Source organism: Antedon mediterranea, chromosome 9, assembly GCF_964355755.1.
Source record: "Antedon mediterranea chromosome 9, ecAntMedi1.1, whole genome shotgun sequence".
NCBI classification, from domain to species: Eukaryota; Metazoa; Echinodermata; class Crinoidea; order Comatulida; family Antedonidae; genus Antedon; species Antedon mediterranea.
The window spans coordinates 11,435,850-11,496,797 of NC_092678.1; the positions used below are offsets into that span (position 1 = coordinate 11,435,850).

At 33.7% G+C, this 60,948-nt stretch overlaps 1 protein-coding gene and 1 long non-coding RNA gene across 2 annotated transcripts; both read left to right on the plus strand.

The window, feature by feature from the left end:
• Positions 1-4,850: 4,850 nt before the first annotated feature.
• Positions 4,851-5,999, plus strand: LOC140059258 (uncharacterized). Its single transcript, XR_011847161.1, has 3 exons — positions 4,851-4,979; positions 5,341-5,483; positions 5,733-5,999. It is a non-coding gene; the product is annotated as an uncharacterized lncRNA (long non-coding RNA).
• A 12,450-nt stretch (positions 6,000-18,449) lies between these two features.
• Positions 18,450-59,834, plus strand: LOC140059554 (prestin-like). Its single transcript, XM_072105496.1, has 17 exons — positions 18,450-18,570; positions 31,146-31,478; positions 33,150-33,260; positions 33,734-33,879; positions 34,936-35,100; positions 35,515-35,667; positions 36,539-36,621; positions 44,596-44,743; positions 45,556-45,669; positions 46,349-46,426; positions 49,564-49,659; positions 49,990-50,166; positions 50,352-50,558; positions 50,750-50,981; positions 56,479-56,526; positions 56,679-56,749; positions 58,097-59,834. The coding sequence occupies exons 1-17, from the start codon at positions 18,558-18,560 to the stop codon at positions 58,211-58,213; spliced, it is 2,292 nt and encodes a 763-aa protein (XP_071961597.1). The 5' UTR covers positions 18,450-18,557; the 3' UTR covers positions 58,214-59,834.
• The last annotated feature ends 1,114 nt before the right edge of the window (positions 59,835-60,948 follow it).

Here is a 60,948-nt window from a genome sequence, read left to right on the forward strand (position 1 = left end):
AATGGCATGTTTTTTTGTTTAGTAATGGATGAAAAATTGATTTTAGGTGCCCCACGGTACAGAAGGTTACTTGTAAATTAAAAAATTGGTGAACAAACGAACAATTAACATAATTCGTTTTTGCTGTAGTGTAGCGTACGTCGACGCAGTACACGACGTAACCGTCGGTAAACTTCGCCTGGAAAATAACACATTACACATTTTGGTCCCTGGATGAAACTTGATATCACGCGTCTCGACCCAACGTTGAACGATTCGTACAAAGGGATACCGCCAGACAAGTGCGTACCTAGCTATTGTTTAGTAGTAAGTTAGATCGCTGGCAATAATGAATGCATATAAAGTGCATAATATCACTCTGACGTACTCTCACGGTCAATGAAACGTCGCGGTTTTCTAGGCGCTGAAGCTAGCTACTAAGTGAACGCGAACGCTTTTTACTGTATATTATATTCCCCGACAAAAAGTACACGTGTTCCCTGACTTTAAGTTGTCTGTATTTCTCCAGCAAACACTTTACCGCGTACCGCGTACATGAAGCGCTAAGCTATTGCTTGTCGTCACATGATCGACTGCGCATGTTTTACATCGAGTTTGTAGTCAGTTCAGATTCCGTAATTTAATTACCGGTATTTTTTCATTTTATATTAGCATATTTTTGTTTGTATACCATTGATAATGTAAATTTTGTATATATATAATGATATTGTCTTTAGTTAAACAAGACAAGAAAAAATACCAACCGAGGAAATAGTGGACCTTTTGGGACTTGGGGGGGTGCGTCTGCACCCAACGCACCCCCCCTGGATACGGGCCTGAAGTCACCTATTATGGACAAACAACAGCGCCCTCTAGTCCCTATTATGGACAGAAAGTAACCTATTATGGACAGAAAAGTAACCTATTATGGACAGATTTCACCAACCCCGCTCAAATTTGGCGCTTTTGTCCACCGTGTAACGATTTCCTCAAAATGTGTTGTTAAGCCACCTGACTAAGTAGCTTGTGTAATTCATCGTCATTTTGTTACGACTGAAAGTGTTAACCGATTCACCACGATAAGCGCTTAAAGCGCTCAAAAGGTTAAAAGTCAAGGTCATTGTAAACAAATTATCAACAAAAAAAAAGTAAATCGAATTTACATGCGCAGTTTGCTGTGCATGAATCGTAACAACAAATTATACAAAATACTCACAACTTCTTTTTTAAAAATATGCTTCTAAATATATAAAAACAATTGTTGAAGTTAGTTTGAAAATAAAATTCGAAAATATAACCGTTTTTCGAAGCACGCTGTTCGAAACGCGACAGGCGCGTTGAATGAATCTAGGCCTAAACATACAACGTAAAATCGTCTAAAATCCATCTTTATTTCTGATAATCACTATTTTGAAGCTTGTATACAATAAATGTATAATAAATAAAGATTATGTATCAGTTACAGTGTCTAAATCGTCATATTTCCATGTAAAAATGTGATTTTTCTACCGGAGAAAAGTCGTGAAGATGTCCTCACAAGGGCCGCGCCATATTGTTTACCTTTGATTGTAATATGAACCCACCCTGACATGTCAGATGCATTATGGGCATGAAATATTTGTTCAAACTCTGCGCAAAGGTCAGTTTATTGAAGCATAACTTTTGACAAACATTTTGATACCAAACTTGTTTTAATTTCATAAGTTTTCGACGCATTTTCGTCAAATTTTCTGCAAGCTACACGTCTAAAACAGCGGACTAAGCTCCCGAGGGATGCCGGTGCGCGTGAGAATCCCGAATTCCAAGTCGCTTTCGGGATGTTTTTTTTAACATTCCCGGTGAACAAACAGCGGCGACGACGCTCTCGGGGCGGCTCCCGATAGGCCTAGGCCCCATATGGTCATCGTCGGATGAGTCAGTCTACTAATTTCTTCATAATTTCGAAACCGGTCATTCATAATGGTCAAGTTTGGTCTTATTTTGAAGAGAAGAAATAGGTTCTGATGAAGAGATGAGTTTTATTATGAAATATTTATTAATTTTTGTGCATTTGGTAGTCAAAGATAAATTACAAATTTTTAATAATTTTCCTAAAATATTTCTAAAATTTGCATAATCCATACTCCGCAAAAATAAGTTGTAACACAAATTTGATAACATATTTGGAAATAAAATGTCCTTTGCATTATTTTTGTTTTTTAATTTTTTTAATGTCTGTGTTTAGAAAAAAAGTTAGGGTTAATTATATGACATATGCTTTTTGGGTCCCAGGGGAGCAAAATAAACTTAGGGGTCAATGGGGTTCATTTCGCGACAATTAATCCTACCTACTTTGTCTACCTTGTCATCTGACAATTGGCAAGTCAATGACAGTCATTTTCTTCCACTCTTCTCTATTTAATGCTTTGTCCTTTAATTGTTAATATTTGTTTCCATTTTTAATATAAGTCTATCCAGTAGCATTTTTCTCATCCTTCCTCTACCTGCTCTTCCATCGTATCTACCATCCATCACTATTTTCAATAATCCTCTATTTCTAATACTGTGACCAATCCATTTCTTCTGCGGTTCATTAATCCTGTCGAATGCTTTTTCATAATCCACAAATCATATATACAATTCGTTACAGTATTCTAAGAATTTTTCTCCCATCACTCTCAGCACAGCAATCGCATCTCTGGTGCTTCTTTCTTGTACAAAACCAAATAGTTCCTTCCCAATATACTCTGCAAGTTTTGATGCCAATCAGTCATTTAATGCCTTAAGTGTTATCTTAGATGTATGCGTTATGAGACTTATCGTTCGGGGTTCATCACATCTTTGGGTATTTACTTTCTTCTCCAAGGGTATTACTACAGATTTAGTGAAATCCGCTGGCCATTTTCCTTTTGTGTAGATGTTGGTAAGTTCCAAGGTTGCTACTTCTCCTAGTTGTTTTAACATCTCTGCAGGTATCCCATCTATGCCTTCAGCTTTTCTTTCATGTAGTCTTTTAATTCCTTTTACATTTTGTTCATCTTCAAGCGGACACACTGTTTGCTTCTTTTGATCTGCAGCATAGAACTCTTCCAGATATTCGTTCCATCTTTGTCTTATTTCATTATTATCAGTTTGTAATTTATCTTTTTTATTTAATACTGCTTGTGTACCCTTACGTCTTTTAATGTTAATTCCTGATAGTTCCTGTATTACTTTATATGATATGCCACTCCGTCCAGAAAAAGCATGACAATTCTTAACAGCATGTCTATATATTTCCATGACCAATATGTAATCAAGTTTGTATCTTCCTGTTGCTCCTGGTGACACCCATGTGTATCTTCGTCGTAAAGGTGGCTTGAAGAGAGTGTTACAAATTCAAAATTGTGGTTATTTGTTGTATATATATAGAGTTTCCTCTATCATTTTGTTGTCCTAGTCCAAATTTTTCAGTACTTTTTTCTTCCTCAATTTGTTCACCTACTACAGAATTGAAGTCTCCCATTAGAATAATATTATCATTCCTACAACAATCTAGTAAGCTTTCAATTGCTTCATTATATTATCCACCTCTTCGTTTTCTTCACTATTTGTTGTAGGCCTATACACTTGTACAACCACTAGATTAACAGGAAGTGCTTCAATTAGTTTTTCATTTATACATTTAATTTCTATAACTTTCTTTCCCAACTCTTTATCTAAGACTAAGAGGATTCCATCAGCACCAGAGTATATCAGTCTAAAACTATTAACATCTATATCTCCATACTTAGCTAGTCTTGTTTCACAAAGACCTAATATGTTATTAAGATTCTCCCTTTCATGTGTCATGCCCTTTGTTGTCATGTTACAACAACACTTTTCTGTCAGGGGTTGGACCCTTAGCCTTTTGTTTTCCGTATCCTCTCCGCAAGGCAGCGTAATTTATTTTCAGCCTACTTTACTATATTGTATCACTTCCAATAGTGATAATTCATTTAATGACCATCTTCTTCAACTAATTATTTGTTTTCACCTCAATCCAATGCGATCCAATGCAAATAATATATTACATCTTAAAATAATTCAACTCTGTATAATAATAACAATGGAACATAATTTAAAGTGAACATTGCTCTTCAAGATTTAGGTTTGTAAAAATAAAATTGTTTCTGCTATACCAATAATTGCAAAATAATTATTGTGTCAATTTCTGGTGCGATCATGGCGTTGTCTGATCATATAATATCAACTTAATGTTAATTTTCTCTGTAATATTTTCTTCTAAAAATTAGAATTTCTAATTTCTTTGCAGGATTTTTGTTTAAGATATTACTCATGCATTGTTTGCATTTGTTTTTCTTGGCTTCCTAATTTCTCATCTTTTCTTTTTATAATTTTTTAATTATTTATTTTCAATCCTACCTCCCCTGCTTCCTCTCTGTGTTCTATTTCCTCTCTTAGATTCGAGAACTTAACTCTCTCTGCTTTAGATATGTCTCTTGATAAACCCTTCATATTCTCTTGTCTGTAAAATCTCAAAAACCACTTCCATCCCATGCACGTCATAAAACACAACTTTAATCGGTCTGTTCTTTCCGCCTTGTCTATTACCTATTCTTAAAATCATTCTTATTGTTGTGGTTTCTATTACATAACCTGCTCTCTAAAAAAGTTCTTAAAGTTGTATTGTCCCCCAAAACATGAAAAATGAAGATCAATTAAATCAAATTTTGAATAGATCATATTGTAGCTATAATAAAGTTGTTCACTTTCGCCGAAAAAAAATCCGAAAAAAATTATTAATTTCGCTAAGAAAAAAGCAAAATAAGTTAATCAATTTTCCCAACTTGTCAGCTCAAAATTTAGGCCGATAGAGCTAACTCATAAATATGCATGATATGTTAATGAGCATCGACACAGCTGGGATCTGATCTAACAAACATGGATGATGCACGTTGTGTACACAACACCCACAGATCGACGCGACTCGACTGGGGGTTTCCCCTGATCGTATGTAAAGCTAAGCTGTTAATTTGTCGGTAAGTAGGCCTAGACGGTTATTTTAAATATAATAATTATATATATAACGCAAACTAAACAGACGTTTGTAATAACAGGAAGGTAATTAATTAACTTAGCCTGGGATTTTTTCAGGGCTAGGCCTAGAATAATACATGCATAGGCTAGTAGTAGTAGTAGTAGAGGAGGCAGGCTGCTGGGACAATCGGGTCTCTGCAGAAAATGCCCAGCTAGGCCCTATACATTGTACTCTTCATAGACTGGCCTAGGCTAGGCCATCAATCCGAAAATACAGCCAGCCTGCTGTACCATATACATAATTTACAGTTGAATCTTGTTTAACTAGTTTTTATGATAAAAATAAAACAAACATTTTTTCAGGGAAAATGGTTACAATACAACTTACAAGCCTGAAGTTGAGAACCTTCCTCCAGCAGCACTGTACAAGTAGACAGAGGGGAAAAGCCAGCTTAGCCATTTTACCACACAAACTACTGTTCTTTACCATGTAACTCTGTACTGTAGTAAGTCAAATATTTGTTTTCTCTTTATTAAGTCTTAGTTGTAATGTGTTTTACCATAGAAAGTTAGTGTACTTATTTGTCAAAGCAAGCAATTTCACTAGCCCACATTTTGCACTAAATGTGCATGATCTAGACCTATTTATAAATACCAAATTCCAGGTTTTCGTACTTTGCCGAAATTAAAAACTTTAGATTTTGTGAAATATTTAACTTATTTATACATCATTATTTAAACATTTTTATTTAAAGACGTTGAGCTGATGAAGACTGGAACAGAGGTCACATTTGTACTTCATAAAGACAACTGATGATAGACTCTGTATATGATTGGATATTGCAAGAAAAATATTTGTGATGCTGCATTCGGCCAATATGTTCCTGTTCAGCTTGTAAAATGTTGTACAGTATAATTTTTTTTATAAAGCAATAATATTTGTACAGTATATTATTTTGTAAACATAACATTCAATAAATAAAAAATACTACTACAACAGTACACAGAATAAATTCTTCAATTTTACTTACACTTCATAATGTTACTGTAAATATTACATTGCAAAAGGAGTTAATAAAAAATATATATAGGCCTAGGCCTATATACAGTTACAGTATATCTTATTGAATTCCTGTATTGTTTTTTGTGTCAATTTGTCTACTAATATCAATGTGTTGATTGTGGCAGTAATTACGGCAGCTATAGTCTTCTAAGATCGCTCATATCCATTACAAAGTGTCATTTTAATAGTAAGAAATGTTTCAATAAATTGTGAATGTTGCCGATACATTTTGTGTTTCTCACTACTTCACTTGCTCTTATTGTTCAATCAATGTTAATACCTGAAAAAAAAGAAGAAAATTGTGTCAAATATCTGCATAAAATGGTTAATTGTGCAAATGTTGATTTGAACCTATTGCATTTGATGCAGAAAATATTTTTAAAATACTGTACAGTAAACATTCAAAACAATATTTAGATTTATTTGGTAATTTTCTCTGCAGAATAGATAGTTGAAATCCTAACAAATTAAACCAATTTATCAGGATGCCAAACAAAATTATAAAAAAAAAATACATCCCTCCTGGTGGTGGTCTAGCCCTAGCTAGTAGTGTACTGCCTAGCCTAGGCCTACTACCTCTACTTATAGAAACAGGAGGCAGCAGTAAGGCTACTCGAGACTGCCTGCCATGTGGTTGTGCTAGTTAGTACTAGGCCTACTAGTATGTAGTAGACTAGTATACAGTAGCAGAAAACTCGGGCCTAGGGCCTAGGCCTAGCTAGGCCTCTCCTGCTAGCGAAACAAAAACTCACCTAAATGAATAAGATTCAACATCAAAGTTACCAACTGCAGTTCTACTTAGTATTCTGCTAGCTATAGTTTTCGTGTTTTCTTCAAGATCGTCTCGCGTCACTACTCGACTCTCTCTATGCATTGCTATCGTCGCGTTGTTGGCTGTTTGTTGAGAGAACCATCATCCACAAGATGTATCCATACAATATGAATATTTATGAGCTAACTCAGGTCAAGGGTTAAATTAAACCGGAACACGTTTGTCTTCCAGACAAATAGCTTCCGGTTGGTTAATTTTTGCTTTAAATTACGATTTTCTCGAGTAAAACATTTTTTTTTTCGATCCAATTTCAGTTCAAAGTGAATAACTTTTATGTGCAATTAAAATGGCCTATTCAACAAAAATATTTAAAAAAAAAATGTTTTCAGGGGGACAATACATCTTTAAACTCTCTGCCAGTCTTCTTCTTTCCTCTGTATTCCACTTTCCTCTTTTGACTCATTTATGTCATGTATAATTATATTAGTTTTCCTCCTCTCTTTATCCTCAAGTTCTTTTACTATTTCTTCTATCTTTTTTTCAACTATTTGTTTAAACTTTCTATCACTTTTCTTTATCTCTACCAATACAGTTGCTGCATTAGCTTTTCCACTCGCGTATGTGAGTGAATTGAGATATGGAATCTAAATGACGGATTTCGCATGGAGAGTGACGATCAGGTTTGGCGTAAACAAGTGGCTTATGGTCAGTCAAAATGTGAAATGAGCGTCCTTCAAGTGAATGACGGATTGGTGAGAGTGTAGCATTTGCGAGGGCAATTTTAATATTGTTGAATCCCAATAAAGCTGCGTCGGTCCATACAAGGTCCTGTTTCCCCAACAAGTAAGGCTGTGACAGGTTTTAAAATCTGGGCACATTGCGGTGTAAATTGTATGTAAAAGTTAATAAGTCCAAGAATTCAATTCAATTCAATTCAAATAAACATTTATTTCTTTCATTCATATTTGAGTAAAAAAACATTATAATTTCTGATATTTTATAAATAAATATTTTTTTTTTTCGAGATATAATACAGTAAATCATAATGTATAAAAAGATGATTCAGTTATATACAAAATGAAAGAGGCAAAAAAACCCAAGAAAGTATCGATCAATTGGAAAAAAAAAATCCAATTGAAACTTGTATGTTGGGAAGCCATGTAAGAAGATTATATACTTATATATATAAATGTAAACATATAAATACACAAACACATATAGATCAACAGACACACACACACCAACAGTAAAGGAAGCAATTTCGAAAAAGTTTCTAAAGTTAAAAAAAAATATTACAAAATAGAGAAAACAATTAGTTATAATTTGAAATAAGATATTCTTTAAGTTTAAAAGAGAACATTTTGCTAGAAGACGATGATGAAATTTCGGGAGGTAGATTATTGAATAGTTTAGAACCACTATAGCGAATGTTATGTTTCATTTTAGTTAGTTTAGGTTGAGGAAGATGAAGGTCCCGTGATGCTCTTGTGTTATACGAATGGATTTCAGAGTTCAGTACAGGAAAAGTTAGAAGGCAGTTTGGAATTAATATGTTCATAAACGAAAATGCATTGTTGGAGTTTATTAATATCGTGCACAGTTAAGAGTTTAAGGTTATAAAAAAGGCTATTAGTATGAGCAAGACGTGAGTTACCCGAGATAAGACGAACAGCTTTCTTTTGAAGGACGTGTATTTTATTAAGATTTGAAGGGTAATTATTGCCCATACAATGTTACAGTAACTAATAAAAGGCAGAATAAAGGAACAGTAAATATTGCGTAAAATTTGAGACGGTAAAAAGGAAGACAGACGATAAAGTATGCCAATGTTTTTAGAAATTTTTAATTCAATTTCTTTTATATGATTTTTAAAATTTAGCTCTTGGTCAATTAAAACACCTAGAAATTTGGTTTGCTTAACATAGGGAATTACTTGATCACCAATCAGAATTTTATGAGACTCGTCGGTCAGTTTTTGATGACGTATTCCAAACAACATAAAGTTGCATTTACTTAGGTTTATTGAAAGTTTATTCACATTAAAATAATCGTTAATATTAATTAATTCTTGGTTAAAAGTATGAAAAATTGATTGAAAGTTAACACTTTTAAAAAATAAAGTCGTGTCATCTGCATAAAGATAAAAGGTAAGGATATCTGAGGCGTTTGGTAAATCATTGATGTAAATTAGAAATAAAAGAGGGCCAAGCAAGGACCCTTGGGGAACACCACAGGTAATGGGCTTAAGATCAGAGGTATGATTGTTAACAGAAGTACATTGAAATCTATTTGATAAGTAATTGTTTAAAAGTTTAAGAGCAACACCACGGATACCATAATTTGAAAGTTTGGTAATCAGAATATGATGGTCAATAGTATCAAAAGCTTTCGACAGGTCAATAAACAAGCCAGAGGAAAAAGAATTGTTTTGAATTGCATCAATAATGTTGTTGGTTAAATCAATTAGCGCAAAAGACGTAGAATAGTTTTTCCTAAATCCGAATTGTTTATTATAAAGAATATTGTGCTTGCTTATAAAATCATAGACGCGGTTGTTATAAATAATCTTTTCAAGAATCTTTGAAAAAAAGGGAAGGATGGAGATTGGACGATAGTTATTTGGATCGGACTTGCTACCTTTCTTGAAAATTGGAATAACTTTACCAATTTTTAGGGAGTTGGGAAAAACACCAGATGTAAGAGATAAATTAAAAATGTAAGTGGGAGGAGAGAGAATAGTGTCAATGGATTTTTTAATAACTTTAGCACAAATGTCATCGATGCCAGAGGCCTTGTTGCTTTTAAATGAATTTGTGATTTTGTGCACTTCTTGTTCGGTTACAGGTGAAAGAAAAATTGAGTTAGGAATAGGGGGATGTAAGAAGTGATGAAAAGTTTTATCAGAGTCATTGTTTATTTTTCCAGCAAGGTTGGGTCCAATATTTGTAAAGTGGTCATTGAATAGATTTGCTACTATTAGGCTAAAGGTTCTATTATTATTATTTATTAATTTTCCATCAGCTAAAAGTTCAATATAGGCAGGTGCATTTTTATTTGACTTAAGAAGAGAATTGATGACACGCCAGGTGGCCTTGATATTGAACTTAAGCTTAGTAAAAGTTTCACAAAAGTAATCCAATTTAGCAGTTTTTAAAACGTTGTTTAATTTATTTCGATAACGCTTATATTTGGATATATTAGAAAGTGTTGGATGGCGTAGACTTTTAGAATAAAGTTTCTGTTTGTACAAAATCGAGGTCAAAAGTCCATCGGTCATCCATGGTTTAAGTTTAACTTTAGCTTTGGATGGTTCAATTAAAGGAAAGTGTTTATTATATAAGGTGGTAAAATTATTAATAAATGTGTCATATGCCAGATTTGTGTCTTGCGTACTCACGACATCATTCCATGGAAAAATTGATAAATCATTACGAAAATTAAGGATATTGTGTTCACTAGTATTTCTAAATTTAAGATTGGTATTGATTACTCGCTTACTCGGTTTATTTGAACTGATGTTAAAGGATTTCGCATAGTTTGCGTAAAGAAGTTGTGGAAAGTTTTGTATTGCTTCGACCTTTACTTGCAGTGGTCGAACACCTTGCGAATCAACACGATGTCCTAGAAACTCGAGCGACGAAACTCCAAATTGGCATTTCGCTGGATTGAGAACGACGCCATATCATTTAGACGAGTGCAGAGTTAATGAAGGTGAATTTCGTGTTCCTCGGCACTGGAACTTGCAATAAGCAGGTCGTCAATATAATCCACGAGTTACATGGTCAATAAACGTTAAACGGTTTGTGCGGCATTAAACAGAGCCAAATGGCATCCTAACAAATTCAAACAAGTCCAAACGGTGTGGTAATAGCAGTTTTATGAAGTGCCCTTAACATTCAAAATATACAGAATCGGACAACCGTTGTTGGGATGTAGCTAAGAAAATTTAGAAAAATAGAGTTGGAGGTCCCAGAAATTGGACTTATTAAACTTCAAAACATGAAACAAAATATATAAGCCCCTATATCATGGTTGTGACTTTAAAATAGAGCTGTTAGGTCACGGAAAGTGCACTTATTGTACTTCGAAATATGATATGAAATTTATAAGTACCCAGCTCTATAGTTTGGGCTGAGCTAAGAAAATGTGAAAAACTAGAGCTGCAGGTCTTCAAAAATTGCATCAGACATTGAGGTTAAAAAAAAGTGGACCGCTTTGCCTTTATTTAGGTGGGGAAGGGGTGCCTCCGCAAGCGTACAGTGGCGTATCCAGTGGTGGGGGCGGGGCCCCCTGATTTGGTGTCCGTCGGCACACCATCGTGTCCGTCGGCAAACAAAGGTGCCGGGGAAAAAATAAAGTTAGGCAAATAAGAATAAACTATTATTCTGACAATAATTGAACTGTAAATATAATTCTTTTGAGTGTTTGTTTATTTACATATCATATCATTCCCTTCAGTTAACTATTTTAAATTGTCATTACATCGAACCAAACCCGTAAAAAATGTGGTTAAAATAATATCTTATCATCTAGCACGTACGGGCGTACGCGCTATATTGTTTTTACAGTTGAGCCTCTCATGACCTGGAATTTGTATGTCTTCCTACGCTAAGATTATATAGTTCCACATGCCATGTGCTTTTTTCTCTAAGATATATTTATTATAAGTGCCAAAAAGCCCATCTTTTCTCGATATGAGGCCTTTATTATTCAAATTTTTTAAAGAAAAAGCACACATACCATAAAAAAATATCCATGTATTTCATTTTTGGAACAGAATATTCCGTGAGGCTCAACTACAAAATCACCATTATGTGATATGATGTCATCGTAAGCCAATAAAAGCTGAGCTTTCCCGTGATTGGCATTGCTCACGGTTGAATGATTTTGGATTCTGGCTGATTTGATTGGTGGATGCGAATCACCCGCAGCGGAATGTTTTCTCTCGCGCGTGTACCATAAAATCACATGGTCTCTCTGATTGTTACTACACAAAGTTGGAGCAATGAATTTGTCCGAATTCCGTTAAGTAAACAACTTAACTTTATATATTTTAGAAGCATTTAATAACATGTTTTATTGATATTTCCAATGGTGATATATAAATTAAATTACTAAAAAACGTAATTATATGTAATTATTTTAACCAAAAATGGCGTAGTTAATAGAATTGTCGACTAAGGCCGCAAATTGTTTTAGGCCTACTTCTTTCGGGCAAAAAACGATCATTTTCGGCGATGTTTTAGACCCTATATTTCGAAAACTACAAGTCAGATTTTCGTAATTCTTTCTTTATTATAATATTAATACAAAATACTAACAGATAATTTTTAATTTGGTTTTAATTTTGCATCTTTATCAAAATAATAATAATTAATAATAATAATAAGACAACATGACTACAGTATATGCAATCCTAGAACATATTAATCAGGTGTAGGCCTATGTAAAGTACAGATAATGACACAAATTTTGTCGGCGAATTGGCAATTCCCCCCCCCCCCCCCCACCCTTCCAACTTCAAAATCCTGGATACGCCAGCGTGACATAGGCCTACAGGACATGACATTGAAAATGTAATAAATTATAATAAGATGTTGGCTAAACGAAAATGGCATGTTTATGTTTAGTAATGTACTAAGCCTACAGTAGGCCTACAATTAAATGTTTATTTAAGTAGGTACCCCACGGTACAGAGGTTCCTCGTAAATTAACAAATCGGTGAACATACGAACAATTAACGTAATTCGTTTTTGCTGTAACGTACGTCGATACACAGTTACGACGTAACGCGTCGGTAAACTTTCCCCTGGAAAGCAACTACATTTTGGTCCCTGGATCGGATGGAACACACGCCTCTGGGCCTAATGTTATACGATTCGTACAAAGGGACACCGCCAGATAAGTGCGTAACTATTGTTAGATCGATGGCAACAATAAATGCATATAAAGTATATAGCCCTCTGATGTACTCAGGGTCAATGGAACGTCGCTGTTTTCTAGGCGCTGAAGCTCTACGAAGTGAACGCAAACGATTTTTATTGTGACGAGTAGGTGGAACAACGCTAACTTCTGCCCCAGTGTCAATGAGGAAACGTTGTTTGGAGAAGTGATTTGTAATAAAGAAAAGGCGACTTACGGTATGACCGCCAGCAACATTCGTCGCATTTAGTTGTCGGCGTTGGAGTTTTCCGAACACGGTGGGTTACATTTGCGAGCATTAACTCCAAATTTGTCATGGTACCAACAAAGTTAAGCGACTGTTACTGTAGTGTTAGGTTGAGCAGGAGACGCATTTCTTTTCTTTGATCGATTTCGATGTCGACTTGAGCTGCGACGTTGATGCTGCTACTGTGCTGTCGGTCGGATGGTTAAGGCTGGTTTCCTGTCGACGTAATTTGTTTTTGTAAGCTTTCAAGGATGGCCGACAAGGAGGGTGTATCGTCCGTGCGTTTGGCTGACACACTTGGCACATTAGCGGTTACAGAAAGCTAGGATGAGTTGAACATTAGTTGGGAGTCGACTTAAAAATAATTGTTTCATAATGGATTGTTCCAGTGGCTTGTCGCCTAAAGGCTGGTTTCCTGTCGACGTAAGAACATCACTTTTGTTGCGACTACGTCGATATGTCGTAAGAAAAGCGGATTTTACAGGAAACCGATTACGATCAAAAATTTATAAAATCGACGCAACGTAAGAAAAATGGTAACGACAAACAATTTTACAGGAAACCGATGACCTAACAATTGTTGCGTTACGACGTTTTCTTCCGATTTTACAGGAAACCGGGATTTTTTATCTTACGCTTGAATGAACGCCCTTGCGTCACGTTTCTTACGTCTCTTACGAAAGTTGACTTGAAGTCAACTTTCGCAAGAGACGTAAGCGCAATCGTAACAAGTAACCAATGAACGACAAGAGTTATGACGTAATGTGTATGTCCTTATAGTGAAATAAAGCCGGAAAATAACATTTGTATGTATTTACTACTATAATTTTAGCCCACTTTACGATGTTGTACATACTTTACAAATGCACAGTAGTTTCAATATAGGCCTAATAATTTTCTAATCAGGGAGTTTACAACTAGGGCCTAGGTAGGTCTAATAATAATAATAGGAATCTCGAAATGATTTGCCTTTTTTTAATTTTGGAAACTATTTAAGGCTAGGCCTAGAGGGCCAGGATAATTAATTCATATGTTGATTCATACAAATAATACATAGGCCTACTAGCCTAGGCTAGGGGCCTAGGCTAGTTTGATTGTTTGGTCAAATCAATTCCTATTAGTACAGTATTAATTAAGTATTTTACTAATACTAGGGCCTAGCCTATCTACTGAAAATAACATGTTGGTGTGCTGCACTGACACTGCTGCTGAGTAGCTACAGGTACAATAACAACATTCAACATTTCGCGCGAAAAATGATAAAACCCGCTCTAAAAAGAAACACCAATCAGAGATGTTGTTTCAAATACGTCATAAATCCGACCGACGTAAGAAAAAAATTTCAACTTTCGTAACAACACTAAAATCGACGTAAGCATACGACGTGTGTTTCACAGCCAAAATTTCAACTTTCGGGAGCAGCATAACTACAGATGTTTCTCTGCGGCCCGACACGATCTTGACTAAGGTCAACGTCGTCAAGTTTTTCTCAACTTTCGTAAGAGACGTAAGAAACGTATGAAACGCAAGAATCGTTGCAAAATTCGACTTCTTACGTACGTCGACAGGAAACCAGCCTTAAGAGTTGCAACATCCGTCGGTACAATTGTGACGGTTTTCTATCCCTAACTCTTCGGCCGTCAGGAGTTGGTGGAGTCGCTGTTGATCGGAGTCAGTTGTCCGACGTATTAAAGTATCTTTTAAGTGCAAATACCTGTTATCAGTAGGTGGGTTGAGAAGTAAATCAGGAACAGGAACTTCTTGCGCAATTTCAGGTTGTAATGATCCTACTAAGTAGGTGTATATTGTAGCGTAAACATACTCCACTGTAATGCCTCGCGTTTAGTCTGGGTTCCAGACGGAGTTTTGTCTTAATATTAGTAAAAAGATAAATATTTTGGCACATATGGCGTTTCATACGTATACTACTTGATTTTGGATACTCCGTCTGGGGAAACACGCACAAGTCACGTGGTTTGACACCAAGAATTCTTGGTGCATACGATTATCCGGTTGACTAGTTTCAGCTGCATGCGATTGGCTACTCACTCGTACACCGTTTTAATATTCATATTTCAGAATTTCAAAGACTCAACAACTGAGATGATGCGCATGCGCTATGTTACGTTTAGACAACGTGTACGTGGGTACATTTATGAAAGTTTCTGAAGGCTAGACATTATTTTATATGCCTAGTAGTCTGGTAAACATTTGATGGGATTTTTCCCAAGAACATGAAAACTCGTGATATGATAGGCTAGCTTCTCCGCAAATCAAACATTGAATGGATCATTTATTACGCGGAGATAATTTTGATTTAATTCCCACCCAGATCCTGTCCTGTTCTGTGTGGTGGTGGTTGTAGCCCTGTTGTTGTGTGCCGCCGGTGGTGGTATGTAGGCCTACTTTATTGGCGTTTTATTTGGCAGGTCATACGTGCGAATTGAGTAGGACCTACGAAAGAGGCCTAGGCCAAGGACTAAACAATTAATAAACAAAACAAAGCATTACGATTTTATATTTCAACAGTCTCGATCGTACATTCAGCACTGTACGTACTCGATCTTTTTCATTTTGAAACAAAATGATCATTGGTTGATTCGAAATCCATATTTACATACCGCCCGCCCCATATAGCCAAATACGGTATGATAAACTACGTCATTCTTATCGGATGTTTGCGGTCTGCAAATCGATTATACGTGTTTCACAAGTCTGTATTTTCAGACAAAAATCGCGGTCGAAATAAAAACAAATAAATTAAAAAAAAAGATAATACAGACTTGGGGCAAGTCTACCTCGCGTTGTGAACTGTTCTTCCACTTGTGTCAACCACACAACCTCTGTAGAACGCTGCGAATCAACTGTTACATTTTTTTAAAACAAAACATAGCCATGTAGAAATCGTATGCGCAGTCTGAATGTTCTATTGACATGTCTGCGTCGATGATTAATTGACAACAACAATATATTGCTTTGCTGAACAATTCTGTTTTAGTTTCATCACAATCGGATCGACTACGAATCACTTTCTTACGACTGGTAATTTTAAGTTGTTGGTAATATTAATAAAATATGCAATTTTTATATTTGAATTATCATATTGGCCTGCCATCTTCTGTCATTAAAAATTGCGTTAATCTATAGAATATTAAATTATGCATTTGACCATGTATGTGTCTTCCGTTCTCACATACAACAAACGTGTTTTTAATATGCGGCTAAGCAGTGGTTTCTTCATAAATCTCCTAATTATCGATGTGATTATATTTAAATTGTAGTGCCTGGTGATTGGCTAGTGGTTATGTCATCCACACCACATCCAATCACCGGGCCTAATTGAATGAAAACTGCGATCCCTGATCCGGGATTGGCTGGCTATGTATATGTACGGAAGCCCGTTCGGGCCACAAGTTAACTATATTTTAAAAGCTGTTATCTGGCGGCCGCCACTTAATTATCTGGCGGCCGCCACTTAATTATCTGGCGGCCGCCACTTAATAATTAGTACATGTCCCGTCACGTGACATGTACGTGCATTGGATCAGAGGCGATGTTGCATGCAATAAAAGGCGGGCAATACAATCATGATTATGCACATGCTACGACGGCAGGTTGCCTAAACATTGGAAAAGGTTGTTACGGCTCTCTGTTAGTTTAGCGCCCTCTATAATAAAAAATTGTCTAATATGTCCACTCACAAAGATAACGTGTTCTATGCGTAGGTCTATCTAGAAGAGACACAAAGTGGCGGCCGCCAGATAATTAAGTGGCGGCAGCCAGATAACAGCTTTTAAAATATAGTTAACTTGTGGCCCGAACCAGGAAGACTTTTTTTCAGTAGTTAGATAGTTTAACCTAATGTAATAACATGTCTGGTGACTCCCTAGAAGGTGAAAAAAGATGGTGGATACACGGTGGATAATTTTTGCTATGGCAAGAAAATAAAAATCTAAAGTTGAATAAAAATATCAGAAATGTAATATTCAAGTTATATTACCTATATTTAGTCAGCTGATAAAATTTTTTACCACACCGTTTTATTTGTTATAGCTTTTTAAAATGCCTCTCTATTTACAAAATGTGTGTACAAAAGAGTAGAGATTTTACTGTGTAATTTGAACTATCCCCCCACTGATAAAAAAGTGCTCATTTTCAAAAAGCTCGTGTAACACAAATAAAATCCCAACAATTATGAAATATAGGGGAAACTATAGATCGATAATTATTGGAATCTATGATCAATAGAAATTTGCCCGCACCTGGCCTTTAACAAGTATTTATTTGATCATAGTTTCATCACATTTAAATCAAAATACAAAAAATACATAATACTAAAATACAAACCAACTTAATTTTCACCCAAATTTGACCTATTTCAAACACCTCTTTTACCCTTATTTTGTATGTATGTTTTGTATTAGTCTCTTGCGTAGTGTATGCGTCTGTATGTTTTGTATTAGTCTCTTGCGTAGTGTATGCGTCTGTATGTTTTGTATTAGTCTCTTGCGTAGTGTATGCGTCTGTATGTTTTGTATTAGTCTCTTGCGTAGTGTATGCGTCTGTCTGTTTTGTATTAGTCTCTTGCGTAGTGTATGCGTCTGTATGTTTTGTATTAATCTCTTGCGTAGTGTATGCGTCTGTAACCCCTGTTTGTCTCTGTCTATGAACATTTGATCCCAATTTTTTATAAAAACTTTTTTTCCTGGTGGAACCTGTCTTTAAGCTCTCTGAGCTTATTTTAGTTTCTCCAGATACAAGGCATTAACTATTAATTTGATTCATATTTTGTTAACATATTTTGAATTTTGCTTTGTGTAAATAAATGAATGAATGAATATGCAATAGGCCTACATGATGTTTTAAAATAAAATACCAAACACAAAGATATATCTTTGATATAACGTGATTACTTTTATTCTGATGGTTCAAACCGTTTACTGTACTTATAATTGGTGCCATCTTATAGGTTTTACCAAATCAAACATTTTGGTAGGTTATATTATAACTTTATTGCAGAACTATGAGAATTTCTAGAGCAGAAAAACAGCTGAAAAACAGCCATTTTTATCATTTTGCGTAATCAAGAGTGGCGCGTCCCCGTTTATGTGACTCAAAACAAATCGTATTGTATTTCTGTCGTTTTCCGTAAACGAGAAAATGGCAACTTTATCGTTCTCAATTTCACGCTAAGCTCTGCCCACTTTGTTAAAGCTTATGATTAAATTGTTCATTGGCACCGTCCTATAGCTTCTCTTCCCGTCGTGTTCGTAAAGTCCCAGTTATAAGAAAGAAAACGGTGGATATCAGTACGGATGTACCTTTAAAAGCATTTGTAGGGATCCGCCGTCTTCTGTTTCATACCCGGTCGTATCAACATGGAAAGGCCATTAAGCAGATTTTGTTTGTGATAATCAGATGTTTTATAATAATTATGCTGGTAGGCCTACTGGTGGAATCGTGTGGGAATGAACAGATAGATAGGTTAGATCGCATAGGCCTATTGGGATATAGGCCTAGAGTGGTAAGCCTAGCAGAAGTACTGTTTGTTGACGAAATAACATCAATACAACTACATGGAAGAAAATGGTAGGCTGTCAATATTCTTTTTATTAGGGCCTATGTGATGTGTAGCCAGGGGATAAAGCAGGGAGGTGTAACATAATTTCCATGTATAGGCATAAAGCTAATAAGCACAGTTTAGTTTGGCGGCCTGGGACCAATATTCTATTTTTCACGATCCAATTCCAGGAAAACAAAGCAATAGTTCGATTATTTTGAGGCAACGAAATTACGAAGAAGCTCCACGGTCACGTACGTTAACATGATACGTACATACGTACTTTTGAATATTAGATGTCACTCAACACATTAATATTAATAGGGGTTTTCGCATGAACACAGACGCTCAGATTTCGGTGGTTTTTTTTTGTGGTTTTTTTTTAGTAATTAATTTTATTAATGGTATTAATTTGGTAACATAATATATAATAAATGCTAGGGCGTACATGCAAGTTAGGATACAAGTTAAGAACCAATACAAAAACACACAAATTCACCCCTCTTTGGCTCTCTGTGTGTTTTTGACACAAACTGCGCCGCCAACGTTATTATTTAAAAGGCTTGTTCATCATTTTTGTAATTGTTTGCCTTTTAATATTGTTCATACCCTTTTCAGTATATCAAAGAAATATAATCCACGACACTTTATTATTTTATTTAGTAATCAAGGCATGCATTATGAAATTGAAATATTACATAATTGTTATTATGAAACGCAATTATGGGATGTTTCGTTCCAAAATCAATCAATCGAACTTTATAATGTACCGGCTCTTAGTTTTGTAGGCCTCTGGTAAAGAGCGATAGCGTATGAACATCGTTACGCTAGCTTAGGCCTGCATTGTTGAATTGTCTTTCCTTTTCTGGCAGAATATATAGGCCTAGCTATGATGTAATTAAACCAGTATAATCACAATTGATTCTATAGGTTAAGATTTAATTAATTCATTTATTATGTACATTGTTGGATGTCAAAAACAGGCAACATAATTATTCATTATAAGGTTTTTATTTTATTTTTTTTGCATTAGCAGTTCCAAAGATTTTTCCATGTATATAATAGGGAATAATTTATGTTAGGCCTATATCTGAAATTAGAATGTTTAGACTAACATGACACATGTAGGCATGTGAGTTTTGCAGCAGCTACCCTAGCTAGTATAAGCGCGACGACAGATCATTTTCGTTCGATTACCGCTTGAAAACTATTTCCAGGGTTTTCCGTCACATCATGAATATTCATATTCAAGCCCTCTATAGTTTCTGCCTTAACCTAATGGAAAAAAAATAATGGGAGCCGGGCTTAAAGAGTTACGACTTTGAATTGATTAGAAGCCATTTTGTGTCCAACTATTCCTATGTAGAGTATGGAGTTGAGTCCTTTGTTTTAAAATTTACCATTTGTTTTCTTAATCATTTGGCAGAAATTAAATGATTCTTCTATGTTTCGATACCCTTCGGTTAAACGTTTTTCATTGCGCTATTTTGCAGAAATAAGGTTCTCGACGTACGACGTAACTACAGTTTTCGTAATGCTTGCGCAGATCGATTTGTTTACAAAGTGGGCTGAGATTGCGCGTTGCATGTTGGGAAATAGCGTTAAAGTTAACGTTTACGTGCTCCTGCTGCGAAAACTTCTAATGTGTGACGTATTACGCGAGTTTTACCCATACGCATACGGAGGTTGCACAAACTGCCTAATAAAGATATCACGTACGGTATTATCATACGTGTCGTACTATATTATAATAGTCTAGTAGAAAAGGAACCGTGGATTGATGATAACATTTTAGAACATATCAGATTATGTGAATCTGTGTTGCTAAAATGAAGAAAACAAATAATGAGTAGGCGATGAAGAGAATACCAGAGGTAATACAAATGATACGAACTCTTTTACATTTAACTCAGAAAACAAAATTGACTCTGTTCAGGATAATTTGCTTACAGATATTGGTAATGTATTTAATGGAAAAGGGCTAAAATATTTTACGTTTAAACATCGTTACAAACGCTGGAAAATGTGATGAAATAAAATAGAAACCGAGAAGGAGGAGGTGTAGCAGTATATATAAGTCAAAATTTTTCTTTCAATTATAACATTTTAGAAAATGTAATGAGTCCAAATAATTGTTATCAAGTTAACTAAACCAAAGAGAAACCCTATTTTAATTATTGATGATATCGCCCAATCTAATTCCTGTACTGATATATTTGATGAATTTGAAAACAATTCTTAAACAAATTGAATATAATGAAATAAGTGTCCATGTACCAACCCTATCATGGTTGGGGATGATGAGCTAAACAAAAATTGAAAAAAAAATAGAGCTGCTAGGTCCCCGGAAATTGCACTTTTATTTTGAAATATATATGCTTCCAGGATATAGTTTGAGCTGAGCTAAGAACATTTTGAAAAATAGAGCTTCTAGGTCATCTCATAAATTCTAGAAATTGCTCAAGAAATTTATCCATTGGGTTTTTGAAGTTATATTTAGATCATGTACTAATTGTATTCATTATCTATATATAAATGTACGTAAGGGCAAAATTCGGTAAATCGCGTGTTCGTAATTCGATCCATTTTATTTAATCAACTTTATCATTGCAGTTAAACCACCACCCACACCACCCTCAATGACATGAGTAGCGTATAGGATAGGCCTCAGTACGAAGGATCACATGCCCTAAACGCAGAACATCTTTGGTGGGTAGGAACCAACTTAAGTATAAATTGGCTCTAAGAAACAATTTAAAACCATTAGGCCTACTAATTCAGTTGAGTCAATTAATTATTATCAACGATTAAAGCGAATTTACGATTTGCCCCGAATATAGGCCTAGGTGTTTTCCACAAACTGTTTTACATTATATAAACACATTTAAACACATATACAAATAAACTTTATTACTGACAGTTGCTTCTCAACGTTTGTATTAAATATTACGGTAGGCCTACTGTAATTTAAAAAAAATAATATAAATATCGTAGTGATGTATCGTTTACATGTACTTTTCTATTTCAATCGACTATGACGGTGACAGTTTCAACAAAGTATAAATCGCAATGTTTTACTGTGTTTAGTGGTAGAGGTATATTATTTTTTTTTAAATGAAAACAATTAATATTTCGTTACTGTGAATGGATAAAGAATATATTTAAAAAGTGTTACTCTTTGCACCACCCCTCCACTTCCCCATCTACAAATTAAGTTTGTTTAAATTTGACTCAAACAATCTCATTTTGTGACCAGTTTCGGAAGTAATTCCCACCAGGGTGCTAATTTTAGTTGAGTACATAACTCACCGTGTCTATTCGTTCTTGCAAACGACATTATTATTGTCCTGCGGTGGTACGTACGTTTGAAATCGCCAGTTTTTTTACGCTGAAATTGCTATCGACCATCTGTGGGAACGACCATCTATTTTTGGAAATTTACAGCAAGACTTATGCCTACTTTAGCAGAACGTGCTCTAAAACGCCGGAGCTTTCGGGATCCAGCCGCCCGCAAAGTACTCAATATTTCAATTTTGAGCCCCCACTAGAAATAAATCCTACACACACGGGACACGACGCCCCTGTTAACCCTCTAAATATCTCTTAAAACATTTGTAAACAACAACAGAGAGATTCTCGAACCCCAGCTGATGCTATATAGCATACATACGTGTCTCATGTTGTGGATGCATCTTTGTCAATGTCTGATCGTAGGATTATTTGAAGGGGTTACAGGGTCGTATATACACGGAGTATACGGATTTTGCTGAATGACATCCCTAAATGGCGTGAATGGTACTTTCGCACGTCAAATTCATGATAAATGGCACCTGCTGCTTCTAATATTGAGCAAAACGTTTTTGAAGAAAGAAGCAAAACAGTGGTGGCGCCAGCGGGGGGCTACGGGGGCTCTAGCCCCCTCGTCGGGAAGCCTAGCCCCCCCCCCCCCCCCCCCCCCCCGGTCGGGGAACACGGGTATTTTTGTCAGGGAATATAATATACAGTAAAAAACGTTCGCGTTCACTTCATATAGCTTCAGCGCCTAGAAAACCACGACGTTCCATTGACCGTGAGAGTACGTCCGAGGGCTATTATGCACTTTTATGCATTCATTTTATTGCCAGCGATCTAACTTACTACTAAACATTAGCTAGGTACGCACTTGTCTGGCGGTATCCCTTTGTACGAATCGTTCAACATTGGGTCGAGACGCGTGATATCAAGTTCCATCCAGGGACCAAAATGTGTAATGTAGTTATTTTCCAGGCAAAGTTTACCGACGGTTACCGAAGGGAACACGGGTACTTTTTGTCGGGGAATATAATATACAGTAGTAAAAAGCGTTCGCGTTCACTTCGTAGCTAGCTTCAGCGCCTAGAAAACCGCGACGTTTCATTGACCGTGAGAGTACGTCAGAGTGATATTATGCACTTAATATGCATTCATTATTGCCAGCGATCTAACTTACTACTAAACAATAGCTAGGTTCGCACTTGTCTGGCGGTATCCCTTTGTACGAATCGTTCAACGTTGGGTCGAGACGCGTGATATCATGTTCCATCCAGGGACCAAAATGTGTACTGTAGTTATTTTCCAGGCGAAGTTTACTGACGGTTACGTCGTGTACTGCGTCGACGTACGCTACACTACAGCAAAAACGAATTATGTTAATTGTTCGTATGTTCACCAATTTTTTTAATTTACAAGTAACCTTCTGTACCGTGGGGCACCTAAAATAAATTTTTCATCCATTACTAAACAAAAAAAACATGCCATTTTCGCTTAGCCAACATCTTATTATAGCTAAGTTATTACATTTTCAATGTCCTGTATGTCATGAATTTCTCACCACTCGAAAGTCCAGATGGTACGCACGCATACACTTGGGAGGAATAAACTTATTTCCCCGACTGAAAAAGGTCTACGCTTGCGTTTTTTAAGCCTCTAGGCCTGATTTTTCCGAAGTATAAAATGCAATTTTTTGAAGACCTGCAGCTCTAGTTTTAAACAGTTTCTTAGCTCAGCCCCAACAATAAAGCTGGTCATATTTCGAAGTACAAGAAGTGCATTTTCCGGGACCTAACATCTCTATTTTTCAAACATTTCTTAGCTCAGTCACAACCTTGATAGGGACTTATATATTTTGTTTCATGTTTTGAAGTATAATAAGTTCAATTTCCGGGACCTCCAACTCTATTTTTCTAAAATTCTTTGAACTTTTATTTTTTAAATTGAAAAATATGGATTGAAACAGTCATCGCGCATCGTTTTTTTGCACGCAGTATTTTATTTATGCATTATAAAAATTGGAAAAAATGGCTACCCTAAATCTGATTAAAATGACCTCAAATGACGCTAGAACGCGTTGCTTCCGGGGCTTCGCCCCCTGGCCCCCAGCCTAGTGATGCTCGCTTCGCTCGCATAGCCCCCTCGTCGGGGAATGTAGCCCCCGCGTCGGGAAGATCCTGGCGTCGGGAAGATCCTGGCGCCACCACTGCAAAAGGCACTGTTATTCGATCCCCACAATTCAAAGTACGTAAACTTTAGTCCCATTTAGTCTGCGCATGCTCAGAAACAAAAAAATCACTAGTCTTATAGATGATATCTACTATGCCACGGCTATGCTGCCACCACCACATTGAAATCCAAATCAAAAGGTAATTGGAATAGGCCTAGGCCTAGGCCTAGGCCTAAGGCCAGGAGAGGTTCCATTATTGGTAAACAAAATAGGCCTATTTATTGAAATCGTATTTTTACTCCCTTAATTAGTTCTATAGGCCTAGCTAGGTAAATTAATATGATGGCCTCACTAGGCTTGGCCGGGTGGTGTTTGTCATCTCGGGTCCGGTCATCTTTCGTCAAAAAGAGAATTCGGGACGATTCGCCCGGGACGATTCGGCCCACTTTTGGTGGGAAGATTCGGCCCACTTTTGGTGGGAAGATTCGGCCATAATATGAGAGGGGTGAATTTGTGTTTTATATGATGTGCAGCCCTCAAAATAACTCCGGCATTCAATGCCGACATAAAAGTTGAGGTCTAGGCACCCGACACCGGTGAAAAAATGTCGGCGCTACTGCAGTTTCGCACCACACTGTTATTTCTTCGATTTCTCACCTAATTTTGTTCTCACACTCACATCATACAATTTTGAGACATTATGTAACATGTTCCCATGATTTAGCCACCGTTAAATTACATTTATCACAATAAAAAATGCCTTTCAAAACAGCTCCTTTTCCTCGAATACTTCGATCGAACTGTGGCCATTTTAGAATCAGAAAATTGCCAGAAATCAATGTATGTTTTATTTTCTGTTTTTATTTTTAAACTGCAGAGAGTGGTTTTTATAAAGAACCAGCTGTACATCAAAACGGCGACGATATGAGTCCGTACATAAAACATTTTATTTTTTAAAAAACAATTCACAGTTTTAAAAATCATAAACCATATTTCAATTTCAATATGTAAAACAACACAGCATGGATTCACTCACTGTATTAAAAAGAAAATTATTGTTTTTGTTTTAGTGAATGTATTGATTAGTGCCGAGATAATTTTCTTTGATAGGAGTCAGACCTATTATTATTAATATGAATAATAATACTAATATTAATAATGAAATATTAATTTAACCTCTATTTCGCCAGCTGAAAACATTTCTTGAGTTAGATAATTAGTTATTGACGATTAAAACGAATTTAGGTTCAACGATTTGCCCCAAATAGGGGTGTTTTCCGATCGTGGTATACACTGACTAATGGATGTCCAACTTGAAAAATACCCGCAGACAATAATGCGAGGATGCTTCGCATTTTCCTATCTCCTCCTACGATAATTGTTTTTAATAGCTGAAAACCGGTTGAACAGCTCGAGTACAATTGCTTGCCATTTCTAGGCTATGCCGCGCAGAAAAAGTTAGTTCATTTTAGTTACACTGCGCATGCGTTGCTTTCCTGAGGACGTGGTGTTGCTTTCCTCCGTGTGGTGCGCGGAGTGGAGTAATGTGTCTGTGAAGAGAAAGTCGACAATTTCGGACCAAATTCTACAACAATGATATTAAATAGATTAGCTAAAAATGACCATACTGTTAAAAAAATTATGATTAGTATGGTTATTCTAGGCCTGCTTACATAGACAGTTCTAATTAACAACTCCCTGCTTAAGTACTTGATCCTTCTTGGTTACGTCTCTTATGATGTGCGGATAACTAACTCATCAAAGTGACGAGTTCAAATCTAGTATCAATTATTTTTGTTTAAAGATGTATTTTCTCCCAAAAACAATTAAGATTAATTAAATTAAACTTTGAATAAGTTATTTGTAGTTTTAATAAAGTTAATCAATTCTGTCGGGAAAAAAAACAAAAAACAAATCTTTTAAAAAATGTTCACCTATAAAATGACAAATAAATGGTTAAATTCAACCAAAAATTCATTGGCTCCATACCTACCTTTTTAATACAATGATACAACAGCGCCTAATTGATTAATTGATTCCTACTGTTCTTACTTTCGACAGGATTGTCCTGCATTTTTATGTTTTGTTCCACTGCCCACCTAAGCCCTGAAGTATCCTGCTAGACCGTACGCCCACAAAGTTTATTCATATACATACTGTAGATATATGGCGAAGTTGCAATAATCAGTATTGCTGCCGGGTCATGTCCTGTAAATTTAACCTGGAGACACCGAAATATCATTGACAGCAACTTTATCCTGTAAGTTGCCCCACTAGACAGTAGCCCAAAAATGCCTGTTGGGCCATACAAGATTTAATCATGCGAAGAGCCACACGGCTAATTTCTTTTACATTGTAACTGTTACACATTGGGATGCACAAAAATACCATTGACGACAGAACCAAGACAGTAGCCCGGGCCACACGGCAAATTCCTTTTACATTGTTTGTTGTAACTATTATCTATTGGATATACGAAAATACCATTGACAGTAATCCTGTAAGTTGACCCAGATAGTAGGCCAACAATTTCCGATTCCGATCGAAGATCTCGAAGAGCCACATGACATATTGTTATAACTTTCCATTGCATGGGATACGAAAATACCATTGACAGCAACTTTATTCTGTACGTTACCCAAGACAGTAGTCTACAGAATCCCCAGACACTACAAACCACAATTTTTTTTTGCATTGTAATTATTACCCTTGAGATATAAAAAATACATGTAAACCAGCAGCAATTTTTGCCCCAGAGAGTAACCCAAACCTTTACCATAACTTTAAGATTGAAGCGCGTGAAGATAATTCCACTTTATACAACACGAAAATACTCATGACAGCAACTTTAATCTCTAAGTTTCTGAATCTTGATTACAAAAGCACACTCATTTGAGTGGACAATATCAATATTTGCTGTATAGTATGTCAAATTTGCAAGCTCGGAGACCGCATTTAAAAACAAAATGTGTTAGCAATAGCACAAACATCACTTATACTTTGTAAATTAAATTCTAGTTTGTTTTTGTTTTTATAAGGTATTCTGTATTTTGAAACTTTGAAAAAAAAAACACTGGGCTTATTTTCAAGATAGTATGGACTTCTTTTCAAGATAGACTATTTGAATATCAAAGAACAAAAGTTATTTATGATTGAGTTTATATCATACATTTATTTTACAGTTTAAAATTATTATTTTTTATTTTTTTTTTATTTATTTTATATTTCATGGTACCAAAAACAAGACCGACGCAGCGGTAACACACACACAAAATAAAAATAAAAATCAAATTCTGCAATTAACAATTCATGGTTCTAAGTAATTTAACAACGGAAAACAATTTATGGTAAATAAAGATAATAAAGATATATAAAGATATATTAAGTTACAACATAAATACACAACTTTCATAATTCAATACACTACATACACAATACCCAAATGTATTATGTATAAACAAATAAAGCGATCAGATTTCGATCAGAATTGCCTAACATTTGTTTTCTAACTACCTATTTTGTCCGATATGTAACCACTTTTTCAAGTGCATATCTATTTTATCATTTTTTTGTTCAATATGCCATTCCATATTTTGGAGATATTTTAGTTCGACTAGGAAGTATTTTAGTGTGACTGCTATATTTCTCCATTTACATCTATAAATATAGTATTTTCCAATCAAAATAATGAAATTTATTACAGAATCTTTTGAAAAACCCAATAATAATATATGTTTTGCATTAAATACTATTTTCATATTTCTATTGTTCAACCAGAATTGGACGTCTTTCCAAAATGATATTACTTTTTTGCATTTCCAAAAAAAGGTGTTGCAAACACTGCGCCTCTTCCTTACAAGTATCGCATAATTCAGAATCTTTGATTTTAAATTTATGTAGTAAAACATTTGTAGTCAAGAACATATTTAATATTTTGTACTGAAAATATCTCAGTCTTGTGTCTATTGTACTTTTGTATGTTAATTTATATAACACCTCCCAGTCGGCTATAGGTCCAAAATCGTTTTCCCATTATTTGATACAGGTATGCGGAAGAACACTAATGCGATTAATTATTAAGCTATATGCAAGTTTTGTTGTTAATTGTAAATCCGATGCTATAATTACTTCACTTTTTTGTTTTAACATTATATCATAGTTCTTAGATTGCATGGCATCTCTCCATATTTTAGGAATAGCTACAATTAAACTATGGAATGTCAAAAAATCCACACGTGTATCATATTTAATATGAAACTGTTCATAAGACAGGATACTTCCGTTATCATCATTAAGCAAATCTTTAACTACTGTTATACCACTATCATATAGCTTTTTTTTTTAACGGTTCACCTTGTATTGTAATGTGACTGAGTGTTATACCATAATATTTCATTGTGGAACGTTACAACCTCATTTATTTGCTTAAAATTAACAGAGTGCCAACATTTAATTACTTGAGATAAAAACAAATTGTCACTTATTCTATTGAGAATTGAGTCATTATGTGCTATATTACAATACCAAATCAAATTACCCCCAGCCGGGTGTAAAAACTCCCGCCATATGCCTTTCCAACGACCACGGTTGTCTTCATCTAGAAATCATTTTACCCATGATACTTTCTGTGCGTAGCAAAACGACTCTACATGGCCTATTTTAAGTCCCCCCTTTTCTATTGTGTTTATAATTAGTTTTCTCTTTATTTTATCCGGTTTGCGATTCCAAATGAAAGAGTACAGAATTTTATCTAATGTTTTAAAAAATGATATAGGTGGATTGGTTATCACAGTAAACAAGAAAGTAAGCATGGGCACTATTAGAGTCTTAATTATCGTTATCTTGCCAATTGGGGTGAGATTTCTTGCTGATCAAATGTTAGTAAGCGTTTTAATTTTTATCAAGCTGAGGTAATAGTTTCAGAGTAAACAGATCCGAAGGATCGAGTGTAAATTTGAATCCGAGTAACCGTATCGGACCTTTTGTCCAAGTAAGTTTTTTTAGTTTGTTATCCTCTTCAAATTTATTTAGTATATGTTTATCCGATCCTATACACATCACTTGTACATTTCTTTGTATTTTTATTTTGATTTCTCCATATATCGGTTAAATTAAATTCATCCATAATATTTAAAATTTCAAGACGAGCTTTTTTATTTGTACTTTTTCTGCCTCCCTCTTTATCCAACATTATATTCAAAACACAATTAAAATCTCCTCCAATGATGATAGTTTCGGTTTTAAATTCTTTAATTTGATCTGCCAAATGAATAAAAAAAATTAGGGTCATCCTTATTTGGGGCATATACATTAACCAGCGTATAATTCTTGCTTTCAATATGTATATCTATAATAACAAATCTACCATGTTCATCACCCACAATTTTATCTACAACAAGATCTTGATTATGTTTAAACAATGCGGCAATCCCTGCACTATTTGTTTTACCATGATTAAAAATGATTTTAGACCCCCACTCTTCCACCCAGTGATTTTCACAGTTTACGTCACTATGCGTTTCTTGTAGAAACATATATTATGATCACTTTTAAGAGTTCTCTCCTTTTTTTTGATTGTCTTAATCCCCGTACGTTTAAGGAACACATATGAATATTGGTATTATCAATGATATTATTCATTATATATAAGGTTGCTGATGCTTCTTGATTTTAATTGCAGAGTTGACACAAAAAGGAACAAAAAAGTTAAGAAATAATAAGCAATACAATACCAACATGACAAAAAAAAACACATAAAAGCAGTTATCGTCTGGATCAGACCCGATAGTTACAGTTTAAAATGGTATTTTGATCACGATAAAAAAAAACACTCCATTTAATTTTATACCATTTTCTTACACTTTTGGAACTTCTAGCAAAGATAACATTCTCTTTAAAAAAAAAACCATATGCCAGCGCATATAAACGATTGGGGTCGTATTTATTTATTTTTAGTCACGTGCAAACGCGACTGTACAGCTCACTGTGTCCATGGAGCTATAAAACTAGCGCTCCATGCTGTGTTTGTTGGTCGGTAAACACTAACTCAAATTTGTTTATTGCTTATTCAAATTTAGTTATAAAATTTATAATATTAGTTTTCAATATCATATTATAACAACAATAAATATATTTACATAATACAATTAATTAATTTACAGTAAAATTTCAAAAAAACAACATTTTTTTTTTTAATTTTAGATAGCAATATTTATTGACTAAAAATATCCAGACAGTGAAATAAATAACTGTACTGTGTTACTGTACATTGAATGCCATGTCATAACCAAAGCCAAAGATCAACAAGTGTAAACAATGACGGGCACATTTATAATATATCAAAAGCAGGATCAATCTCAACCATACATACCTACACTAATTTGTTTCATTATTGTCTTTGAAGAAAAGGAAGGTTTTAGATTAGCACACTAAGTATAAATCTAGGAAAAAGTGTCAAAGTGAAAAGTGCTGTGGAGCCTACAGTATCTTTTATAGGAACCATGGGTAAATATATTAATAGTATTGTAAAAAAATCGATAGTAGGTTATTTTATTGTTGAGATTAGATATAACTTTTAAATACTATTTAATAATATTGATGTGTTATTCTTCATTGTAATACCTGGGTAAATCATTTCCATTTGATTGCTTAATGTTGATGTGTCATGATGTCGTCAAACCCTTTCTTGAAGCTGGGCTCACACCAACCACCGGTCACCATGGGTGAAAACTTTTTATCAAACATTTTGCCGAATGCATAAAATCATTTAAAAAAAGTTCTGCTTGCTGATGGTGAAATACATTTATTTATTTTGTTTGTTTATTGCTTGGACATTGTTTAATTCATGTCTTTTACCATTTTTTGGTTTAAAATAATTGCTAAACCCAGCGAACGTCCAATAATACATAGCAAAACATACCAAATAAAACTTTAAAAGTGATTGATTTGACTTAGCATTTCGCCACTGATTGTACATTGTCATTTTTTTCAGTTATTTGTCTTTGAATTTATATTTGAATGTATAGAAAAACCCTAAAGCCCCTAATAAACTGAAAATGAATACATTAATAAATGGTTAAGATAACAAAATCTGTGACAATTAGAGAAAGTATACATTAATGTACCAAATTTGCTTTTATTTTAAAGAAATACCCAATGGTCACCAAAAGATGGCAGCATTTGAAGAGTTGGAAATAGGAATACTACACAGTCAACGAAATGAAATCCATATAGAACGGCCATACTACACGGAAGAGCAATTTCAGCTCAACTATGAAGAAACAAAGTTACAGCAGCAAGCTCTAAAGGAAGTATTGAAACGCAAGTTTACCAAGTGCACTTGTACAAAAGAATCCATTAAGAATAATATCATTTCTTTCTTTCCAATTATTACTTGGCTTTGGAATTATGACTTACGAAATAACTTACTTGGTGATGTTATTTCAGGATGTACAGTTGGAGTCTTGCGAATACCACAAGGTAACAGTTTTGTTTCTTTTATTAAACATTGAAAGGGATGTCCGATCCTTAAAAATGTTAATATTTGTTTTTCTATGAACTTGGCTAAATGAATGAGAAGGATTGTGTTGACAATAACAAAAATTAAAGAACAATGTTAATTGTAATGTTCCCATAAGCTCTTAAAAATAAAAATTGAGATGAGTGAGAGAGAAAACAGATTAAATTAAGAACTAGAAAGCCACTCCGAGAGTGCATACCTCCGCCTACTGTAAAATTCTCCTACATAAGATTTCTCCGGTTAAAAAAAATATGTATATATTTGTGTGTGTCTTAATGCTGTTTCTGATTTAGGCTAATTTAAATACAAGCATGTGTATGCGAGTTTGGTGTAATGGTTATGTAACAAGCCTTTCAACAATTAACAATAGCTTCAGTTGACTAACAATAGAACAGCAACGCGAAAATCAAACGAGTGAATTTAAAAAGAAATAGGTTTTTTTAAACTACTCGCATCAAAAAACGTGCACATTAAATAAAATTATGTTTTAAAATTACAAATCAGAAATTATAACTCTTGCCTCTTGTACAAAAATGAAGTTTTTGGACAAGTAGTTTTCGAGAAAATGCAATTACAGTTTACTTGCTACTTTAAGACTGCTCGCCGGCTTTTGAAAAATGTTGTCCTATCTTTTAACACTAGTAGGTCTGAAAAGTATACTAAAAAGTGGTCCAGAATTGGGACCGTGGTCCGAAATGGTCCCAAAATTTAAAGAAATGGTCCTTTACCACATATCTATCTGTACATTCATTTTGGTAAAGACCTTGTAATTACTTTTTGAGTAATCCTGCTAACAAACAAACAGACAGACAGACAAACAAACACACGCGATTGATTACATACCTCCTTGGCGGAGGTAAACTACAGTTTAAAGATTGGTTTTGAAAAGAAGATTGTTCCACAGTTTAAGAGCTGCAAAGGCGACTAGGTGGAACAAAAATACTAATTCACCTGAGAGACAGACTAAAGATCTTTGTTTAGTTGGGTTAGAAATATGATAAGTAATTAACATTAATTAGCATTTAATATAATTCATTGTTTAATTGGAAGCCATTGGAGTTTATGTAATATTGGTGTAATGTCAAGTGATGGATACAAGTCAAGCTGCAGTATATAAAAGAAGTTGTAATTTATTAAGCTCTTCATTTGGTAGACCATACAAAATGGCATTACAGTAATCTAACCGATGTTATGAGTGAGTTTAATTAGCGCGAATTGGGTTAAGGATTTGCGAAGAAGTGCATGTTTTGTTACACAGGTGGTACTGACTGACTGACTGACTGACAGATTTGTTGTTAATATGTCTAGACATTGTCATTGCTGAGTCAACAACACATGCTCGATAACTTAGCCTCATGGCAATCTGTGCTCTCTACTTGAGCACTTGGACCTAGTGTTTATGAACCATATTTACCTTAAAACGAAAAATTTTGTTCATAATATAATCTATATATAAATTTACGTAATGGAAAAATTTGTTAATAAAATACATTAGTATTGTATGTAGATCATCAGTCTTATCAACGTGGATGTTGGAAGTCACCAGTGATAATAAAATGAGATCAGCATTTAATCTGCTAATCTGCTCTGCAATATAACACTCTGAACACTATTCTTCTTATACATTACAGGTTTGGCTTATGCATTCCTTGCTTCTCTTAAACCAGTTTATGGATTGTACATAAATTTCTTTCCTGTTATTCTGTATGCGTTGATGGGAACTTCAAAACATATATCAGTTGGTAAGTATTAAAAGTACATTATGTGTAAACAAGTGTGTTATCTGGTATTGAAAATTTTAAGAAAATATTCTAGCCGTATATTTTAATATTTTATCTATAATTTTGATTTTAATGTTAACAAATGTATTACAGTATTATTCAAATTGAATTCAACGTTGAAAGCAAGATTGTTTAATTGACTATTCGGAACTCATGCGTCAAATTACTCTGCAAAATACAATGAAAAATTCTGAAGATAGCATAAAAATGTAATTGTCTAGAATAGATAGATATATGATATAGTTGAAATACAATACAAATTCGAAAAATCTGCTGAAGTCAAATTTGCATCTGTTGAATTTGTAAGTCAAATCTTTTTTCAACATAATTTTTGGGTCCAAATACACACATTTTTACTGATTTTCTACTAGGTGTGTTATAATATGTTAAGTAGTTTCCTTGATTGAACTGATCTTTACATATTGTTTTGTTAGGCGTGTTTGCTGTTGTCAGCATCATGACCGGAATAACAGTGGATGCGGCTGTTGAGGCCAAACGTTTAGAAAACAGTACCATCAATGAAGAAATTGAAAAGGTCAAAGCAGCAACAACTCTCTGCTTTATGGTTGGTTTCATTCAGGTAAATTTTTTTTTTTATTATGCAATAGGTTGTCGCAAACTTAATTTCATGCTAAACCTAAATTCTTTCTTTAGTAAAACATCCCAAAACTGAATTTCTCCATTTCAAATGTTGTATTCTGTTCCAACCAAAATATTAAGTATTATATTTTAGATGTCATATCCAAAGTTTTTCACATGCACAAACCAGGATAGCTTTAATTGTTTGCTATGTTTAATGTTCATAGCTCATTAAGTGAATGCAATTGAAGATTATGACTGATGTACCTCCCATCGCCACCTTATAATTTTCAGATTGTTGTCAAGTACTGACCACTGACCACCACTGATTAATCTGGAGTGAAAAAAAACATGCTTGAGTGTTGTTCATTAAAATAATACAATCTTTTGTCAGCATCCATTTGTGCAATCTACTTAATGTTTGCTATTTACAAGTTCACCACTTATTAAATTTACGTGCAGGCCCCACGAATCAACTCTTCAAATCAGGTGTGAAATCGTGTTTATAAACAATTTGTGATGGTCATTCAAGCATAGTTTAAATTTTTACATCAATTCTACAACTCAACTGACAAGCTAATGTGTTGAACAAACTTTCAACATGGTACCTAAACCAAATGTTTATTAGAAAATTGATAAAATAATCATCAAACAACAAATTATAGTAATTAATATACTACCAGCACACATTGTATAATATAAAAGTCAATAGAAGGAGAAATAAGAAAATTTAATTGATAGAGTTATATAAAGTACTAACAAAATTAAAATAAGTATAATATGTTATATATTGTTTTAAGCTTTTAGGCAAAATCAAATGTTGATAAAAGTTTGCGGTACACAACGTATATTAGTTCTGAAAAGAACTGTTGAGTTTCTTGACGTTTTGATCAATATGCTTTGATAGTCCTCAGGAGTGAGAATGACTAACTCCTGAGGACGATCAAAACATTTTGATCGAAACGTCGAGATACTCAAAAGTTCTTTTCAGAACTAATACGTGGTGTACCGCAAACTTTATATCAACATATAATATGTTATTCATTTTATTTTTCAGTTTTTACTAGGTTTGTTTCAGCTAGGGTTTATCAGTGTTTACTTGTCTGATCCAGTGGTGCGAGGATTCACAACAGGAGCTGCGATGCATGTGTTTACTTCACAGTTCAAGCACCTCTTTGGAATAGAACTGGAGTCTTACTTTGGCCCCTTTGCCTTAATTAAGGTTTGCCTTTTTTGTTTTTATTGCTGTATTTTAATTCTTAGGTTTTTTAGTTTAAAGATAAAAACCTTTATCAGTTATGGTTTTTTTGATAATTAGTCACATATTGTAAATCAAATGATTTGCAGAAGTATGACTTGCATCAATATTCAAAGAGAAAAAAACCCAAAAAACTGTAATAGCAATACTACCAAAGAATCTAACCCACAAGAATCTCCCGTCTTGTCAATTTTACATTATAAATACTGTATCACAAGTACAGGGTCATAGGTCACACTGGGCACCACCATTCTGACAGTGCCTCGTCAAACTAGAAAGAATAAGTATCATTTTTTTCAAAGGGGAAAAAACGAGAGTTAAAATTGATTATTATAATATTGCAATATAATTGTGCATTTTTTTACATTTTTTTTTCAGAGTTATGAAGAACTATTTTCTGAATTAAACACAACTAATATAGCAACATTGATAATGGGTCTTTGTTCTATCATTGCACTTGTTTTAGTCAAAGAAATACAAGATAAATATAAAGATAGAATCAAGTTTCCAATACCTATGGAGTTGGCTGTTGTATGTATAATATCATTTACTATCAATCAAGCAATTTCAAATAGATACTAATTTTGTTGATTATGATTTTTTTTTTAATTATATTAGGCCATTGTGTCAGTTTGAAAAGTTTACTGTTCTGTTGTTACTTCTAAACATATTACAGTAGTAGTACTATTCATTTATTGTATTCAGTTAATACAAAGATTTTTACTTACAACACTGATAGTAATAGGGAGTTTTCGCAACCTTTATACGATAACGAAAACGGATACGTCACACATTTGTGAAACTTTTGAGCTGATCCCCATTTCATATTCGTAAAGCATATTCGTGTTGACGAATATCACCAGTCATATTCGTAACTACAAAACGAGTATAGTTTTGGATCTATTTTGCATTTGAATCCGGAATGATTCATAATTATACTTTTATTTAAAGTAATTTACTAAAATGCCAGGTCAATTTTGATAAATAACAGATTTTAAAGTCCTCATTTGCTTTGATGTTATGCTAGGCCTAGACAGCCAAGCACCGTTTTTGTTATCGTATTCGTAAGGTTGCGAAAACTCCCTAATGTTTGATAGATAAACAACCTTCATCATCAACTCGCATAGTAAAAAAGGAAAATTGTACAATTTAAATTCTTCAAAAGTATTAAATAATTTAAAAGTAAAAAAATTATTTTAGTTAATTATTATAAAATACAGATACAGGTAGGTAACAGATACAGATAAACTTTCATCTTTCACAAAAAAAAGTACATGGTCGCAGTTCAAGAATACAATAATGACAATATTGAAAACAAATTAAGTAAATACTCAAACAGATTATCTCTGAAAATACAATTTAGATAAACAGTGAATGATACTTTGCATTTTTTTTTTTTTAGATTGTTTTTGGGACAGTTGTATCAAGTAAAATAAACTTAGAGGAGAAGTATGATGTAATCATTGTTGGAACAATACCAACTGGGTAAATCTGTTTTTTTGCATTGTGTATTAAACTATTGCTATTGATAATGAAGTTATTTCTAAAAAGAAATATAATATACAGTATTATATACCACCTAAATAGATTCCTAGGCCTGAGGCCTACTACATCCCTAGGTCCCTGGAGGATGAACAGACGACCAGGGCCAAAGACAATCCCTAGGCCTGAGGCCTACTACATCCCTAGGTCCCTGGAGGGTGAACAGACGACCAGGGCCAAAGACAATCCCTAGGCCTGAGGCCTACTACATCCCTAGGTCCCTGGAGGGTGAACAGACGACCAGGGCCAAAGACAATCCCTAGGCCTGAGGCCTACTACATCCCTAGGTCTCTGGAGGATGAACAGACGACCAGGGCCAAAGACAATCAGGGCCATCATATTATGATAGAGATGATTGATTCCATATTTTATGTGCCCGTTCGTCTTATCAGTTTTGCCCGATCGTCTTAGATGTTGGGCCCGATAGTCTTAATCGTTTGGCCCAATAGTCTTAACATTGGGCCCGATAGACAAGTACATTGTTTGTAAATGCGTTCCATTATAGTTTATAATTGAGCTACGGTAATAGCATACATAGCGAGATGAAGTGAAATATTGTGTTAGTTTTTGCGTGATTTACCTTTCTGTTTAGTACTTATTCAACAGAGTATTTTGAGCGTCGAGATTGTTCTTAACGAAGAAGCGTTGTTACCGTTTGCTACATTTTTATCCTTTTTTTACCTCATAACCTGATTATAATAATAATAATAACAACTTTATTTAAAAACGGATGCAACACTTGAATCACCATATTGGTGTTTTTCACAAGGCCGTTACTTACTACAAAACTATTTATACTATTACACAAGTTATAATTTAGGGTGCAGGTCAAGTCGGCCCCACGTCAAGTTGGCCCCAAGTCAACTCGGCCTCAAGTCAACTCGGCCTCAAGTCAACTCGGCCTCACGTCAACTCAGCCAAAAACTAATCGATCAACTCGGCCACAATAAAGTATGGAACGCAAAAAGTGCTTAATATTATTATGATTCTTACTATCCACGCTTTAAAAAAAATGAAGAAATAAAAAAAAAATAATATAGGAGGCCTACGTTCCACCATTTGGCCATAGAAAAAATGATCGTACATCGTTTTTGTCCATGATTTGCGTTTTAAAAAAAGGGGAATCCCCCGGTCAGTGAAAACATGTAGCAGTTGTAGATATCGAAAAAGCTGCCAAAGGCGCAGGGAGGCGCAGCTACGAATTGTTTTCAATTGTGCAATTTGAAATTTTATTAAACGTAAATAAAGGAAAGTTGGTGAAATCATTACTATTTTTTTTGCTAAATATATTATTGTCTAAATATTAATATTCATTAAAAGTCAGAATTATTTATAGTTAAAAAATTGTGAAGAAATATTATTTTATCAATCCCCTTCATTTGCACTTTTTGCGTTCCATAGTTTAACGGGGCCCAGTTGACCGATTATTTTTTGGCCGAGTTGACGTGAGGCCGAGTTGACTTGGGGCCGACTTGACTTGGGGCCGACTTGACTTGGGGCCGACTTGACTTGGGGCCGACTTGACTTTGGCCGAGACGGTTTAGGGCCGACTTGGATCAAAATCATAATTTACAGTACAAAAACAACAACAACAAAAAAGGATTTCCTGAAAAATATAGAGTTTCAAGTATATTTTATCTTTGGTCATTTATAATTTTTTTAAATAATGTCTATTAGGAGCTGTAATTGCATTTGAGTTTATAGCATTTAAACTATTCCATAGCTTTGCACCAGAATACGAGAAACTTTTCTTTTTATACTCGGTGTTTGCCTTATGTAAACTTAGAATATCTTTTGATCTAGTATTATATGTTTGTTTGCGTTCATAGAATCTGTTTCTTAAGTAGGATGGTGTCAAGTTATTCATTATTTTATACATTGTGACTGCTTCGTTGTAATATTGTTTTTCTTCTAAATTAGGCCAATTTAAATCTTTGAGCGCCTGTGAGCTAGAGTCATACCTAGATGTATGTGTAATTATTTTTTGCCGCTCTATTTTGGAGTACTTGGAGTTTATATTTGAGGGTTTGGTTACAACAACCCCATACTACATTGCAGTAGCCAAAATGGTGGGCTATGATAGATTTGTACATTAATGATTGAATATTTTGAGGGAAAATATTGCTGCATTTTTTTAGATAGTACAGACCTGATATTACTTTATTTTTCACCTGATCTATTTGTTTATGCCATTTTAAATTTTCATCGATAATGACACCTAAATGTTTACAGTTATTTACTTTTTTGTACCGTCTATATTAATATTAATATCCATGTTAATCAATTTATTTAATTTTTGATGTGTTCCTAAAATCATATATTCAGTCTTTTTAACGTTTAGACTTAATTTGTTACTTGCTATAAACCATAGTTGTACATGTTTTAGATCAGTATTTACTTAGCTTATTATATCGTGTATGTCTTTAGATGCATAATATAACGCAGTGTCATCTGCGTACATGCTTACATTTACATGGGAAACTGAGTTAGGTAGATCATTAATATACATGATAAATAGAAGGGGCCCTAATATTGATCCCTGAGGGATTCTACAAACACTATTAGACTTTACCGAATCAACATTGTTAATATTAGTAATATGTGTACGATTTGTTAAATAATTTTCAAACCATTTGATAACATGATTAGCAAAACTAAAATTGTGTAGTTTTTTTATTAGTATCTGGTGATTAACAGTGTCGAAAGCTTTTTTGAGATCAAGCATTATTAGTCCTATGTATTTACCATTTTCAATACTGTCAATCCTACTATAACTTCAGTTATATTTATTAATGCCGATGATGTCGAGTAATTTGGCCTAAATCCAGATTGTTGATTGTATAATTTAGGGTTGATTTGTGAATAGAGTTGTCAATAATTTTCAATAAAATTGGTAGTACAGAAATTGGCCTGTAGTTAGATGGTTCACTTCGGTCGCCATTTTTAAAAATTGGGCATATTCGTGCATTTTTCCATTTACTTGGGAAGTCGCTGGTTCTTAGAGATAAATTAATTAAAAATGTAATGGGTTGTACAATTGAGTTGATTGCTAATTTTATTAGTTTAGCAGGAATTTCATCAGTTCCTGTAGCCTTTTTGTCAGATAATGATAAAATTTGTTTGTATACATATTCTTCGTCAACAAATGTGAAATTTATTTTGTCTTCATCTTGATTTGGGTATTCATAATTTACATGGTTATTTTTAAATTGAGGAATTTGTTTAGCTAGGTTAGGTCCTATGTTTGCAAAAAACTCATTTAAAGTATTAGCTATCTTGTAAGAATCTGTTTCAAGGCCATTTATTGTATTTATACTACTTATAACACTTTTTTTATTCTCAGATGGTACAATATATCTTATGTTTTTCCAGATTATTTTGGAATCTTTTGTATTTAATTGTTCAGAGAAATAATCCTTTTTTGATTTCCTGATATCGTAATTTACTTTGTTTTTTAATTCACGGTATTCGTTCCATAATTGAGGACAATTTTCTTTATTCGCTCTTTTTTTCATTGAGTCACGTTTTCGCATTTGTAATATTACATTTTTTGTGAGCCATGGGCTATCTTTATTTCGAACCCGTTTTTTCTTTAAAGGTACATGTTTATTAACAATTTGTAAAAACTTGTCTTCAATTCAAGAAACTGCAGAGCGTTCTGAAGTTATTTCATCCCAATTTACATTTAACATATCAATTTGTAGTTTTTCCTCATCAAGGTTATTGTAGTTCCTTTTTGTTTTATATTTATGGTTATGTTTTGGTTTTTCTTCTTTACCAATGATAGTGTAAATAGCTGAATGATCACTAATTCCTGTGTTAAGTACACCCGAGGAAGAAATTCTGTTTGGAAAGGATGTATAAAAATGATCAATCAGAGTTTTACTTTGTTTTGTTATCCTTGTCGGTTCAGTTATAATTTGTGTTAGAAAATGGTTATTAGTTATATCCATTAATTTTTGTGTATAGCAAGTAGGGTTTTGTGAAAGTGTGTCACAATTGACATCTCCTATTACAGTATTATTATTTCTTTGTTTAGACATTCGTTTTCTTCTAAAATTTGTTAAAAAATATCTAAAAGTTGAATTTTTGAGTTTGGTGGGCGGTACCATGCTATTAAAATGATTGGTTTAGTTTTTGGTTTACAAAGTTCAATTACTACTATCTCAAGCTCCATTTTCATGAAATCATTTCTTAGTTTACAAGTAAAACATCCTCCTCTATTTACATAAACTGCAACCCCTCCCCCTTCCCTATTTCTGTCATTTCTATAAATATCATAGCCATCAATGTGTATTGATTCATCTTTAATTACATTATCTAAACGTGTTTCATTGAGTGCTATGATATCAATAGAATTGTTGTTGATTAGATACTTAAATTCATCAAATTTGCTTGGTAGAGAAACTATATTCAATCCTAGGATACTTAGACCATTATTTAAAAATACTTTACAATTTTCAGTTAAATTATTATGTTCATTTAGCGAGCAGTTATGTTGATAGTTAATTGTTTCATTTTTATTTGAATTGATCGTATACGTTAAATTTGAAGCACCTCCGGGTGGTATAGTATCATTTATATAAGTTTGTTGAGTGTTCACCTCGTCATGGGGATTTTGTTCAAATTCATTGTCATTAATCATAGAATTTAGGGCTAACCCCTCATTGCCTATTTCCTAGTAGTCATAAAAAGCTTGGCAAAACTTAGCCTTATGTCCTACAGAGTTACATTTCCAGCATGTAATCGGTGCTCTATGACGACATATCCTCTGCACATGTCCACTCTCACCACAGTTGAAGCAGGGATTCAGAGCTTCCTGGTTGAAGGATGAAACTGTAACAGATGAGTATCGTTGTTTGCCTTCTTGGTTTCGTTGTCTCGCTGGTGTACGTATTACTTGCACTGCTCTATTAATACTTCTTAGTAGGACCGATGTACCTTTCTGGTTGAGATGTAGGCCATGTCTTGTAAAGTAATTCGAATGTACACCGTGTGCATCTGTGAAATAGTTGGTATGGTCAATGTACATATGGCCAAAAACCATTTGGAGCATATCATTTGCTTCAGCAATTTGTCTGTTAAAATTTGTATTGTCAAGACGAGGACAGATGCCTGAGACGAGCACCTTTCCAGATATCCTTTGTTGCAAATATGTTGTTATTTGAAGAAAGTCTTTGTGAAGTTTGCTAATGTTAAAATCTTCTCGACTACAATCATTTGTTCCAGCATGAATTATTATAACATTTTCCAGATTCATATGTGTTACAGCATTGTAAAGTTGACTAACAGTAAAGCCTCGCTTTGTCCTGACTTATGTATCACTTAGACCTCTTGTTTTAATTAGTTTCAACATGGAATCTCCGATTACCAAATTTGTTGTCTTCACAGTGTGAGATGCATTATCATTTTGTTGGACGCTGTATGTTGAGTTTTGGATGGCTTGATCAGATTCAGGAATTAACGGCTCAGGTAAAGTGGGGAGCTCATCTACCAGTTGAACAAAATGGTTACTAGTATGGATCTCGTGATCATTACCATTCAGACTTATTTCCTGGCAACAGTTATGAATAGGCTGATAAAATGTGTTGTGTTTTTTTACATCAAGCTCTGATCGTAGGCTAGTAATTTGTGCCTCAAGGTGTTCATTTCTCTCACTTAGTTCCTTAAAAGATGTAGAAAGTTGGGCAAAGTTAGCATGAACAGTTTTCAGATCGTGTATTTGTTTCCGTAGATCATTTATTGTGTCATCCTTACTTTTCACTTTGTTTTTTAAGGAGGGTGTCAGATCCCAGTGCTCGGGTGTTTGGGTGACTATATTGGTTGTTCTTGTTGCAATTGATTGTGTAGAAACTTCACGAATCTCAACTGAAGAAGTAATCGTAGCAGCATCAAATGTTCTGGGATTATTAGTAAATCGCTTAATTGGTGTGGAAGCCGAGGGTGTTGTTAAATAAGAAGGCATACTTAAGATAGATAGCTCTTAATCCCTGAATTCCTTCAAAATTAATTCTTCATCGTCATTATCAAATGTCCGATTAGCTGGACACACCAGGCTATCAGATATGAGATTTGCCATTGTAAGAGTCAAGTTTAAAACGGGCATTGGGCTTGTTTGTGCCTATGAGTCAGTTCAATATAAACAGGATGCGAATTGAAACAAAGGCTTAGTTTGTCCAGCCCAGAACTTCTTACATAACACTTTTCAAGTACAGTAGGTTACAATACTTGCTTTATTCCTTTGTTCTTCAGAAATAGGTATGCTTGATTTTCAACTTTGCAGCCTAGGTTTCAGTTATAAAATTTGCAAAAACCATACCTCAAATCATGAAACTCCAGTGAAAATAAAAAACTGCAAACAATCACCTAATCTTTTATATAGTTTGTAGTGAGAAAATATCCTTTTTTAGAGTAATAAAGATGAACTTTTAGAGAGAGCTCTCCAGTATTCCTGCAGCCTACAAACTTTCATGTTAATACAATAGATTATCTTCCCGGATTACATGTATTCGATCAAATAATTATTATTTCTATTTAGATTCAATAGACATGCCTGTTATGTACACAATTAGTATTAAGCAAAAAGCCTGCAGGGCCGTGGGGTTGAATCACACGTACCGCCGACCGCGGGATTCCCCTTTTATATACAGTAGAAAAAACAACAACACGCATTTATAATGTCAAATAGACAACATTTAAAGATTCTACTGTCACCATGGATACTCTTTACAGGTCTGCCTCAAGTACATAGTTTATTACATTATTTTGTATCACAAACTCGTGGAAAGAACACATTTAATTTATTTTATGGTGAATATAAATGAAATCTAAATTGTTTTCTTGGACCCGATTGTCTTTCCTTTATTTTTATAATGGGCCCAATCGTCTAATTATATTGGCCCAAATGTCCCCAGTTGAGCCTGAACATCCACACGCGATCGTTTAAAAAAAAGTCTGATTTTCTGACCCACGATCGTCCTTGGCCCTGACCGTCTGTCAATCTCCATGGAGTAGTAAGGCTTAGCCATAGCGAGTAGACCTAGGGCTAGCTTTTTTTTTTACAAATCTGTTGAAATTCAAATAACTGAATTGTTATACCAGGCAACTCTGCCTAAGTCGAATCTAATGGGGCTGGCATAAAAAGTAAAAAATTGGGTATGTAGAGTTGGTTGAAGTATGCGTTAGCCAAGTTGGCTACGAGGTGCATACACATGCTAACACTCCCGTATTTTAGACTCGTCTTCCGGCCTAAAATTGTTCTCCCGTTTTTCCACATTTTCTCCCGGATTTAAAAAATAACTAATTAATAATGAAACTAGAAAATTTAGATCTTGATATCTGTGTTTTCTAGACACCCAAACAGAGAGCTTTTCATGCCATGTGACCCAAAAATCTAGGTCTTTGTTAATTACAGTCTTCTGTCAGCAGTGGTTTTGCGCGACCGACATAACGTTCTGATACTATATTTAGAATGATTTTTCACAATCTTTTTTATCGGCATCGTTTCTGGATCAACTAGACTAGTTCATTGAGGTTCACCGGTGTTGCATCGTGTCTCTATGTTTTCATCGTGAGAAATTTATATTTATATTAACCGTCGAGTAGGTAGTAAAAAATGTTATATATTTTTTAGTAATTTACAACTTGGTTCTCCGCCAGTCAAACTTAACACATTCATTTTCACACCTTGTTACTTCACTAAGAACATCATAGGGTCTTTTATTGAGGTTACAAACTCTCTACGAACTTCGGAACGTAGCTCATTGAAAATTGTTTATTGAGGTTACAAAGCCAAACAATGTAACCTACGAAGCCAACGACGTAGCTCATGTTGTATCTACGAAGCCAGCTCGTAGGAAAAGTTGCGGTATTTTCTTTCTGTACTGTACATATTTATAACTAAATCTCTTTTATTAGGTTGCCAGCCCCCACGATGCTTGACTTCTCATATGTACCATCATTAATGGGAAGTTCTTTTGCTATTTCCATGGTAGCTTTTTGTGGTACACTTTCAATGGCTAAAATATTTGCAAAGAAGAACAATTATGAAATTGATGCTAATCAGGTTAGATATAATCACATTTATTACATGATATGAGGTAGTTTTTAGAAGGGGTTTTTCAATTCTTACTTTATTATTCTGGAAATTTTTGTTCAGATATTTTATTTACTATATATTTGACTTATTTATTATGACAGTACATTGTATTATCTTGGCCAGAAATTGATAGCAGTGTGCTTTTTATGCTAATTGAAACTTATCTATAACAATTGCACATATGTTTTATTGCATTGCATCCAAGTCCATCAATAGCTAGGCCAAAGTCTAATAAGGTACAGTAGGTCTAAGTCTAAGACAGTTGCCATAGGCATTTATTAAAGATGTATTGTCCCCCTGAAAAATTAATTTTTTACATTTTTTTTGTTGAATGTGCCATTTTATTGTCGCATAATAGTTATCCACTTTGAAAAAATTGAATAAAAAAAAATGTATTTACCTGAAAAAACTGTAATTTAAAGCAAAATATAGTCAAATTGACTGCCAGCCAATGGGTTTTTGGTTGGATTTTACCATTTTTTGTCATTTTATGTGAGAAAACGTAATTTTTATTTTTATTTTTTTTTAACGGAAGGGATTAAAATTATTATTATTAAAACTAAAAAATAACCTATTTAAAGTCTGACTTAGTTAATCTTCATTTTTCAAGTTTTTGGGGGACAATACATCTTTAATGCATTTAGTTGATGAAACTATCCTGTATGTAATTTGCATCACATCATAGTAAAAATTGTTCATGGCCATTCCTGCCCTCGCATAATATTGTGAAAACTGGTTTATGTTGATTTGAAATTGAATGTTTGTAATTGTTTCTGTAGGAATTATTGGCTGGTGGTGTTACTGCTATTGTCTCTTCTTTTTTCTCCTGTTATCCACCTGGTACATCATTGTCTCGAAGTCTAATCCAGGAATCATCAGGTGGAAAAACACAGGTGCGATTCATATTGTATACTACTAAAATAGGGCCATGTATTGTAAGGCCTGTATAACAGCACCATGTTTAGGGCCATGTAAGGCATGTATAACAGCACCATGTTTAGGACTATGTAAGGCCTGTATACTGCACCATATTTGGGGCCATGTAAGGGCTGTATAACTGCTCCATGTTTAGGGCCATGTAAGGCCTGTATAACTGCACCATGTTTAGGGCCATGCAAGGCCTGTATAACTGCACCATGTTTAGGGCCATGCAAGGCCTGTATAACTGCACCATGTTTAGGGCCATGTATTATAAGGCCTATATAAACAGCATCATGTTTATTTGACTCCTTTTTGACTATCTATTTCCTGAATGAGGAAATGATAGAGTATTTTGTTTATTTTATTGAGGTACATTGTAGTAGAAATCCATCATATATGTGTTTCACAACATGTTACAATCAACGAACAACAGCAATTAAATCTGCATAGTGGAATATGCTCCATGGTTCTAAACTGTAGGCCTAAACTGTAGGCCAATTGTGTACAAAACATTTGTGTGCACTTTAAAGAAACCAATACATCTTTTAAGACAACTCTTCATGGAGAATCATGTAGTTAAAAAGTGTCCAACAATTTATTTTGAATTGCACTATTCAAGAATCCAAAATTACAATGTTGTTTTTTTTTTAGCTTGCAGGGATTATCTCGGCCATCCTTATTCTAATTGTTCTAGTGGCAATAGGACCCTTCTTTGAAAGTTTACCAAATGTACGTATTGTATTGTTCATCTATTTACATCACAACCATTTCATAAAATAAACTTATAATTATAGGAAATTAATTTTTTTTAAATGAATTTTGGAATATTCATCTTTATGCATCATGATAATAATTCATATGAACAAAATATCTTATATATATAAGTTTGAACAATACCATGAAAGCCCCAGTGGTCTAATGGTTAGGACAACTGCATATCAACCAGGCGGTCCGAGTTCGAGTCTCGGTTGGGGCGACTTTTTCTTATTCTCACAGATTTCCTCATCTTCATCGTTTCAAATTAATTAATTAAATTTCAGTATATCACCGGGCGGTTTAGAATTAATGTTCTTTGCCTGATGTGTTTATAAGTATATAGTAATAGTATGTAAAGGGTGATTGGTTTAGGCATCCTCATATACAGTATGGTCATTGGACTGAGGAAATGGCAATTCTTCAGTTATGGGTCCTGTTGAATTTTTTCCAGATTAGCATGTTTAGCAAGTGTTCTACAAGTTTTAACATGTAGTGTTTCCTATATTTTTTAGTAATCAAAATCTATAATTCTTAAAGCTCAGGTACAGGAATGAATTTTAAATATAATATTTGGTTAATTGTACATAAATCAAATATTTGTAACAGAAATCAAGACGAAAAAACATGAATTTCCCTTAAAGCTCAGGTACAGGCATGAATTTTAAATATAATATTTGGTTAATTGTACATAAATCAAATATTTGTAACAGAAATCGAGACGAAAAAACATGACGAATTTCCCTTAATATGGTCAAATACAAAATTTGGCAAAATTCTTTCATAAAAACCAGGAAGACTTTTTTTCAGTAGTTAGGTAGTTAACCTAATGTAATAACATGTCTGGAGTCTCTTCTTGCCCATATATTTCATCCTTCCACTAAGTTTTATGGAAATCGTTCATTTTCTTCGGCATCCGTTTCTCTATGGAATGCGTTGCCTATTGAAATCCGTCAGGCTACTTCCACCAGTGTCTTCAAATCTCTCCTCAAAACCCACCTTTTTAATTTGTAATTTTCTAAATTTTTCTGTCTTTGTAAAGCGCATTGAAGCTTTCAGCATAATGCGCTATATCAAGTACCAGTTATTATTATTATTATTGTTTTCATGTTTTACAAATAATATACCACTAAACACAGTAAAACATTGCGATGTAATACTTTGTTGAAACTATCACCGTCCTAGTCGATTGAAATAGTACAGTACATGTAACGATACATCACTACGACGTGTATATGTTTATATAATGTAAAAAAATTTGTAAAAACCACCTCTATTCGGGGAAAATCATGAATTCGATTTAATCGTCAATAAATATTAAATTATCTAACTCAACTTAATTAGTAGGCCTAATGGTTTTCAATTGTTTCATACTTCAGTTGGTTCCTACCCTACCCACCAAAGTTGTTCTGCGTTTAGGGCATGTGATGTACCGTAGGCCCATCTTCTACTGGTTTTACAACGCTACTCATGCCAGTGAGGGAAGGGTGATGATGTGGGTGGTTTAACTGCAATAATAAAGATTTATACATAATGTACGGCGAGTGAAAACGCTAGCTCTTTATCCGTTTAAAAAAAATTTATATCCAACCTCTGCAGCACAGATTGGAAAAAAAAATGGATCGAATTTCTGTTATGAGTATACAGTACTTGCCTTTACGACGCCTGAGGGAATAGACAATTGTGGAACAGAGATTTGAATGTTCCATTCATTGCAAATCAATACATTTGTATAAACGTATATTAAATCTATCAAAATAGTATTTTTTAAAGAAAATCGGCCTGTCTTCAACATTATGATGCTGTACTCGAGCTGTTCAACCGGTTTTCAGCCATTAAAAACAATTATCGTAGGAGGAGATAGGAAAATGCGAAGCATCCTCGTATTATCGTCTGCGGGTATTTTTTAAGACGGACATCCATTAGACAGTGTATACCACGATCGAAAAACACCCCTATTTGGGGCAAATCGTTGAACCTAAATTCGTTTTAATCGTCAATAACTAATTATCGAACTCAATTTAATTAGTAAACAGGGTTACATCAGGCGGTTAAAATCAGTACCGAAAGTACGAACCAACTTTATATACCATCGAGTAAACATTCTAGAAATAACGCGCGATTTACCGAATTTTTATATTTATATATAGATATGGCCAAATACATTTATATATATAAAAACCATAAAGACCTTTTTTCAGTAGTTAGGTAGTTAACCTAATGTAATAACATGTCTTGTGACTCCCTAGAAGGTGAAAAAAGATGGTGGATATACGGTGGATAATTTTTGCTATAGCATGAAAATAAAAATTTGAAGTTGAATAAAAATTCCAGAAATGTAATATTCAAGTTATATTACCTATACTTAGTCATCTGATAAAATTTTTTACCACACTGTTTATTTTTCGTAGCTTTTTAAAATGCCTCTCTATTGTTGTGTACAAAAGAATAGAGATTTTACTGTGTAATTTGAACTATCCCCCCACTGATAAGAAAGTGCTTATTTTCAACAAGCTCGTGTAACACAAATAAAATCCCAAAAATTATGAAACATAGGGCAAACTATAGATCGATAATTATTGGAATGTATGATCAATAGAAATTTTTTGCCCGCACCTGGCCTTTAAAATAGAGTACTAAATTAACATTTAATTAATGCTATAGTAATTCAACATTTAATTAGCATGTTGAATCAGATTAAATAATTCAGATGATTATCCTGTATATTATTATCAAGATTATTACAAACATGACAAAGTGTCATACCTCAAGATTTTAATAACCTTGCGACAGACCAATATACATTTCTGAAAAAACCTGTTTGGTATAGCTATTTTCAAAATAACTTTAAAATTGTAGACATTATGATGCCAACAAACAACAAACAAAGAAATATACAGTGAATCGAATCACTATAAAATAAGTCTGTAACCCACATAATCTCAGTTTGTAAATAATCATAAATTAAATATATCATAATATATGTTAAACTGTATGATGTCAAAACAATATTTAATTGGCAGCACACACTTTTGTATACATCAGACACTGCAGAGTAGTTAATTTCATATTATTTAAAATTTGTATTTCTTAAATGATATCTTTTGTTGCAGTGTTGCCTAGCAGCTATTGTTGTTGTAGCACTAAGAGGAATGTTTCGTCAATTTCTTGATCTTAGAACTTTATGGCAAGTTTCAACAATTGACTTTGTAAGTTCTGAACATTTCATTTTTAACATGTTTCAGTGCAAAAAAAAAATATGTGGTGGTTTTTTTTCACCATACATATTCATTCATTTCTACCTTATATAAACACATTTGTAACAAATACATCAGTGTGAAACAATCTAAATTTTAAGGTTTGGAAAGGTTCTTTAACTCAGTTTTTGGCTTCACTTTATTTGTCCATAAAGTTTTCCTTCTTTCATTCAACAGTCTCTTGTTATAATTATGTCTGTGTCTGTCATTCATGAAATACAATGTTAAATAGGAGCAAATATTACCATTAGTTTTTTGTTGAACTTGCTCTTATAAATACAGGGGATTTGGACTGTGACATTCCTTGCAGTAGTACTTCTTGGTGTTGATTTAGGTCTTGGTGCTGGAGTGGCCTTTGCACTCATTACAGTAGTATTCAGAACACAACGTCCATACTGTACAAAACTTGGTCGCATTCCTCACACAGATATTTATAGAGACGTTTACAATTATAAAGATGTAAGTATTAAATAGTTTTAATTTGTAGAAGATCCACGTATTTTAGAGTACATTAACATGTCTTAAGCTATTCATAACCCTATTAATTCATGACAAATAACTTTTTTAATTATTTTTAAAATTTTTAATAATGTTAACACATTTCCAGTTATTGCTAATTTTTTCGTAACATTCTTTTTCAATAGGCTAAAGAAATTCCAGGAGTTGTAATCTTCCGTTGTTCATCTTCACTTTATTATGCAAATACAGAATACTTCAGAGACTCGGTGTATGCCATATCTGGTATTAAACCACGTAATGTTCTCTCCTCAAGGGCAAAAGCAATAAGAAAAGAAGAGAAAGCTATTCAAAAGAACACAAAATTAAGAAAACGAAAAACAAAATATTCCACTGTAAGTAATATACTTGCGACAAAGGGCATTTAATTTTAAATTGTTTCTTTAATTTTACTTAAGTCTGTTTCTTTAGATACTGTTTTGGGGGTCAAGCTTGTTTTATGACTAATAAATTTTCAAGTTTAAACCACTGAAAAACTGAAAAGAAACAAAATAATAATAATAATAAACTTTATTGTTTGCTGTAGGTTACAAATGAAGAAGTTAGAGAAGATATTCCGACGGAGGAAACTGCAATAAATGAAGATAACAGCTTAGCAACTTCAAGTTTATCAAGTGAAGAAAGTTTGAAATATCATACAATTATAATACATTGCGGTACTTTCAACTTCATTGACCTTATGGGTGTCAACACACTTCGGGATATTATAGCAGATTATGAAAAGATTAATATAAAAGTTGTTTTGGCCAATTGTAAAGGTAAAACTGACTGTTTATATAATATAATTATGGTTTCTATATTTATGTTAGTTTTGTATCAATCCAAGCCCAAACTGTCCTTGCGCCTCCACTCTCATCAAATTTCTGGTCACCTTATAGAATTTGTAAAGGCATTTCTTAAATGTTTACTTTATACACAATAGACACGTTTCTCGCTTGCGACCAATCAGAAATAGTGGGTATAGATTTGTAAACAAACCGAACACCTCTCGCCTAGTGCGTGTTGAAGCATAGCGAAATGGCGACTGCCGAGTGCTTTTGTTGCAAGGTGCCTCATAAATGTTGTATATGTTGGATAAATCGTGAATTTAACTACACAAAATCACTGAATAATATTCCTGTTTTTAATTTTCAAACACTTGCTGAGTGGTTTGCGTCGGCTCCGAAGGATAGTGGCGCAAAATCTTGGAAATTTTTCAAGGAAAGGTACGTCCATGATGTGCTTGTGTCTCTCCGCCCGCCCGGTGGCGTTGCCTGATGCGTACTTCGTCTACTAGGCCTAGGAGGCGTGGGTGTCTGTTTAAGAGTGCTTGTCACCAAAAATCAGACATATTCGTAATTTAGTGGCAAGGGTCAAAATTTCGAATTGGCTCATATTTTGCACATTGGTAGACCTTGATGTAAGTAAACCTGATGTGTAGTTTGTTTGGTAAAATATCGCTTAGTTTTCGAGAAAATCGAAAAATAACGATTTTCGGCCAATTTTGTTAATTTTTGGTGTATAATTTACATTAAGTTTAACAGCCTCTGGAAGCCAAATTTTGCAACGTAGCGTTTTAATATTTTACACTTACGTTAACTAGCATCTTGACAATAATTTAGTAAAGTTTCAAAAAATTTAATGAAATTCTAATATTTTTACTAATTAATTACTAATTAGCATATATAAAACTCTTAAAAAGTAGGGTAAAAACAAACGCGTTTTTTTTCATGTGCGACGAATTTTTTTTAAATAAAAAAATCGTCAATCTACTGTTTAGATACTAATATTTATGAATCAAGTAAAAAAAATTTGGGGAAACTATTTTCCGCTCCGCGCCAGAGCCACAAAGTTGTAAGAAATTCAAAGATTTTATCTGTCGGCAAGATCAATCAGATGTACCTATTGTTCTCTATTTACAGATTTAAGGTAAATTTTACTACGAGAAACAAACTTTAAAGGTAAACTGAAAGGTCCTGAATAATTTGGAATTACATTTTAATATAAAAACATCTAAAAATAAATTTCTAGTCAAATTTAAATGACTGACCCATGAAATTAAGCAATTACTATCTGAGCTCAATATTATAACTCGCTTAGCTTCATCACCTGTTATATTTTCCACTAGGTGAATTTATTCTTATTATTATTATAATATAATAATAATAATATTATTATTTTTTGCACTATACACGCGCATGCGCAGTTTATTTTTATCAACAAAGTGTTCCCTTTGACGTGCGCGTATACGCGAAAATGTTTGATTTGCGCGAATAATTTCGCCTAGTGGAAAACAGGCTATATAACATAATGTTCTTATCTTCTCATATAGGGAGTATTCGCACAAGCATGTTAACGCTATTTTCCAAGCTCCGCCCACTTTGTAAACAACTTGCTGTGCATGCGCAAGCATTACGAAAAACTTTAGTTACGTGCGTCGAGAACCTTATTTTTAAAAAATAGCGTAAATGAAAACGTTAACCAAAACAGGATTAAATATGCCTGGCTAGGCTTAGTCTCTATTAAAACCCATGATTTGTTTTAATACGTGTGGCGTATGTTGCGTGCGCTACACATGCGTTGCGTTCTACACTTCCCGTCGAAGCGCGAAATCAAAACGAGCAAGTACGTTAACGCAAATGTTCACTGAACTCTGTTGTTATGCAAATGAGTAGAATGGTGACATCCGATAACGTTCATGTGCTCGTGCGAAATTTCCTAATAATTCGTAGCCTAAACAATAAATTGTTTGTCAACTTGTAAACCATTGTTTCATCCCTTCGCTTTATTAAAAATTTACAGAATCGTCCCACATATTAAATTGTTATTTTAAAGAATTCTTACAGACATAGTTTTACCTTATTTTTTACCTTATGAGTGAGTGAGTGGCCGAGCGGTTAAGACAGTGGAACCGTAATTAAGTAGCCATAACATCGGCAAGGGTTCGAGGCTCACTCGCTCCATGGTTCTGGTGGTAGAACGAGACTTCTCGGATAAGGACTATAAACCGTAGGTCCAGTGTACACATAGCTCATGCGCACTTTAAAGAACCTAGTACATCTTTCGAGACGAGTAGGGGGTTACCCCGGTGTACTAGTCCACACAAACACAGCCACTGTCACACACAGCCACTGTGCAAATTGGGACTGGGCAGTTTTAGAGGTGTTTACCACCTGTTGGTCCAGATCCTTCACTAACTGAGTTAGAGAGAAGTCGAATAAATAAATAAAAAACCTTCATTGCTACATGGAAACCATCTTTCCCAGCAAATCAATGTATTGCTTCTTGCGCTTTATGGTTATATTATCTGTGTTATCAAGTTCAAGAGAAGTACACATTTCTTGCAACATTGGCAAAGAAAATGTAGAGAGTTTTTCTTGAGCTTTCAGTTCACAAATATTATGCTTTCAAACATTATTGGATGCTGCAAGCCTATTGTGTCCAGTACGGTTTGCGACAAAAGTTGAATTTCTCTTTTCCGTTTTTGAATCGTCTCCATTTTCTTCGACTTCGTCACCATCTTCATTACTATCATAATCATCATCTTCGTCATCATCATCATCATGAACGGCTGCATCTGTCCTCCTTTTTTTAGCCAAGTGTGAGAAAAAACTTGCAATCTGCTGTTAAAAATTCAGTCTTGCTACTAAATAGATGTGAACCATCGCTGTGCCTGGCCGATCTCATCTCTCGTGAGACATCACATGGATCAGCTTTCTGTCCCGTCTGCTCTCCAGCGTCAAAAACATCAATAAGGTAGGTTTTCTGTGGTACAGAAAATCGGGTTTTTTTTTGCAGAGGACTTTAACGCCCAGCCCATTTGCAGTTTGGGGCCAATGTCAAACCGTGGCAAATCGTTGGTTCTTGTTGGTTCTGGATTTTTAGAAGTACCCTCTTCTAGTTGTGTTGATTAATTTCATTGCCCTGTCATAAAGTGTTTCATGTTCTAGTGGGTTCTTGTGATTTTCATAATCTAAGTGTTTCTCTAGGTAAGAGTACCTATGATATGACCTAATGCAACCTTGTTCGCGACAAAAAACAGTTTGCTGAGGGTGCCAGGACTTTCTTCTCTTTCTATTTGTTCGTCGTCATTTATATCAGCTTGTTCTTCATGAGATGTCTTGGCTTGTATTCTTGCTTTTACTGCAATAGATGATACTTGATTTATTTTAATCAGACGTTGTATCTTGGTTATGAATTAAATTGGGTAGCTTCGAAGGCACACAGAATTTACTCAAAAGTAGATTTTGTCCTGCACCACCAACACCATACGCCATCCACACCTTCATGGACCTGCTTCCATACTCTATGTTGTTGATTTGACTCACGCCTTTATTTCCATTTCCCTGCTGCACAAATAGTACCACTCACTATCGATGCCCGTAAACCTAAACATGTATCTGTGTGCAGCGATTTCCTTCTGGCATGCTTGTAAAGGTAGGACTTCAGTGCTCTGTTTGCGGTCTTTTCTATCGAATCCACAAGCTCCGCCGACAACCGATTTAAAAGAACATGAAATCTCCATTTTGTTTGAACTTAAAGCCATCAGACAATAATTATATATAAGAATTATTTTCAACACGTCTTTACATTGTAAGACATAAACTAAAATGGATAACAAATCTGTTCCGTTGTCAACGTCAATGAAGATCGTTATCTATCGAATATACGCAGTAAAGTGTTTTGTCTACTGTGGCTAATGTTTTGAAACATTCTCGTTGAGTAAGTTCGACCAGGTTCGACAAACAGGAAAACGATAACAAGTTAAAACAAATTTATTTTTCAGTTTTATCCTATAAACTATGAGAGGATAGAATAATTTATAATAATGTGGTTTGACAAAGAATAAGCGAGTGATTTTTAGTTAATTGCTTAATTTCGTATATTGGTTAGTAATTGAAATGTTACCAGAAACGTATTTTTAGTTTGTGTTTAAATTGCAACTTAATTCAAAATTTATCTTTCAAGTTTGTTTCTCGTAATAAAAGTTTGGCTTAATTCGACTTAGATTGCTAAATAGAGAACAATAGGTACATCTGATTGATCTTGCCGACAGATAAAATCTTTGAATTTCTTATAACTTTGTGGCTCTGGCGCGGAGCGCAAAATAGTTTCCCCAATTTTTTTTTACTTGATTCATAAATATTAGTATCTAAACTTTAGATTGATGACTTTTTTATTTTACAAAAATTCGTCGCACATGAAAAAAAAAAACCGTTTGTTTTTACCCTACTTTTTAAGAGTTTTATATGCTAATTAGTAATTAATTAGTCAAAATCTTAAAATTTCATCAAATTTTTTTAAACTTTACTAAATTATTGTCAAGATGCTAGTTAACGTAAGTGTAAAATATTAAAATGCTAGGTTGCTACGTTTGGCTTCCAGAGGCTGTTAAACTTAATGTAAATTATACACCAAAAATTAACAAAATTGGCCGAAAATCGTTATTTTTCGATTTTCTCGAAAACTAAGCGATATTTTACCAAACAATCTACACATCAGGTTTACTTACATCAAGGTCTACCAATGTGCAAAATATGAGCCAATTCGAAATTTTGACCCTTGCCACCTAATGTTTGATTTTTAGTGACTGGCTCTCTTAAGAAGAACATCACATAATACATGGAAGATGCAATAGGAGCATGAAGAAGAATGAAAGATAATAATTAATATATTTACGCAACATTTGTAAATAAAATCAACAGTTAACATGTATTAAATGCACCGTAATATATATGTGTCAAACCAAAAATGACAATACATAAATAAAGTCGATGATTCCGAACCAAATGCCCAAATAATTCTACAGTGAATATAAAACATAAGTTTAGAAAATAAATAACATCCTTACCATGCCATTCCATCAAAAGGCTAGTTTTGACGATTGCTTTTTAAGATGATCATCTCTCAGTTCTCCCATGCTTTAACATACCTCTCGCTGTGTTTGTTTACCATTGTATACCCACTAAAAGGTCAAACTGACGGTGACCTCGCGAGCGCGAAACGTGTCTATTGTGTGATGGATGAATCCTTTGTACATTAATTCATTTATTAAGTTTTAGTGGTCTTTTTCATATAATTAGTACACAAACCACCATACTATTGTGTGTACTGTATGAAGACATATTTGCATAGTGTTCACTTTTTAATTTCCTGTTAGTCAAATTTGTTTAGCTTCATTTCTACATTGGCAATCATATACAGTACTCTGTAATAATTGTTTACACGCTGTGCTGCTGTCTGGTGATTTAATAGCTTTGTTATCATTTTATACAGCTGCAATTAGGATGATGTTGCAACGGTGTGGTTTCTTTGATACTGTTGGTCATGATCATCTTTATGTCACTATTCATGATGCCCTTATACACTCAATCTCAGGTGATCTACTTGATGTGGTAAGTCAATGCCCTTATACACTCAATCTCAGGTGATCTACTTGATGTGGTAAGTCAATGCCCTTATACACTCAATCTCAGGTCATGATCATCTTTATGTCACTATTCATGATGCCCTTATACACTCAATCTCGGGTGATCTACTTGATGTGGTAAGTCAATTCATCTCAAATAGTATGTACTTTTAGCCATTAGTCTTTACTACTTAACCCCTCTCAAGTGATAAGTTTACTTCCCTCGTAGTCGTCTTCACTGGTAGTAGATGATTAGGCTTGAGGGAAAGGCGAGGAATATTGCTTATAAGCCTCTCTCAGTTACCATGTCTTATTATTCAAACGGTGTGAATTTTAATAGGTGGTCAAACCAAGCCTCCTTGTGATTTTGAGAACTAGCATAATCCAAAAGATCATTCCACAAAAGTACAACTCAAAACGAAAAAAGAATTCCTTCTCAAATTTATCCTTGCACGATGACTTTCCAAAAACAATTCCATCAAAATTAGGCTCTTCAGATTGTGATGATGTTAATAATGCATGGTGATAATTATGATATTAATGATGTTAATAATGATGATGATATTGATAATGATAATGATAATGATAGTTATGATATTAATGATGTTGATAATAATGATATTGATAATGATGGTGATAGTTAAGATATTAATGATAATGATGATGATATCGATAATGATGGTGATAGTTATGATAATGATAGTGATATTGATCATTATGGTGATAATTATGATGTTGATAATAATGATGGTGGTGATGATGTTAATAATGATGGTGTTGATATAGATAATGATGGTGATGATGTTTATAATGATGGTGGTGATATAGATAATGATGGTGGTGATGATGTTAATGTTGATAATGGTGTTGATAATGACATGATGATGATAAAAATGATGATGATGTTGCTAATGATGGTGGTGATATAGATAATGATGGTGATGATGTTGATAATGATGGTGGTGATGATGTTAATAATGATTGTGATGTTAATGTTGATGATGGTGTTGATAATGACATGATGATGATAATAATGATGATGTTGATAATGATGGTGGTGATGTAGATAATGATGGTGATGACGTTGATAATAACATGATTATGTTGATAATAACATGATGATTTTGATAATGATATGATGGTGTTGATTATGACATGATGATGTTGATTATGACATGATGTTGTTGATTACGATGGTGATAATTATGATGAAAATAATTATAGTGGTAATGACATGATGATATTGATTATGATGGTGATGGAATTAATAATGATGGTGTTAATTATGATGGTAACAATTTATGGATGTTAATTTTTATTGAATGTTTTTTACTATGTTTTGTGTATGTGCATACAGGGCTTGTTTTTTTCTATTATTTTATATGGCAATGAAGAGTAATACACATTTTATTCATATAGCTTAATCTTTAATTTTTGTTTAGGAATTTTATAATTACTATTTCTTGCCAATTTTTTTTTAAATAGATCAGTCAAGATATGAACAAAACTGTTGAAACAGAACTGGTAAACATTTCTCAAATATCAAAGTCAACATCAGAACCAACAGCAAATGCAAGAGTAATTGATGAAACTGATGTTTGATTATCTGATTGTTGTCAAATTTCAATCATCTCTAAAATGTTTGATTTCACTTCAAGAATACCAATAAAAAATGATTTTAACAGAAATGAATTAAAATGAGTGCATACGTTTTAAAATGCCAATTATAAAATGATAGTCATTGTTTTTATGCAAATAATTTTAATTACATAGTTTTATTATTTATATTATGACTTTTTCCACAAAATGCATATTATAAAATTAAAATATGATAGTTTTAGAATATATATTTTATGTTGTATGGTGTAATTTTATTTTAGGTATTTATGTGTAGACTAGAATAGAATTAATGTTATAGCTTATTTAACAGTAAATCAATTTTAGTAAATATTATAATTAAAATATAATCATTGGAAAATAAACTCCTAATAAACCCCTATTTACAACTCACCTTTGCCTCGTTAAAAATAGAGCAGTAAATTGTTCAACTCATGAAATATTCTCACCATCCAACTCATAAACATTCATTATTTGACATGATTTGTAAAACCTCCCTATATTTCATTATTCCAAGTTAGGAGGTCTGCAATATAAAGTTATGCAGTTTCTTTCATCAAATGTCGCCAATGTATCAATTATGTAATAATAGATCTCAAACATTCATTAAGCCCAATGACCTTCTTTACCCTGTCTTCCATTCTGTTCATCAGTGGTGCCATTTAAAACGACAAATAAAAACTATATTGACAAGGAGATTTATTTAAAAGAAATTATATGTTTGAATTTTAAAAAGTAAATTGTGAATACTTATGAGTTTCTTTTAAATATAGTTTGATACGAATTAAATGTGATCTGTACATAGAACAAAAAATATGGCAAAAGTTATTTGTATTACGATACAAATATTATATTAAAAGTGTATATTAAGAAAATATATATTGTATACTTAGATAAATAGATTCAGTAGTTAAAATGTTATTTGCACACTACAGACTGTTTCATGAAGTTGATAGAAATCGCTCTTCAATCATCGGGAGCCTACCATCAAGTCAAAAAGAAAGAAGAAACAAGAATAAAGTTAGATGTGTACACCATGAAAGATTTTTAAAAACCCTAAGAAATCAAATGTTGCTTGTTAATTTGGCATTGTCTAACAAGGTTGTCTTGTTACATTATACTCATCATCTTATGACTATGTTCATTATTTTGTAATTCTGCCGCGATAATTATGAGCAATTGTTCGTTAATATTTGTTCTTTATGCGAGTGTGGATAATTTTTAGCCGCTATTGCTACTTCAAAAAATACAAATACAGTACTCTATTAGAGTATTACAAAAGTGTATGTATTTTTGTATGGTTAAGTGTAATTTTTGGAGGTAAATGCCACCACCTATATTCTGTACATTGTTGTGTTTTCGCAAGGACTCCTTTATTACACTTACTTAGTATAAAGTACAAAATGCCGTCAGATGGAACAAACACTGACCAAAATACATCAGTAGCAGTTCGAATTGATAAATTGATTGAAATAAATCGAAAAGTCGGTTTATTAATTTGAAATAACGAATTAATAATTCAAAATAACGAATTGATAATTTCGACTTTTTAATTTGTTATTTCGAATTCGTACGAACGCCCTATTAGGGCCAAACAAAATATATATTACTTTCAGAATTAAATTCGAAATAACGAATCAATAATTCGAAATTTTATATTAATTAAGTAATTCGAAATAACCAAATAATAATTTGAAATTTCGAATTACTTAATTCAAAACAACGAATTTATAATTTAAAATAACGAAATAAAATGTCGAAATTATGAATTATTAATTCGAAAAAACGAATTAACAATTATAACGAATTAATAATTCGAAAAAACGAATTAATATATTTTCATAATGATAAAACTATAATAATTCGACATTAACGAATTAATAATTCGAAATAATTAGAATTTAAACATATACTATGTTACATTCTAACCGGCCCAATCACTATCATCGGTAGATACATCATATTTTTTATTTGTAAGGGATAAATCCGAAACAACATCATAACACGTATTTGAACTCGATAACTTGGCATCGGTAGACGAACATAATTGAAGATTCATTGACATAATTATATGTTTTTTGTTTGTTTTACCGATACATTCACATTTAATGCTAAATGTAAATAAACGAAACGATATTGTAGATACAGAAACAAAATGGTAACAGATTCATTGACATAAATATGTTTATTTGTTTTAATGATTACTCATACCTGATACATTTACATTTAATGTTAAATGTAATAACTAAATAAAACGATTGTAGATGCACAGAAACAAAATGGTAACATTCATTGACGTAATTATATGTATGTTTGTTTTACTGATCACCTGATACATTTAATGTTAAATGTAAATGAAACGATTTAATACAGAAACAAAATGGATTGACGACATACTAATTATATGTATTTTTGATTTACGACTGGCTATAGTTGGACAAACAACGATTCTTCTCTGTTTTTTTCTTAGATTATTCGATTTACCGATTACCGTGGCAACAATTTTCTTGAACTAAACATAAATAAAACGAAAGAAATAAGATAAGGATTGATTTTCGAAAAACATAATTGGTCTGACAGTATGGACTCGGTATACATTAAAGATGTATTGTCCCTTGAAACACAAAAAAATGAAGGTCGAAATATTCTAAATTTAAAGTGGCCATATCAAAGTAATATTAAAGTTATTCACTTTTAGTCGAAAATTTGAGCCAAAAACA

Excerpts from the sequence above, each read along its gene's own strand:
- LOC140059554 (XM_072105496.1), top strand. Across the intron at positions 33,880-34,935 it reads TTATGGTTGGTTTCATTCAG|TTTTTACTAGGTTTGTTTCA; the intron begins GTAAATTTTTTT and ends TTTATTTTTCAG. Across the intron at positions 46,427-49,563 it reads TCTTTGAAAGTTTACCAAAT|TGTTGCCTAGCAGCTATTGT; the intron begins GTACGTATTGTA and ends CTTTTGTTGCAG.